This window comes from Trichoplusia ni, chromosome 22 (genome assembly GCF_003590095.1).
Source record: "Trichoplusia ni isolate ovarian cell line Hi5 chromosome 22, tn1, whole genome shotgun sequence".
Taxonomy (NCBI): Eukaryota; Metazoa; Arthropoda; class Insecta; order Lepidoptera; family Noctuidae; genus Trichoplusia; species Trichoplusia ni.
The window spans coordinates 4,512,599-4,584,687 of record NC_039499.1 but is presented as its reverse complement, the minus strand read 5'-3'; the positions used below and the strand labels follow the sequence as shown (position 1 = coordinate 4,584,687).

Here is a 72,089-nt window from a genome sequence, read left to right as displayed (position 1 = left end):
AATGTTTATGTAACACATAATGTCTTGGCTACATTACAGAACAATACTCCCTGGAGACATCAATGGGACGTTATGTAAATATGCTCGGAGCTACAGAGCAGTGTTTGGTCAGAGACGGTACGAGGCCATTTTGCTATAAGACTGTGTTTATATTGGAGAAGGTTTAAAGATGGAAGCAATTTGACTATTAAAAAAAACACTCGGTCTGTAGGCCGTTTCGTAATTCGGACAAAATGTGGGTATCCTATTTTCTAAGTAGTTGTAAGAGAATTTAAGTGTCAGCCATGTTTACATGTCACGTGACCTGTTAACCTGTGTTAACCTGTGTAAGCCCCTGTTAAAATCAAAAAACTCAAATCATAATCGTTTATTGGAGACAAAAACCAGTGACAAACATTAATTATGCGTTAACAGCGTTAATGCCATAATTATGCCTATTCGGACTAATTCATTTTATAAAAATAGAATTTTTTTTTCTTAAAATCACACTGCCTATTACAACTAAATCAGTTCGGTCTGACATCAAATCAGATATAATAGTGAGCGCCAAGTAGGTATTGATTAATCAATTTTGAAGGTCAAACTAACATGTTATGACTTGTAATACAAACTAATATTACCAGCATGCTTAGACCGAATAAAAAACACAGGTTTTATAAAAACGACTATACCATACTAAGATCGAATAAGAACAGAGTTTTTTCTACATTGAAACTGATCTATGTACATTAATTGAACCTCATTTCATAAGGTGGATCAGTTCATACACAAACTCGACTCACGCGCGTCGTCAATTGACTGACAATTGTGCGCGTGCGCAGATAACAGTTGAATTCAAATACGGAACACTAGTGTTCGATTCCGGTGAGGTTTTAAAAAAAGAAAATCATTTGAAGAACGAAGACTTTGTTTTTAATTGTCGATTTGAAATTTATGTTTTAAGATGCTTCTTGTGTTAAATTGTGTTTGTTAATTGAGTGCATTGTGTTGTGTGTGATGTACTACAATAACTACAGTTCAACTTACAATAATAACTCCAATAATGATTACTACTTTAAGGTAAGATTTGGATTATGTAATATTGCATATTAAGTACTTGAGAAAATAATCAAAGTGTGAAATTATTAAATCTTTTAGATCACATCATTTTAGTACGGTTACGCTAATGTGAAATTAATAATTTTCTTAAGACTTAAACGCTTTCATGTTCTCTCAACTATCAAGGTTGTTTAAGTGTTTAAAATGTTTCGTAGTACTTTAATACTTAATTAATTCCACAAAGAGTTCTCATTCCAATAAAAATACCGAAAGCACAAAAGCAAGGTCCATACATATTCATTTGTTTCCATCCTTTGCTACAACAGCGTAAGATCGCTTCGTATCTCGACCGCGAGATGGCGCCGCATTAGTTTGTGACGTCAGCACACCTGTGAGCGTAACCTGAAGATAAATGGTGACGTCACGGTGTACCGGTGTTTTTGCTCGTCTGTGCTATTTGTTGAGTTAACCGAAGGATTGTTTTGGTTGGAGTTCGTAATGTTGAATAGGGTAAAGATGTTATATATGCAGGTGTTGGACTTGTATGTGGTACATGGATGGATGAAAGAGAATAATTATCATTATTTTTTTATATAGACTTAGTTCCTTTTTCTAAGTTTTGCCAAAATGCGTCTAAATAACTTGTAGATACAAATTTTGCGACCTTTTAAAGTAATATCATTGCTATAATGGAAGAGAGTCGTCGGTCTACGCAGTATACACAACTGCTTCCAGAAGTAATAAAAAGCGACATTTTATGCCAATTCCGAAATTAAAAGTTCCAAACCACCGGAACCCCACAATCAAGACAAACGCAGGATTCATAAACACAACTATTAAATGCGAAAATTGCTGCTTCCCTTGTCTTACTACTTCCCGAACCTTGGTAAACATAGCTATAGTAACAAACAGGAGCCATAGTAACACTATCTATCAGCTATATTAATAAGAGGCCGGACAATAAGCGAGTGACATCAATTTAGGTTAAGTGCTTGTAATCATACTCCATCAACAGCGATGCGAATTACAAAACAACACACTTCCTTCCAATATTTTTTCTTTTAAAATACAACTCCTGCTCCAAGGAGTTCGTGAAAATCCTAGTTTCGCGTAGGGGTTCAAGAACATGCAAGACACATGTACAAATACAGCTAGACTGATCAGACTCAGGACAAGCATTCCTGGATAACACGCATGTCTTACGGAGAGAACGAACTCGCGATACGTCGCGCAGTGCTTGGCGTAGTGACCTTAACCGTGTATTCTGGACTTTTGACTACAATTCTTTAATTTTTTCTTGCCTAAAGTCCTTCCAACACTATAGATGTTATAAATTTTTAATTTAAATATATATCTACTTTAGTTTGATTCAAAAATGTTGTTTTTGTTTGACTTAAATACAGCGTAAAGCGGCTTGTTTGAAAGATTTATCATACATTTTCATGTTTGTTTGGTCGAATTGTTTCGGTTAAATCTTTTAATTATTGTGGAAATTTTAAATTGTTTTTTTTTTTTTGTAAATAAACATCTATCTACTCATAGAAATAAAAAGTCACATATTTTAACAAAACAATTCCATTAAAACAAGATACAAGGTCTTAAATTGCCTTGTAAGGGCCCAAGATGGCATCTCCATCAATCAGAGACGACAATCTGAATGGACGAGAGGACAAAGGGCTGTTTAGAATTAAATAAATTGAAAAATGTGAAACCTTTTCTAAGTAGTCGTGGATTTATTGTAGCGAACATTTTATTGCGCTGTTAATTGCTTCGTGATGTTGAAAATAGCCTTTGAATAGCGAGCCTAAGAATGAGTAAAAATATTTTTTTTGTCGACCACTTTCTGTTTATTTTGAAAAAGTTTATAAAACATAGGAGCTAGTAAGATATCAAACTTTAGTCAAAAAGGCTTCTTAAGTTTAAAGCGATATTTGTAAAGGAACGTAATTGTCTTAAATTTTTACAAAAATCTTATTAGTGAAATCTAAATCCTTTTTCTCCCTCATTTAATCTGGTTAACTTCTGCCTGCATCAAAACTTAAAAAATACCATCGCACATAAAGAAGATTTTAATAAGAGAAAAAACAAAAAAATATAAAAATATTCATTCAAAACAGACCAGACAGACAAAAAACAAAAAACGAAACAGCAACCAGCTACAATTATTATCCAATTAAAATCTAGTAATTACTTTCAATTTTAATTTAGCACTGGCCGAAGAGAAATGGAAATCCTAAGAGGCAGCGAAGCGATTACACCGTTTTGCAAGGAATTTAAAAAGAAGCAAAAAAGAAATAAAGTGTTTTAAAAAAGAACCACTATAAACTACAGCCGTACTGTTAATCGGTCTTGGCGGGAAACTGGTCAAGCGTAAACGGTTTTTCATAATCTCACCTTTTTAAATTGTCTGCATTTTATTTTGTTTGTGTGTTGTTCTTCCTTTTAAGTATTTAGATGAAGACTGGTTTAAACTGCGTTTACGTGAGAATCGTTAAGATGAAACTGTAATTTGGTTTAAATTGAGGGCAAAATTTTATGAGAAAAGAAATAGGCAGAGCTGCTTCTCTACCATGCTGTCACGTTCAAAAATGTTTATCGCACTTCTTTAAGGCAATACACATGTATAATGTATATAGTTTCTTGAAAGTAAAACCCCTAATTGCACAATACGGTAATACTCCGAAGTAAGTTTTTCTCTCACGTTCACGTTTCGTCTATAAAAGAAAAACTGCCTGTTACTATCACGGGAGGGTAACAAGCAAACTTGTACCATCACACGTTAATTATCATCTCGATCTCCGACACGTGATGAAGTGCCCCCGCGCGTTAGATTAGCCATTGTCCGCTAATGATCGATGAAAGAGGGTAGTGAGAGTAGGTGTGGTACAAGAGAGAGAGACATTTTGCCATTGCTTTTCGAAATGAGATTTTATTGTGATTTGGGTCTAAGTAACACCTTACCATATATTTATTTTTGTTTGTCGATAGAAATTGCTTACATTAAATTTATCGTTGGTGCGCTGAAATATGTATGTAATTGTTTTGCCGTCTTGTTTCAGCAATCATACTAACTTTAATGCTGTCATCAAGCAGTGTGATGCTTTTGTAATTATATAATGTTTTGTAACATATTTTGCCTTACTTCGATATGAAATGATCTCCCTCTTTCTAAATACACCAATGTCGGTTTATTGTTTATTAACTGGTTATTGCAACTTGGTTGAAATGTCAAACTCAATGATGCAATTTGCGCGTTAATTTCTCGATATATGAAGTTAGGTTTACAAAAGTAGTTCGCATCTATAGTAGTATATACCAATACAGTAGTATCTACACGTATTAACATAAAAAATATTTCTAAGGAAGATCTAATTCAAAAATATACACATCTTTTACTTAAACTACGAGCAAATAATAATCTAGTGTCTCTTATTTTTGTACCTTGTACCACCCCCCATTCTCGCTAAGGTTTCATAGGACCTCTATGTAATTCGTCCGGGTTAATCTCGGGTATTGTCTAAAGGTAGGCTCAGAAGGGTTTGGAGTGCGGTCACGGTACTGGTCGAGTGTGGAAGCACCCTTATATCATAAGCGATCAATTGTTATGTTTTAATTGAGCTAACATGTTTGGGTTCGCGTAGAGAGCGAATTTGATGACATGGATTGTTATTGGATACTTAATCGTTTATTATTCTTAAAAAATTATTTATCACATTTTGAATAAACTTTTGCATACAATTTTAGAGTTTAGAATAACTTTAAAAACAGTTTTCGATTTTATAGACATGTCTAAAACGTAGGTTTATCTTCCGTTTTTATCTCATAGATGAATCTCATTCTAAAAAAAGAGCGTATTCCTATTTAAAAGGTAAATGTGACTCCAGTGTCCATCAGGCAATTCGTAGACACGTTTGCCCCTCAGAAAAAAAAAACGATAAACCAGGTCTAAAGAAAAGTAACCACATCCTTGTAAAAAGTTAACAGATTTGACCATATGTATTTATTTATGGGCATTCAAGATAGGCGGTACACGGTCAAGACTTAAAATTCCGTACAAGAATATTTGTTCTGTATACTCCTTCAACTATAGACCACAACATCCTAAACAGATGTAAGAAATAAAAACATGCTAAAGGTATATTAAATTACTTATTCAAGTGTACATTTTTTAAATAGTCTGTTTCAGATACAACTGCCGGGCAAAGGCTTTATTTCTTTTTCAGAATCTTTAGATAAATGCGCCCCATATATTTTACTAGATCAACACACCATCCTAAAATTTAGTCCTAGAATTAAAAAATTACGTTAAGTCCAACTTTACATACAAATTCTCATTACATTCTCATTCTAGATGCTTAATATAAGACCATGTATAATATGGTGTACATACCTATACTCTATATATACTAATATATAAAGCTGAAGAGTTTGTTTGTTTGTTTGAACGCGCTAATCTCAGGAAGTACTGGTCCAAATTGAAAAAATATTTTTGTGTTGAATAGACCATTCATCGAGGAAGGCTTTAGGCTAAACCATCACGCTGCGACTAATAGGAGCTAAGATACAATGGAAAATCTGAAAAAAAAAACCGGGCAGGTATACCTAAATCATAACTTATATCTTCTACCCACGGGGACGAAGTCGCGGGCAACAGCTAGTAGTATAATACAATGCAAAGTAAAATAATTACGTAGCGACAATAAAGCATCGGTTAGACAAATGGTTACAGACAATGTGTAGAGAGGTCGCCACAATTGCACAATGGGACACTCCTCTGATTGTGGGGGTATAGAGGCGACAACACAATCTGTGTGCGTACACTTAGTATTAATGATAACTTGTAGTTTTTAAGTATAAAAATGTTAATTTATTCTTATATTTCATTTGTTTCGGTGCTTAAAAAAGTAAACGAATTTAGCGTGTGCCTATTCTTATCAAAAAAAGAACATTATAGATTATCAATTACCAATCATATTTACCGTAGGACTTATTAGGCGTTTATTTACTTTATATTTTATCGTGTAAAAATACACAAAGGTTGTTTACGTTTTCTTTGTAAGTCATTGTTATAGAAAAAAAAAAATATTCTTTCTTTAAATGTTTTGGTTGAACAAGTCTAAATATAAAGCTAATTTGTCGCCACAAATTAACAGTCTTAATTAATTTTCAGCTATTAAAATTTCTTCGATAATGATAATAGAAATAAACACCAAAATAATTTTATTTAAAACTGTACTTATGATCTCAATAACCAAAAAAAAAACGAAGTGCACAAAACAGGTACGATCACAGCGTCGATTCTTCTAAGGTTGACATCTCGACAAGGGCGGGAAACGAATTTATTGAGGTAGTGAAAAATGATACAGCATGGCGACAACCCCCGACCCCCCGAGTGTGGTGACAGCGCTATAGAGATGTTCATGTTGCCTACGTAATTGATTCTGTGCTATAAGTAATAAAGATACTGTAATAAACAATGTTCTTTAAGTAGGTATGTTTATTAAAATGAAAATTAAAAGAAAACGGGAATTTTATCTACGTTGATTACATGTTGGAAGTTAGTGTTCTAGATTATAATTTTTAAGTATGTTTCGGAACGTTTAAGATTTATTCTTTTGATATTGATCGGTTACGATCGTAGCACCAGAAATGTAACTCTCTACAATGAAAACTTTCAACCCCACAACTCATAAATCGCTCGACTGATTTTTATCAAACATGTCTAAGGACAATCGTACATAATTCACCATTAATAAAAAAAAAAACTAAACTTAATTAAAATCATTGAATCCGTTCCAGACACGTCCAATTAATACACCCCTTTTTTTTGCATGAATCTTAATGGTAAAGACTACGAACAAATCACTCAAAACTTGAAATTCAAACTCTCGAAGCAAGTCTCTTGCCATCGTAAAAGCAAGACTTCTAGAACAGTTCTTCTTTGAGAGCACATGGTACAAGGGAATCTGGATCAACTAGCCCACATCACTCTCCCCTTCGATGTTCAGATGTTATCTTGGTGAATGATTAGCTGGTTGTAACTTATCCAGACACGTCTAGCTAATGACCGTTACCGTTCAGACCGTTTCGCGAGGCAATTGTACCAATGTTCGTTTTTTCGTAGTTGGTAACAAATTTTAAAATGGAAAATTTTTAAAATCTCCGACCATAACCCATATGACTAATCATTCTATTATGGTACGCTTTCATTTGTGTCCCCACTTGAGTTTATTTGTAGACATTCGGATACTCTCCTCTACAACTTTTTATTGGCATAACCGATTTTTATCAAACCTCACAAAGAACACTCCGACATCTTCAAATCATACTATATTGGAGTCGCTCAATTCGGTCAGGAGATATGATGCCACAGAAAAACAGACAGAGAGACGCGTCAAACCTTTAACAACACCTCTTTTTGCGTCGGGGTTTAATAGACAAGTTTTTCGGATGTCCCTTGCCATAAGGTTAATAATAAAAAAGAATTTCCATGTACTTGCAAAAAGGGTGAACTTTGCAACGTTTATATTTTTTATAGCAAACTGTTCTGGTACGTAAACATGATAAAAGTTGGAGAAACAAGTGACAAAAGCCTGTATATTTATGCCATCACTGTCTAATATTATGGGATGATATTAATGGCGATCATTCCGAAAGATTTCACCCCCTCGGAACATAACTAGTATTTATTAGCGCATGCGTCCTGCTTGGCGCCAGCCTACAGATAATGAAGACCTTAAAATAAATAGACTTGGCATTTTGACTCATAAAATCTTTTCGTTAAATATCATTCCATGAAAATCGAATTAGCATTAAAAAAATATAATTACCGTTTAAATGAGAGTCTCCTCTCGACACAGGCTTTCGAAACAATAGGCTAAAGAAAAAGGATGAAATATATTCGGAGACAAAAAAAAGTAGGATAGATAAAAATTGTTTTTAAGTAACCCAACAAATTTATGAACTCAGCAGAACTGATGCTTAACCTAGATCTTTAGTTTTAGTAAGTATTTGTCGTTAAATACAGAAATACATCATTTGGGTACATTTCGACTATCTAGCTATCGCTGTTCATGTGACGGTATCACATGGCGACCCGTTGTACACAGTGGTTTAACTCTCGGCTATTCGGCTAACTAACACTCTACTATCTCGGCTATTCTATTCGTACAGCCAAATTTAATTTACCTTTACCTTCACCGAAAAATAAACTCATTATTTTATTTGTAATGAGAATATTTCACCCTCTACAATTTCCTAACTCTGCTTAAAATATTTGTCGCGTTTTCCATTGTTCTTATTCATTGAAAAGTCGCTCAAAAACCTTCCTTATCCAACCATCCCTAAAACTTTGTACATAGAGTTCAAATTCCTTTGGCAAATAAACACTAACACTGTTTTTAGTACAAAGCATTGTTCGTGAGATCTCGTTCGGAAACTGGTGCCTTTCTTAATGAGCCGTCTGTAGGAAGTGGGTTCAAACTCGTCATATTTATGTGACAACAAAATTAAATGAGAGATAATGGTCATATCTTCATGATTATCGACAAGTTTTGTTTTATTGTCAGTGGGTGACTTTAAAAGTTTGTTTGAAAAGGCGAAAAATAGTTTGATTATTTCGATTTGACGTTACTGCTAATCTATTACTTTAAACGATTTCTGTTTTTAAAGTTTTTGAGCCAAAGGGTAAGGGTAGATAGGGGTGGATAAATCTCTTCTGTGCATCGTTTTCATAGCTAGACAGCTGAAATTTTGTATCATAACTCGTATAACAAAAAAAAAGTATTGCGATGTAAAAGTAAAAGGATTGATGTAGAGAGTATTTGCATTAATTTTGCCTATTTTTGCCATATGTCACGGGTTTGGACTTGCTTCAATTACAGATGTTTTACAGTACTTGAAAAAAAATTACATGTGAGGTGTAAAAGAGACACTTATGTATGTTAGCGGTAATTGCCTATTGAACTACTTGTATGTCACATAAAGGTTAAGTGGAGCCTTATAGTATTATGCCTCTCATCTTTCACAATTAACGACAAAACTTTATCCATTATCGATTACAAAAGCAACATTCCTAATTAAAACAATGTTGTCATTCAGGAATTTCAATTCATAAAATAACATTCCGTCTCGAAACTCGGTTGTATGCGGCATATTTCAGGAGGGACCCTATGGGGGGGGGGGGGGCTCAGGGCGTGCTTCCGGCTAATGACAGTGGATAAACGATGTCACATCCGGTTTGTGTTCGATCGCTCCATTTCCCGCGATGCAGACTTTAGAGTAGGTACTTTAGCCAAGTTTAATGGGAGTGTTACAGTCGATGATATTTTTATTTATTTTTTAAGTTAGTTCCAATTGTGTTGGTGTTCAGGTGATAGAAAGCAGATAGGAGAGTGATTTATTTACTTTTGTTCATATTTACGTGCTACATGTAATCGTGTACTTAAACCTTTATTAACCTTTAATTTAAGTACACAAAGACATCCTCTCCTAGAAAGGCCCTGAAAATAATGTGTCACTATAATTTATTTCGGAAATTAGTGTTTTGATTGGTAGTTGTTATACCTTACCTACCTTAGGCTTATATTAAACAGAAGTTTCAAATCGACTCCATCAAACAGTTACCATCAGTTATCATTTAACAAAAGTATCTTCACATCACATCAAAACTGGATACTGAGTACCATAAATTACCAATAAAATTGAGTAAAACCATTAAAACAGCTGGGATTGCCATCAAGTGCCCTAATTACAGTCGCCTCGTTAATTACAAAATCAAGAAAATACCCATAACTTATGGGGTCTAGGGAAAAATAATTAAAAAATACAAAATGGCGCGTTTTAATGACCTTTGTGAGGAAAATGGGTGTAGTGAGAGCTTTTTATGTTACTTCTGATTTATTTTGTAAACGTTTTGATAGCGAAGCGTGGTCCAAAGAATTTGATTCTTTTGACCACGCTATCACTCTACCGATTTACTCCTATAACTAAGATATAATAAGTTTAAAACTGTGCGAAAGACACTACTTGACAAGTAGACCTGTCAGATAGATTTTGTAGTTTTCTACAAAGGCCAGTCCAGGACATGGTCTACATTAGTTTATACGCTTCCACTGCAACAATTGTTTGGACTTTTGAGTTTGTGTCTACGTTCCTGGGTAGACGGATAGTAAGTGACGAGTCCAGTGAGGTCAAAAAAGACATGTTAATGATGATATATCATACTTTCAGAATAAATAATTTCATTTAATTACTTTAAATACACGCAGAGCTTATGTATCTCAGGGTTTATTGGGAGCTGGCTTACGGCACCAATAGGGATGATGACAATTTTTTTTTGCAGTGTCCGTCTTGTAGTTTTTTGTATAATAATGGATACGTATTTTTTAATTTGTACCGCAAACATAAATTGGCCAAATTACAGTGAATGAAACTTACGCGTGACGTCACGATTGAGTATAAATTTTACCATAACGTTGCGTCACAAGCCCTCTCTCCTAAACTTTAAAGTAGTTAATCTTTGTCAATTCTACTTTTTCTGAAAAAGGCAAAAATACGTGTCTCATACTTTTCAATTATCTAACTGAGGGACTAATTCGATTTTTTCTTTTTATACCCAGTCATCATCCCTATTATGGGTGTCTTCTGTCTAGTGTCTATAAAAAGTTTATTATTGATTTAATTTGCTTTTAAAAGTGATCTTATCATACCCAATTTAGGGCTGTCCTAGTTTATAGGTTTACTTTTCATAGCTTTTTGTACGCCTTATGCTAAAATCAAGCCGTTTTGTTACAGGAACTTCTTGAGAAGCGTATCAAGCAGCTGGAGGCCCAGCTGGAAGAAGAGAAGAGAAGGACGCAGAGGGAGAGGATGGCTGTCACCAAATTACAGAACAAACTCATTAAGGTCAGTCCTTTGATAAAATCAATTTTAATTTACGCTGATCAAAGTGCATATGGCTATTTTTAACGTAAAGTAGTAGATGAGTTGCTAGCAATAAGCTTTTCAAGAAAAAAAATTTACGAGGACGTTATTTTCATCATATTTCAAAGATAATAGTAGATTATAAGACTAATGACAAATTATTCTTATCCTTTTAAGATTAAACAAATCTCATTTCAAGTAGTGCGATCATATTCCAAAACAAATCAACACTTCATTACGAATCAATTTTCCATTCGTGCTTCCTTTACAAGCTACTTGCCAGGTGTGCTAACCACTAACACTCTCCCAAACATTCCTAATTGAAATACAATAAAATGCAAGTAATGTAAACAAGTATCCACCATCGATCAAGACAATAGCTATGAAACCTTTTAAAGGATTTAGTATGAGTGAGAGGAATTGATTGAGTTTTTCGTTTGCTCCAACGTCTCTGGGGGAAGGTAATCCGCCACTGTTAAATATAGCTATGTTGAAACAATTATGTTGTGAATTGACTACCGTTGCTATGGTTACCTGGTTTGTTAAGGAGAAGGTTTTGGGTGTATTGAGTTGTTGTTTGTAAATAGTACTGTTTAATTTTTTGTTAAGTTTTTTAGTCTATTTTTTGTTCTCAAATGAAAGATCAAAACGAGTTATTTAATTTTTCTATGTTTATTCATGATGGGATTTCAGTTTAATTGTCATATAATTACGAACTGACCTTGAATGGACTACTGAATTTCAGTGAATATAACTAAAACGTCTAAAACCATACAAAAGCATATTATTCTAGCTGTATCATTATTTAAACTCATATTTTTATTATTATTAAAATTCAGTGGATTTTCATACAAACAATTGTCACTAAAAAAATAATATCGAAATCTATTAGTTAAGCTCATCTGTCTGTTCGTCTGTTTTAACCGTGATAGTAGGACAATTATTATTTTCAAAATGATTATTTTCTTCAAATCATAATATTAAATTTGAGCCAGCATGACCACTTTTGTTTGTCCTCCTCTTGAGCAGTCTCTACATTAATTTTCAAAATTTTCGAATTGGTATGTTCTCATTGAAATAGCTTCTCCTTAACAGTCCGACACTTGTCAATATTTGGCTTCTATTAATTAAAGCCCTCCCCTATAGACGGCCGATTCGAGGAATCTCGTAGCCCACCTCATGAACCGATAAATTACACTATACTGATATGTCAGTAGGTATGAACACTTGGTACACTGTTGGTGCTAATATTATTATACTTACTAGCTGTTGCTTGCGCCAGCTTCCAATCGAAAATGATCCCATGGGAGCATAAAATCGGGATAAAAATTATTGTATGTGTTAATCCAGGTATAGACTGTCTGTGTATCATTTTCCATCTAAACTCATTCAATACATTCAATCTTAAATAACAAAAGAGTTAGTCTTATTATTCATTGATAATCGCCAAAATTCTATCCTATTTATCAGAAAAAACATAATGTTTTCATTTTTTCTCTTATTTCGGAGTGCTTAAGGCTCATATTTATTTAAAATTGCATGAATACATTTCGTCTTAAGGTCGTCAGATTCGCCGCCGTGAGCTTTTACTAAAATAAATATCTTCTGCGGACGATCCAGACATTTCATATTCAACCCTATCCACCCTATTCGTTATACATTGTCTGCCTAGACCCACGTCCAGTGCCCGTACCATGACATCTTTAAAAGAAAGACCGCGAGAGCAGAGCGAGATAGCGCTCTACAATGCGCGTAGTTGCATCTCGCTTCCACAGCGACATAAGTCCTGTTTTCAAGTTTCGTGGTACAGGTGAAGGCTTTAATCTCTGAACTTTGTACACATTGTATTTGAAACCTAAACTTCAAGGCGTATATCGTCTGGAAACGTTTTGAGGGAATTTGCATGTTCAGAGTTGTAATAACTATGAGATATATTGTTGGAGCGTGGTGCGAATTAGTAAGTTGTGAGAGGAAAATGATTGGGGCACTTTAATATGGCTGGATTTTGCTCGCTGTATGAGAGAAGTCTGACCATGTAGACAAGTGTTTTTTTTATAAGCGATCACCCATTTCGTTGTAACTAACTAACTTGACAGTAACGTAAGTAATTTTACAGCCTAGTTTATCTATTGAAAAATATATCAATGTTGCAACTAAATTTAAAATAATGAAAAACAGTAAAGTGAGACCTTTGCTTTACCTCGATATCACTTTCCATTATTTTCCGTAATTGCGGTAAAATAAATACCTACATATATTACAACTGTCTAGCTATCAAGGTTCCTGAGTTACAGCCTGGTGACAAACAGGCACACAAAACAGACGGAACATTATAACTTATACATTGGAGTCTTAAGTAATAATGTTCATTTCCAACCTTTTTCTATGAAACCGCAAAAATACTTGAAACATGCGAAAACTAGATTGCATTGCAACAAAAAAAATTGTACCCAATAAATTCCTTACACAAACAATTTTATCCTTTCCTCATAATATGTTCTATATAAAAGCTATTGGACCTTTGTAAGCAGTCTCAGTACAAAACTAAACATAGACAGACGACAAACTGAGATGTTTGCCGAGTCCTGGACTAGCCATCTTTAGTACCGACTAATGGATGCATTTGATACAAGTATTCACTATGCTAATGTACTAAGTGGTGAGGGTTTCTAGAGCTTGTATTTAATTGGTCTTTATTGGAAAAGGTAGACATAATAATGATGGATTGGAAAGACAAAGAAGCTGACAATTTTTTTGTTATCAGAATTTTTTTTCGCCATTGGCTGATGTCGCAGTGTGATGTAAAAATATTACAGGAGCGGTTGTTTCTTGGTGAACATTAATATGAAAATGCCTGCTTTTACTTCTTCATTAATACTGACCCTCAAAACTATGAATCACCACCAAATCATCATCATCCCCATATTCGCCCACTGCTGGACATAGGCCTCCCCAACGCGCCATCGAGATCTATCACGTAAATCAAAGTTCCCTTAACATTTATTATTTTTGACGCTTATCTATACCTACTCTGTACTAGTAGTAGCTGAAGCGTTTGTTTGTTTGTTTGAATGCGCTAATCTCAGGATCTACTGATCCAAATCGAAAAAATATTTTTGTGTTGAATAGACCATTCATCGAGGAACGTTATATACCATCACGCTGCGACAAATAGGAGCGAAGATACAAGGAAAATGTGGAAAAACAGGGCAGGTATACCTAAATCAAAACTTATATCTTCTAACCATGCGGACGAAGTCGCGGTCATCAGCTAGTTTCAATATAAGCTGCAATGGAAGTTTGTAGTACTGTATATCAGCTTCAAATGTTCCTCGCATCCAACTTATTACAAATAAAACATTTTACCTTTACGCAGAAAAAACCCCGTTGAGAGGAACCTAGAGGGAATTCCACCGCTGATTGGCTGCGTCAAATTGATCGTCAGTTGTTTCAATCGTTTTGTTGCCGGATCGATTAACGGGCAGCCGCCGAGTCACTGATTTACCAATACAACTGGGACTGCAAATATTGTTTAATTATAGGCAAGTGGAGAGATCAAATAGTATGTAAACCTGAATAGACGAGGTGAAATTAGGGTCTGAAAAGTAATGTGTGTTACAGTGAATGGTGATATGGAAGAACTGTGTAAGATATTACGAGCAAAAAGGTTTAATGACATGTTTGTATATTGTGTGTATGTTTGAGATGTCTAGTAGATAGACGACAGGCATACATACAAGTAATAGATACGAGCGCTGGAACAGGGGAGCAGGGAGGGCGGGGTGTCAACTATGTATCCCAAAGGTCTTGCACTTACATCCTTAACTTAGGTTAAGAATAGGAAACATTATCTATGAGACCATCATGACATTTATGAAACAAGTCATTATACAAGCAACTTGGGACCTATTTTATTATTTTATTTTGTTTCACGAATAGGCCAGTAGTTGAGGTCACCACGCCAAAGCACTGTGTCGCGGGTTCCATCCCCGCGCCGGACAAGCACTTATGTGATCCACGAGTGATTGTCCTGAGCTGATGTTTGGTAAACCTCCGCGACAAAAGAATGAAACATTTACTGTACAAAAAAAATGTAGGATTTCATTTGTTTTTGTAGTAGATTGGTTAATTGAAGAATAACAGTGACTAATAAAGCATATATTTTAATGATAACTGTTATTACTAAATACTGTCATTCTATACCCAAAACGTCAAAACCAAGTATATAACAAAAAACCTAAATATGCAAGGAATGTAAGTCAATAGCGACATTGTAACATACTAATTAAAGTTCCAGTCTCCGTCTGCGCTTGTACTGAGTAACATTGTTTACGATTCGATAAACAGACGGCTTGTCTGTCGTTTTATTACTAGAGATCGGAATGTTTGCTGTCTAGGGTTGGCTCTTAGGGATTGGTGGAGCTGATTTTAATTGTATTTAGGTTTTTAGTGAGATTTATCTCCTTACTAGATCAAATGAAGTAATGAGAACGATTCTATATTTTATTGTGAATTTTTTAATTTCATTAAATTAAATCATTTTGATCGTTTGTATTTCAACGGGTATTGTTTTTTTGACAGCTCTGTTTCAATTTGTTTTTGTTTAGTTAGAATATTTTTTGTGTGACATCTTAAAGTCTAGGTACTTATTTAAATGTGAGGTGCTTTTTAACCATCTTCAAAATAAAAGAGGAGTTTCTCAATTCCGATGTTTGTATTTTTATGTAATATTTTATATTTCTAAAATACATCTGAAAATTCAATAGTGAAAAACAAATCTACAACAACAAAAAGTATCAAAAACTTCATCAAGAATTCACCAGAACATTCTTCCACCGCCCTGAGCGAAACAAATCGTCAAGGAAACATACAAATGAATCAATCCCGGTACTAATTAGGCAAGGAGCCGGCGCGCCTCAAACGCATGCGCACGCGCACGATCTGGAATGCGCGTGACCAATGCAATTAGCGGCCCTTGTGTCGGACATTACAGAACATATTTAAGACAGAAATTCAATTAATTTTCAACTATGTTCATGTTGAATTAAGGTCTCAATTTCATTAATGAAGAATTTTCTTAAATTAAATATAATTATGAATGTATGTTTTTGATTATTCGCGTTGGAACCCTATTTGTATGTACTTACGGTCTAATGTTGATTGGTAATTAGTACGTTTGATTAAAGTCTGAATAGCGTATTTCGAGAAGAGGAGATTACTTTTCATGCCTTATAACTTAAAGTTGATTTTTCAGTGTAGTTAATTCGAGTAACATTTGGCGTATATCCAGGATGCAATTCCTGAGATTTGCAGTATTATATTTGGTTACAAAGTTGTGACAGTTTCAGCCATTTATCAGCTTTTGATATGGTAACTACTTCGCTAGTTTGTGGTGATGTAATTGATGTTAATTCGAATTTGGTTAATTAATAATGTTAGTCAGTATTTAAACATGACGTTTTCATTTAAGGAGGTCCGTCAATATTTATAAAATAACTGTGGCAGTTGTGAAAGCGTGATGCCGCTCTACTTCGTGTAGTGCCCTATCACGCTTTCACACCTTCGACAGTCTGGCTTTAAGAGTTAACAGTTTCAGAGTTCTTAAAACAGTAAAAATACTAGAAGTTAAAGATCAATACCTTTATTCAGATGAAAAAAAAAACCGTAGTCTTGAGAGCAGAACAACAAATAAAACTGAACCAAGTGAAACTTTTCATAACCGAGAACATATTTTTATATCTACCTCTCGATGTCCTTGCAGTAGGATCCCAAATTCTTCTACGATTCTCTACCCACCTAGGTTACCACTACCTACCCTGAATAAAATTACAAATATCCCACATTAAAATGAACAAAATTCTTGCATCTTCATCAAATTAAATGGCCACTAAATTAATTAGCGCACGTATCTCGATCGAGTATAGCAATAATCGTAACATGGGCCTGCTAATCAAACTTAGGGGATTCAATTACATGGAACGCCGTCAGATGACCCGACACCCTCGCTACTGACAACATCTTTATGCGTTTCCGTCCCTTGCCTATGAACACGCACTAGTTAGGGTGAACGCGGCGGTAAGACGTCCGGTTTTGTTTGTCTCACACTACATACCAGTATCAGTACACGAGTTACTTTTCTCAAAGCGCCGATGCTGACCAATAGCATCAACTTTTGTTGAGCTGATAAATGAGTCTTGTCAATTGTCGGAATGTAATTTTCACGTCATTTTCTAGCCCCTCAGGCTTATAATCACATATACTAAAATAGAATCAAGACGTCGAAATCCGTTGGCAAATATCAAATTATTTTTCTTTAGCAAAAGAAATTAGTTTACTCATCTTATACTTCCTTAATCTAAAAGGTACCATCAACTACAGAAAAAAAAAATCTAAATATCGCTGCAATATCCCGTCGCGATAAAACCACCTAGTGCGTAACCTATCTTGTCTGTACCGATCTTAAGCACGTCCTCTTGTCTTGTAATTGTTTCTTATACTTGTGATATCAAACGATACAATTTGTTACAAACAATTATATTAATGAGCAAACTGCGTTATAGATCTATTGGGATTAATTGAATATTAATTGATTGCTGCAATAAATTGGATACACACATGAGTGGAAGTGGATCTTGTAGTTAATTTATTGCAATATGTGTGTATATCGTGAGAATTATAAGTTGACTACGGAATGAAAATTAAATGTATAATCAAAGGTTATAATTGTCTTTTCCCATGTCTGAAACCTATTTGTAAAATAGAAGCATACGTGTTATGTATAAAAATAGTTATTATTTAATTTTTAAGTGCCGTTCTCAAATGCAAATAGGCTAAAGCAATCCATAAATTTATTTATCAGTTATAAATACATAGTGGTAATTCTTAGGTATACGCGAATGTTGGAAATTGAAATAAAACTACGTTGGGAACTAAAATCTAAAATTAAACCGCGAAAAAATCCGTAAAAGTAGTTTTATTTCAGTTATAAATACGTTTTTTAGTATCAAATCAAATAAAATAGTTATTGAGTTTAAGTAAAAAAGAAAAATCGCTGTTCCTAGAATCCATATTCGGAGAATCACTACCCTTTCCAAATACCTGTACTAAAAACTTTTTAAACAAGACTTTTGCCATTGTTAGAGCGAGATACCGTACTAAACTACACGTAGCTGCATCTTGCTTCTATAGAAACACTACTGCTTTACGATCTCGTGGTAAATGCTAAAAAATTCAGTTTGTCCATTCCAGTAGGTCGCAATATATTAAATTCGAAGCACGCGTGCATTTTAAATTTTTTTCTCGATTTTCAATGGAAATTGAATCTGTATGCTTTTTTTTTTAATTTAATGAAATTTTAAATTTTGCTGAATTTTCATAGGATTTTCTGTTTTTATATATTTAGTGCTTTGATGAATAAGTTTCCAAGAATGAGTCTTTATTATAAATGTATTTTTTTAAGCTGCTCATTTACCAGCACTGTAATGCTCAATAATAATTGATCTCAAGTAAATGCACCTGGTTACAAACAATCATATTACATATTCTCTTCCACTAGCTGTTATTCGCTGGCCCGCTATAAATCGCAAATGATCCCACGGGAAACCAAACCGGGATAAAAATCCTGGTTAAAACAATTCATACGAACTTTATATTAAGTTAATTATTGTTTTTAAAGTTTATAATATTAGTAAGGTTGGCGAATAAAGCAGGACGGCCATTGTGAAAGTGAAACGGTGCAATACACTGCATCTATCTGCGTCCTACTCTACATATTCCATTATTGCTTCAAGGGCCTAAAAGACATTTCTTACCACCATAAAGTCTGTTTGTACATCTGTCTAATTATTTCCGGACCACATCAAAGTGGTAGTCTGAAGTAAAATCAATAAATACTAGTTTTATACCGCGGCGTTGTCTGCACCTGTTCACACTTCTTAGAAGTTTTAATAGATATTTGTAAAGTTTGGGCACTTTTTTAGCCTGTGTGTGTCCTTGACTTTTCTTATGTGTAGATTGGAAATACTTGCCATATAATATAATATATGTACAATATTTAATTCTTTGACTCTTCTGAATGAATACATAGCCGAACTGGCAAACTTACCATAACACTTAAAAAAATATTATAATTTTATTTAAAGCCAAATAAAAAAAAGATTAATTAAAAATCTGATTGCCTTTTTTTTTGGATCTAATATTTATAAATTTAGTAACAGTAGTTATAATTCTCAGTGCGCCTAATTGAGTTGCATAGACACCACCAAACCTACACACACCTATAGCCCACACAACAGCAAACACCATGACAAATGGCCGGTCTATGGTCACCATGAAAACTAACGTGCAATCTAGATCCGGCAATATTCTGACCCCCACACATTTGCGGGGTCGGCCCCATAACTGATGGGGACAATACATCATGCTGATTATTGCACTCCCCCCCCCCCCGTGCAAATGTTAAGCGGGGAAAGATGAAAGAATGGTAGATTATGGACTTTATTTGTCATAAATATGAAGATATTTCGGAATGGTTTCTAGATGCAATGATGAGTGTTGTTTCCAGCTTGGATGAAGTAGTTAATAGAAAAGTATAGAAGAGATTGAAGCCAAAGTATAACTTTTCACTGCAAATGTAGCAAACGAAATGCTAATAGAATTACATTTTAATCATTCCGTTGTTTTCACCTGTTTGCGTTGGCCTTAATCGTCCAAGATTAATCCCTTATGGGCAAATTTTCCGTTTGCCAAATTTTATATTAATTTTTCTCACATTTAAGTCGCAACTTAATAATTGACCAAGTAGCAAGGCTCACATCAAAAATCCTCATCGTAAATCATACTTTTTAATAAAGAGTTTATTTATCCCCTGCCACAAAAATGAAACGACACAGGTATAAAAAGAAGGTTTTATGTAAGAGAAACCTGGTCAGCTTTATTACCGGAATAACACCAAGGAATTCTCAGATTTTCATGTAAATTCCAGCTACTTAGCACTAGAGGTCTTAAATTTATTCAATCCTCGGTTCCATATTCAGAGGCTAGATGCAAATCCCCTGTGTTTATGATCCTCTAGGCGAGAGCATCTGGCTTGCTTTATATTCTTAATGCTGAGATTACACCCGTCTTTTGAGGTTGGTCTTGGTTTACTTTAGTTTTGGTATACCTTTATGTTACTTGTGGCCGTTTGGGTAATTTAAAAAACCGTCCCAAATTTTTTATTGAAACGACTTCTGCACTAAGGAATTTTACCCAATTTTCGCGGTTTCACAAACATTTAAGTCATGTGCACAAAATCACACATGAATCTCACAAATGTTTGTTCTACGCGGGGATTGAACTCGTAAGATGTCACTCAGACTGTGTATGGCATGGTGTCATATACCACTTGGCTATCTGAGCAGTCATTTGTTGAAAGTCCTAAGTTGTTTCAATTCATCAAGCGTTTCTATGACAAATTCCATCTAGATACTAACTTGTTATGGCCTGAATGAGTAATGCCGGTATCAATCTGCCGTATGCCACTTTCTATTATACGTGTGATGTGTTCCATGATGTGACTGTGACTTTGGATAATATTTTGACAGATCTGTCAAAATGTTATCATAACGATTATTGTAGTTATTTTTTTATGTCGACCTCTCATAATGACTCATCGGCTTCAGCTGTTGACTATTTCAAACTAATTCTCTGGGTATTTCTTCTATGTTAAAGTACTAGCTGTACCTAACTCGCGGCTTCGCCCGCCTGGTTAACAGGTATACAAAACTATACCATTCAATCCTCCATACCAAATTTCATTGAAATCGTTCGAGCCGTTTAGCAAATTTGTACATACACAAACATACAAGCACAATCAGATACTTCCGCATACTAGTGTGATCTTCTGGACTTCCTCATTATTTGCTGAATTACATCTAAGTTTTAGTATCCGAAAAAGATCTTCAACATAACTACAACATTTCAAGAATATACGATACATTTTATTTGACTTGTATCGTCGCTCCGGAAATGTGCCAGAGGCATTGGAGCTGCTCTACAGACTGGGAGTCCACAAAAGGTCGATAACGCCCCAACGACTCCTTTGCTGACTGTTTAAGGAGCGTGACTCTCAAATAGACAGGTGATAAAATCTTCGTGAGAGTATCAAAAATAAAAATAAAACCGTTATGTATCGAATTTTCTTCAAAAATATATAATATGAGTGATCCGTCTCTGAATGCTAAACAGATGATCTTCCGTTTGCAACAATAACTCATAATATTATTTCTTGATTTTTTGAATTAAATCTGACGAATTTTATTTATTCCAACTTTAATAACCGATTCTAATTTCTGTTACGTTATTTGGAGAATTCTTAATATTTACGGAATTTTAGATATTTATGTGAAAATGTAATATCAAAATACTTGAGAAACAAAATATTTTTCAATGACAATACGCTCAGTGACCTTTTCAAATTGGTCTCCAAATAATTATAACATTTCCTTGCTTCCAAACATTTCAAAGGAACTTTTCCATTCGATATAACTTCGAAATACCTCGAAATTCTCAAAATAACAGCTTAGCAATCAAACCTTATTATTATTGCAATAAGGTTGAAAATGCTTTGAATTTTGAAGGTATGTTTATTAAGAAGGGGCAGTAAGAAATTATAAGACGTGTCCCGTCGTTAGAAATCAAAACATTAGAAACTTTGGTAAGAAGGGTACATGATGGTTTGTTGTGTGATAGAACTGGGTACGTAACATGAAAAATACCGACATAATTAAAATTCCGTTTAATACACTCTAGCTAGTCCTAAGTTGGATAGAAAATACAGACAAAGAAAATGAGTAAAATCTGTTGTCTATTACTTTTATTTTAGTTTTCAATTTTAAACTATAATTACAATAAAAGAATTTTACTAGTTAAAAAATTGATCACGGCACAATCAAGTGAGGATGAGCTATAATTATTTTATTTACAAAAGTTATTAAGTTAAGAAATATTTATTTACTAGCTGTTGCCCGCGACTTCATCCGCGTGGTTAGAAGATATAAGTTAGGAATTTTTGAGTGGAATCCCTCGAAGATGAATAATTTTCCCTGCTTTTTCCACATTTTCCATTGTATCTTCGCTCCTATTAGTCGCAGCGTGATGGTATATAGAATAAAACCTTTCTCAATGAATATTCTATTCAACACAGAAAGATTTTTTTAATTTGAACCAGTAGTTCCTGAGTTTAGCGCGTTCAAACAAACTCTTCACCATTTATATAATAACTAGCTGTTGCTCGCGACTTCGTCCCCGTGGGTAGAAGATATAATTTATGACTCATACCTGCCCTTTTTTCACATTTTAAATTGTATCTTCGCTCCTATTAGACGCAGCGTGATGAAATATAGCCTCAAACCTTCCTCGATGAATGTACTATTCAACACAGAATTTTTCAATTTGAACCAGTCGTTCCTGAGATTTGCGCGTTCAAACAAACAAACAAACATACAAACGAACTCTTCACCATTTATATAATAATAAGTATAGATGAAACAATAAATTCTTCTTTATTCTTTGTCTGTTCTACTAAATACTGTTTTAAAATAATTCCCGATTTCGTTTACCAGATACTGGGTCCCACAAATCTGTGAGCGTCTTCTAAACATGGAAGATATTCGCCGTGTATAATTGCTCGGTAAATGAGCGTGACGGGCAAGGGCCAGGTTCAACCCTTCACATTCATTGTTTTAAATAAACTTGTAAACAGATACAACTTATAATTGCAAGGGTTCATTCTGAATTTTATGATAACAGCACCGTCTGCCGAAGCATGGAAGCACCGAATTATTTCGCGGTGAATAAACAGAATGGGACGGAAATTAAATGTTTGATTCGTAATTAATTTTTGTGAATGATTTTAAAGTTTTTAATGTTAATTTAAATATGAATAAAGTCGTTTCTCGTCTGTTTATCGCAGTTAAGCTGTATGTGCATAGTTCTGACTGGTTGTGTATCGCGAGATTATAAGAAATCTGTTTTGATTTTTTTTCCGTAACATCAATATATTTCTTGTTAGGTCTCGAGTGTCTGAGTAGTTTTAGAGGACTATATTAACCAAAGCCTTAACAAAAAAAATCACAATGACTACTACTGCCACAAAAAAAGGTTACGGTGGCCTTGCGGTCCTATGCGTTAGTTTCATGCACGAAGTGCAGGTGAGCTAGCGTGGTGAAATATAAAATCTTTTAGGCTAGTATTATTATTACATATTATATTTACTTAAATGGACTATTTAAACGTACATTTAGCCGAAAAAGCGAATTCAAAATTCCCCAAAAGATGCAAATTACTTACCACGGGTCACCCATTTCCATACAAACTCCACAACATTGACATCCGTGTTCGCCATAAAGACAGAATGGCTTGAAGCAGATGAGCTATAAACAAGGCCGGCCGACCAGATTTCAACAATTAATTTTGCAAATTAATGAAGGGAGGGTCAGTTAATATGTTCATTTTACTTGGTAATATCTGCACACATGTCGAAAGGTTAAATAAGGTCTAAATTCGACATGTCTTCGTTTTTGGTTTGTTTGGTTTAAAAATGGTTGTTTTTGCTGATATGAATAGACAAACAATTTGGGTTTGTTAAATAAAAAAAAAACTGTTCTGAAGCCTATTTTGATTAAAGCCCAAATACAAAATATTGTTATATAACCCTAGTTTCAGAAAATTAGTAAAACTCTTACATCTATTTTGATTTTTCTTTTCGCTAAAGCATACTCAGGTTAGCTCCCATATCTCACCGATATAGCACCCCAATTTTTTTATCTGAGAGACCACCAGTATTTCTATAAACAAGCGAATCCTATGTGATCTTTCAGCCTATACTTTTGCAGCATTCTGAAAATCCTGCAAATTTATCAGAACTCTGCTGAAAAAAACAACTCATCCATTTAAACAACTATCTCTGCATCATCATCATCCACAGCCTTTATGCTCCCACTGCTGGGCATAGGCCTTTCTCGTACCAATTTCTACAGTCCTGTGCCAACTCTGCGACTTTCAATTTTCTGATTTACCTCTACCAACCAATGCCAACAAAACACAAACAATTTTTATCAACAAACATGTCGAGAACGGGGTTAAGCTGATGTTACACGTGCCATATCTTTTATTCAAGTGAGAGCTCCCGAAGCGCGCCTTAATTAAGGGAGCAACACCTGTGCTCACAACATCATTATACATGCATTCGTTGGTGTTAATTAGACACTTTGGTTTGATCATTGACTGACAAATTTGATGCGATGTGACCTACTCCTATAGCTAGTTAGCCTAGCTTAGCTTTGATGATGGGTTGAATAATGAAGACTCAGTTTTTCTTTAAAGGAATGATATTTTGAATCCGTGCGCATAGAGCCATTGTGAAGTCTTAAATGTGCCTGGAAACCAGCATATAAAAAGAAAAGGTTGATTTTTGGTTCTTATAAGTTCGAATTTGCTAAATGTATATAACCTTTTTATGATAGCATGGTGAAAAAACTCTTCTGAATGGTTTCATTCAAGCTCCACCTAAAAATAGTGAAATAATTATTAGTCACTGTCTATCTGTCTTACTTTTGTAAAATGTTTTGGCTGATAAACTCGTCCTGTCGTGGCAGTTGCCATATAAGTTGAAGTAAAGAAAAAACATAATTTTGTGATTGACTGACGTTTTACGGTTAATGTAAAGGAAATCAAAATAACATCCACATACGAGCAGTTTTATTAAAATTAAGACATAACTTATACAAGTTATTAATACTTATTACCAAAAACGACGTCTAAAATGTCGCCTTTAGCAGTATAAAGGTATAAAATTCTCGCCCACATGCTCTCAATATGAAATTATTTTTTCATAACTGTCAAATTTTAGGTACGTCAGTATGTTTACAGTAAGTTTTTACGGGATTCGTAAAATGCGCATCAGCTGAGTCCGGTCACTGACCGTTCCGCGTTCGAGTGAGGAGGGTGATGTGAGCCGCTAAAATGGCGCCTTTTAACGAATAACAGTTTATGTGACAAGGAAATTTGACAAAAAAGGTATGTTAGTCTGTCAGACAGATTTTCGATAGATTTTAAATTTTTTTTTTTGATCTCGCAAGAAAATGAATTGGATAAAGTGTTTTAAAATCTCGGGTGACGTCACTTACCAGTATTATTTGTATTATACTAGCAAGTGACGTTTTTATCCCCACTTCTGTACTATAATTAAGTGCTTTTGGGATTTTTTTCTGTATTTGGGAATCTGTATGACAGAATAAACATGAATTATATTACTTTACCAAGTGTTAGTAGGCTCTCAGGGTTCTGTCTTAAGCATTGTTTGAACACGTACCTCGCGGCACGTTTACATTTTATTGAGAATTAAATGTTTATTTTACGAGAGAGTTGTTTAGATACCTTTATTGTTGTTTGCATTTATAGACGATTCGATTGGTTTCGGAGGAATTTATGAAGATTGTTTGTTGATTTATTTAAAAATGCTCTGCTGTAAAAGGAGTTCTTTGTTTGCATTAAAAAAGGAAAATTGACTTAACGAAACAAAGTAATTAAAACAGCATCTCGTTGTTTATCAAAAAGCAGCATTTTATAACACAGACAATATAATCCAAATATTAATTTGTATCGCTACCTCCGTGGTCAACCGGCGCAGGTGCGAATAATACCTTTACAAATGTACCCCAAAGCAATGACAAGTGACGCCGGGGCGCATGTTTGTATAGATTCCGTAAACTGTTCAAACGAGATGTATTTCCATGATTAATCGCCGTCCACTCCGGGTCCAGACTTAATCCTTTCTAGCAAACTGTTGTATTTGTCTGTCTGGTACAGTCAGCAACAGCTATAGACACAGATTAATCAAATTCAAAGAGTTGCTGTAGTCGTAATAGGTAACTAGCTGTTGCCCGCGACTTCGTCCGCGTGGTTAGAAGATATAACTTAGTGTATAACTAACTGTTTTTTCCACATTTTCCATTGTATCTTCGCTCATATTAGTCGCAGCGTGATGGTATATTATAGCCTTTAGAATTTTTCAATTTGAACCAGTAGTTCCTGAGATTGGCGCGTTCAATCAAACTAACAAACTCTTCAGCTTTATATATTAAGTAAGATTAGTATAGATGAATTGTTCCGTTTACCAATCAAAATATTGATGCTATTAATTGAGATTGTGTTAAAAGACCTTCGTTACTAAAAAACTTACCTGGCGGCAGGCGCTTAGCGCGGGTGAAAGTGCCAAAAGTTTTTGTTGTTTTTCGAAAGATAACAAGATTCCTACGAGTTAAAATTTATTCATTCTATTTTAAATGTTATAAATCAGATTGAGCTAAAGGAGTGCTGTCGCTGACTGTACTAAATACGTGTGGACGGAAGTGCCAAAAGTTTTTGTGATTTCTTCCGAAAGACGACAAGATTATCCTACATAAAATGTGAAAGAAAAACATGGCTTTTGATATTTGTTTATGCTATTTTTTTACTTTCTCTCCGTTTTCTAATTACTTAAGTATGTTTCTTCTATTCATCCCTTCTACTTTTCACTCTCGACATTCACTCCTTTTCTTTCTCATGTTTCTGGTATCTTCACAAAGTCCATATTTTCTTTATTTGAGTGCTAAAACGAATAATTGGTTTTTAATCAAAAGACAGTACTTTGTTCTTTATAATTCGAGTGTTTTGTAATACCTAACATAATCATAATTTATACGCCGTGATAAATTATGTATGAAACCCAGTTAAATTAAAATCAGAGAAAATCATAATTTTTAAAGTAAGCGTTGTTTCTATTAAAGTCTGATTGCGACTACGACTATGAAGTCAAAAAATATTACCGCCGTTTTTTCTATTAATTAAAGGGTTGACAGAAATAACTTGATTTAAGTACATAATTAGAAACATACCAGTACTTATAAAGGACACTTATTTAAGTGAGATTATCGTATCGTGCGTTTAAATGTTAGCGCTGTAACCGTTTCATATTTCAGATCCTAATTACAACATTATTAGAGTAAGAACATTTGTGTTACCAGAAAATGTGCTCGTTTAGGCCTTGGTGCCTATGTGAGCGATTAGCGAATATGACAATTTTTTTTAAAAGTGATTATTTTGTCAAGGTGTATGTATAGATTATGCTGTGTAAGATGTGCTTGATAAATGACAGTGAATTAAGAGCGCTTATAGGTGTTGCTATTGTAGAAGTAGAGACAAAATACAATATGGTTACCAGTTACAGCCCTGCTTACTTATTTAAATTCATAAAAACGTGTAGGTTTGAATAAAATTTTCGAACTCGTAATTCTTAATTCATAAGCTCATATACAGGGTCTTAAAGACTATACTGTTATAAATGTTTCATAAGTTATTATAAAACGAACAAAAATTCAAAATACGCTTCAGTTCCCAAATTGTACATTCCATTTTACGCAAAATTAAATCTGCGCGGTTGCTCATGGTAGCCATTAAAATTACATACAGACATTCAAATTTGGAATACATTCGTGTTGCGGTACGGCCGGAAGTACCCGCTTGCATTATTTTCATATTTCGTGCTGAATGTTTCAGCCATTTTGAAGGTTTTGTATAAATGTTATGTAGGAGTTCGTAATAAATTCAATGAGCGTTGGAGTGAAATGTATTTTTGCTATCAAGCTGTAGAAATGAAGAAATAAAAAAAAAAGTTTGTGTTTGGTCCCTGTTGGGCGCCAGAAGTATATGGAACTATAGTGACTATATTTAACTTATTTTATATATTATAGTAGTAGTATATATTTAAGTCACCTGACAGTTTAGACTCGGTTTTGCTCGCGTAATTCTAGTTTTCAAACTCTTATAGGGATTATCTTTGCGCCAGTCTAGGTATTGAAGAATTTTAAATAAATGAGTGTTTTAATTCCGTCGCTGGTTGATGTACAACCTGGTGTCAAAGTCTCTTGGAAAATACTCAGATGTGCACTTTTCCTTATATTCTATATTCTTCTATCATGTGCTTTAATACGCACGTGCATTCTAAATGTTATAGTGCATTAACCTTAAAAGTTCAACTTTCAACCTTGAACGTGACGGTCCAACGGATCGCTTGTCACTGCTCAAGATTTAGACCTTACAGATAAAATAGATTTTCTTGATACCCAGACATAATTCCCATTCAGCTGCTTTCCTGTCGTTTCTTATCCAGTATTCGTGTAAACCAACACTTTCGCCTTCCACAAATAAATTAAAATGCAAGTGTGCAACCTATACTTAAAATACCTATATTCCCTAAACGAATATATTTTATAGCCTTATAAATTATACGTGCAAAAACTTTGAACTCTATCCCTTGGTAATAAGGGCGAAGATCGTTTGTGTAAAATTAAGTAAATTCGGGCAAGTTAGCGGCAGGGAGCAATAAAATGGCGCTTAGTTCGCTGTAATTGCTTTGGTACGTGAGTTTTATATTATTAACTGAATTAGAATGTGTTTTTGTCATATCTATGGAAATATTGGTGTGTGGTTTATTAAGGTATGTGGTGATTCGATATGTCTCCAAGATGAAAATATTCTGAAAACCAAAAATTACAGTATTTTCATATCATCAAAGCATTTCTTTTATATATTATTATTAGGTCCGTAGGTAATGATAACGAAAGGGCAGACACGTCATGATTTTCCCACATGGTTTTTATTCACTCACCTTTCATGTTTGTCGTTCCGTTTGAATTTTTGCAACTCAGTTTTGAGGCACTTCCCGATAAGCTATCTGAAACTTTCAGGTTAGTTTCAAACCCGATGACAATTCGATTTACAACTATAAAAACTGCTGAACCGATTTTGGTAAAATTTTAATGGATTGACATTTAAAGACGTGGGTTAGACTTTTCAAATCTATTATTTTTATGGCTTAAAGTCGTAAAAGCGTCAGTTTTTCAAACAAAAGAACATCATTATTAGTTTAACATTCATTAGCTCATAGCAGGAAAAAAGAGCAATCCCGTCGCTGTTATATTTACAAAAAAGCAATTAATACTTAAAACAGATCTGTCAACTCAAAAAATCTAGACCTAGTACAGTAGGATAACTCGAATCGCATCAAGTTCTGTTTTCGTTTAGTTTCGAACTATCGGAGTATTCCCCCGATCATTACGTACAGGCAACTCCGGGAGACGTAACTAGTTAAACCGGATAGTTTAATACGATGAGTTGCACTGCGGTTTGTAAATAACTTTAGTTTGGTTAGTATCGATGGGTTAATGGCATAGCGTATTAACTTACTGCTTTTATAACATTTTTGTAATATCAGTCTCATTGGAGTCGTTTAATGAATAAATAAGTACAAAGTATAAGTGTTTGTTTTACAAATAACCTGCTATAAGACGTGGCATATTGGCATAATTATAGGTAAAGTTTCTCTTAGGGAGCTGTTTAAAGAGATAGGCATTTTAACTGTAGCATCCCAATTTATTTTAGATAATATACTATGGATACGACAAAATCTTCACTTATACCATAAAAAGAGTGATATACATAGTATAAATACACGGAACAAACATAAGCTAATTGGTACATCGCACCGTTTACATAGGGTACACAACTCATTTGTAGGGCTTAGTGTTCGCCTCTACAATAAACTACCTCCTAGTTTATTGGAATTGCCATTCAACTCGTTTAAATCAACGGTTAAAGATAAACTATGCAAGAAGGCTTACTATACAATAAATGATTACTTGAATGATAAAAATAGTTGGTCGCCGTGATTAACACAGGACGGTTTTAGTGTGGATTAATGTATGACGTGTTATTACGATTATTATGTTATTTGATAGGCATACTTTATGTATGTAACATTGTGTTACCTATTTTGTTTTATTTTTAGTATGATTATACGCATAAACGTATATGTTCTTTATTAGAAATTTTGACATGTATAATTTTATTAATTATAAGATTGAATGACGTAGCAATTTATGCCGCCTCCGTGTTCGGGGCTGTGCCAGGTAAATCAACGTTTGGGGTATTTCTTTCTTTGAGTTTTATTTTATTAGCCGGCAGCAGATACGTCATGCTCCCTTAGTCGTCACTGCCTGCGGTGGCGTCTTGGGTCGGGTCACCTCCTTCCCTCAAATATGGCGAGGGAGGTGATGGCTGACCCTTGCGTCATACTCGTGAACGGGTGCTGCTTGCGGTGGCTGGTCGGTCTGCTGACCTTGGCCGAGTAGTTGACAGTTTAAGTTCATAGTGGCTTAGGTACCATGACCTCAAATTTTTGTTTATTTGGCACGGCACCTACACACTTATTTTGATATATTTTTTAATAATTATATTGTAAATGGAAAGACAGCGTGCTGCTGGGGAGTTTGTTGCGCCGTTTCTTCTCTCACAGCAAAAGCACTTAGGAAGCGGTGACGGGTGGGCAAAACTGGGTGCTGTCAATGTAATTTGACCTTCAAAAAGTGCTACTTAGTAGCCTAATTTGAATAAATGACTTTTGATTTTTGATTTTTGAAAGGATGTATAGGTAAAAAGTGGATGTTAAAACCATAGCAAAAATATTTAAACTCGGTGGCTTTTCTTACTTGTATAGAAGATATTTTCAGCATTTATAAGTATTTCTTTATTCATTAAAATGACTCCTGTACTAAAGAATTAAATCTTTGTTCGCGGGCAGCTTTCATGCGCAAGATTCTTTGACTCAGAACAAGTAACGACAAGTTGTTATTATTAGCTACGCGAGGATCACTGTGCATCGCGCACTGTGCATTTTGGCGTGGTGACCTTTACCCCTCGATATTTTTCTTCGTTGTGGACAAAAACCTTTACATTCAACACCATAAAATAACGAATGTCTGAACATCGTTTGCTCCTTGGCTATTCTATTATTTCTGGTCAAATCGTTCTACACATATGATTGACCGAATAAACAATAATGTTCACAGAAATTAGATTCTTTAACATCACCTGATTCTCATACAAACACAATACTCCTTAAGCAAGCTATAACACAAGATAATTACAGTAAATCAAATAAATTGCCTGTTTGGGCACTAAATTATTATCAATTATCGTTAATCATAATGTAACATCGTTTATCATTGAATACTACATGCTATTTTGTTGATGTTAGGGAATATAATTGAATGTATCTTATGGAATGACAATTATACAAAACGTGTATTTTTTTTTTATGACGAATTTTCTTAATTGACAAAATATAGATTGACTGAAATGAATATATTTACAATGTTATCCTTATTTCTATTTAAAAGATTATAATCAAAAGTTTAAACGAACATTGAGATCAATTATTTAAATAGATATATAGTTGACTGAGGTTTTTTCAAAAGCGGTGAAATGTGGGTGATATGAATGAATTATTATTCGAAAAATAATAATTGCTGACAAATAAAGGAGTAATAATGTTACTTCTTCACGGTTTTTATAATAACTATCGTGAGACTGATTCGTTATTAAATGATGTAACGGTTTACTCACGCGTATTTATCGGGGTAGCCCGACTAGTTTCGGACCCAACCGGAGACCTTAATCATGAGCAGACGCGGCGGGATCGCGAGTCGACTCGCGATCCCGCCGCGTAGTCGCGTAGTAGCAAAACTAGTCGGGCTACCCCGATAAATACGCGTGAGTAAACCGTTACATCATTTAATAATTCTTCATGGTTATTCTCCATAAGAATGACATTTTGGAAACGCGCACCTAGATTCATTTTAACGTTTTAAAAGATATTGAAAAACGGCTGACTTAAAATAAAATATTTTAATGTGAATTTGACTAGATTTTTAAAGAAGTGCGTTGAAAAAACGATGGAAAAAGTTGTTAAATCTTCAACAGTTATCCTTAAAACTTTGATAAAACATTTAAGTAGGTGCAGTAGTACTGTACATAAGGTAATATCATATAGAATACAATGTTCTGCATAAACATTAGAACATCGCATCCGTGCCGTGTCAGTCCCGCGTCCCTGGGGATCTCGGATGTCGTCTGCCATCATACGAATGTCTGGACGAGCTCTCTATAATATTGTAAACTAAAATGTTCCGAATCGAGTATGGATGATGTATTATTGGCTGTGTTTGTTATGTTGTATGAAAGCTTGTCGATTTGAGGAAACTGTAAGAAATGCACTATATTTTAGCTGTTTATGCCATTTTATATGTGAACCTGTTTAATATAAGTTTACATTGTAATTTGACATTCAAAAAGTGCTACTTATGATTAAACGGATTATGATTTTTAAATCGTTTGTTTAATAAGCACAAATTTTTTTTTAGATTAACTTTGAAATTCTCATCTGTAACTCATTGATTCGATCAATTTATACTATTCATTTGTTTGTGCATGGTTCCTGACATGTCAACGGACTGTGTAAAAAAACTTGTGGTGAACTCGGTGGCCAACATTTACAGCTTATTCTAAAATATTTTCTCTCGTAAGGTGTAAAAACATGTTGATCTTTTTTTTTCTCTTTGTGTTTAAACACTCATAATGACTTTTAAAACCCGCTGACTTTTCATAAGCCGCGATTCATGAACTCGCTGTAAATTAAAATTTTGAATTCATAATTTTTAGGAAACCCATGCTGTTATTGTGTGTTTAGAAGTAAACTGAAGCGTGTAAGATTAAAAAATATAATTAAAGTAGGTAAACAAATTGATTGAAAAGCCGTGTTTTTGCCTCGTAATTTTTTAAAGTTGATATTTTTTGTGTTCAGTAAAAGGGTAAAAGCGAAATCCAATTCTAAGGCTCCACAGTCTGATTGTCCGTCACCAGGCTGTATCTCATGAACGGTCAGAGCTAAACGATTGAAATTTTCATAGATGTCTTTCTGCTGCTATAACAACGAATAACAAAATAATGTCGCGAGTGCAATCACTCATTATAGTTTTTCATTTTTGTTAACATTTCTCGTAACAAAAGATCTTAAAATACTGTCACGGTTGTTCTGCATCATAGATCAAACCATCCCATCCAGTCAGCGTCATGACCTAACTAACACCTTTTCGACCAATCAGGAATACAGTACTAAACTCAGCCAACTCTCCAAGGCTTTTCATACCGACCCTCAAATTAATCGTGACGTAGCAATGAAACTTCTAACACGTATGGCGTGAATAATTAACGTCAAAATAAACGAATACTTGTCCACCGCGCCTTGGTAACGAGTTTTCAAATTCATTGTTTATTAACTACAAAATGCGATTAAAGCGAAAGGTGTGAGTACAGGGTGTGGACTATTAGCTGTTGTCTGTCAGCGGTTTAATTGAGATGGTTTTTTATACGGCTGTGGAATCAGGGTTTTGTAAGTTTTGTAGTTTGGAATTGATTGAAGTAGATAATTTAATGGAATCCATTGGTGCCATGCTTTTTATAAAAAAAAACTTGTAGTTTAAACTCCATAGCATTACCAACGAGAAAGAAGCTGTTGTTGTTTATATAATAATTAAGTCATGTAGGAGTTACACTGCTAAAATAGTCCTTAATTCGGGTATGTCTTTTGCGAAACCTAAGTTTTCAAGACCCAAACCAATTCCATTCAAATAAAATGAATTCAAGCAATCAATTGTTTCAAAGTTAATTGCGAATTGTACAAGAATTATAACACCCTGTATACCAATGCACCGGAAGGGCGGGCGGCATACATTCTTAATGTGACGTTGACAGCGAAATTGAGCTTTGATGTAACCGAACGAGTTTCAGTTAACGCGCGTTACCTGACTGCGGTTAAATATAACCGGCGCTCATCTAGTTATCGCCTGTCACTTTGCATTATAACTGCAGGATTATTTAATTAAATCAATTAAACAAATAAGTGCAGTAAACATGATGAATGTTACTTGAACTGCTATCCTATTTAATGTTTATAAAAATAAGATTTATTTTATAGGTTCATCTACAAATTGATAATGCTTAGGAACAAAATAGCCTTTTAGTCATATAGATATTTTAAAATATAACGCGCTTTTTGCCGTTATCTAAATACTCGAAATTAACGAAGATAAACTGCTTTTAAGATTTTGGTGTAAGTACCCAAAATGTATACAAAGGTGTGACGTCACGCATCAGTCAAATTCATTGTAATTTGAACGGTGAGCTGATCATTCTTAAACTGTTGTGCTTGCAGACAAAAGAAAAAATACGTATCCCTTATGATTAATGGAACTACATAACGGGCTTTGAAAATAAATTTACATCTGCCATTTTTACGTTATCTTTCTATTCTCAGCCTACTTTAATATCCGCTTAACACTATCCAACATTTTGTCACCGCTCAGTTAATTTTTCACCTACCTTAAATAAAATTGGCCACAGTCCTGCCAGCAGCAAGCTGAATCTTTTCATTTAACCTATAAAACAGGTCGATAATAAAAACATAACACATTCTCTTTGACTACACACATAATAAATTGATACGTTCGAGCTCCTTGACTAATGACGCAGAAGAGATATGACGATGTTGACGAATGGTCAGGAGGCGAACTTGTGAGGGTCTCGTCCTGTACTATGTGATGTTAAAGCAGGATGAGCGACAGTGTGGGAAAGAGATGCCGCTCTACACCGTTTAGTGGCAGTGGTTTCCACAGCGGTCTCGCTTTAAGAAATCGTAGTGTAGGTCTTAGGAACAAGGATGCACGGTACATTGTTTATTATTCATTATGTCCGATGTCCGATGAACAATATGAAGGGAAGTGTTAATGGTGCGTTATCACACCTCTGTTTTCCTTATCGTTTTCGCTCGATGGGAACTACAATAATGCGTATCGTAATATTTTGTGGGAAACAAAAGAACCACCTACATTTTCGTCACCAGTGATACAAATTGAAATTCGTAGTAAAATAATTTGTATTGTAAAAGAAGCAAACAAAGCAGCGTGGTTCTGGGACGTTTGCTGCGACGTGTCTTCTATCTCAGCTAAAGCACTTAGGAGGTAGTGAAGAGTCAGCGAATCTGGGTGTTGTCCAATGTAAATTGACGATCAAAAAGTACTCAAAGCCTTAGAATAAATTATGATACCTAATTTGATTTTACTCAACACAAAAAAGACAAACTTGTTTTACTAAAATTTAAAACCCAATAAAAATATAAACATTTATATATTTTGTATAATATGTTTCTAAAATATACTATATCACCACATTTTTTGTTACAGGTAAACAAATACTACAATACAAACGGCTCTCGTTAAGGTAAAGTTTAAGCCTCATTAAACGGTCTGCCCAAAAGGTCTAATTTATTATTTCGCATTCATCTAGGTCCGTTAATAAAATGACAACGAAGCATGTTAGGACAAATTGCTAGCACGCCCACGCATGAATATTTTGTCGCATATGCAAATGTATTTCGGAAGCGTGCACGACGCCCGCCCAAAGCCTCGTGTCTGTTTCCGGTGCAGTTGGGCGGGAACAGTAGGGCAATTCAATTGGATTTTGGTTTTGTTAGTATAAAATGAATTAAATTTTACTCAAATGGGATGCCAATTTGCGATCGTGGAAGCATATGTATGTGTTGTATAATAATAGACTATTATATTTCTTAGCTGTGACTTAAATTAGATCTTCAATTTTAAACTGAAGCAATCTAGAAATGTTTGAATTATCTTCGTGGAATTTGGACCTCATCTCAAACAAATATTATCAAAACGAAATTCATTTAAAAAACTCAACGGCTACTTTATAATCAAATACCAATATCTTGCCATCTCCACTTTAAAACACAAAATATCGACAAACAAAATTCAACAGCGACTTAACTTTAAGTTGACTTCGCGTATTAGGGGATTATACTTAAGGGAGGCTTATTGCATTACGGTAGACAGCACACTATACATCCGGTCACAGGACATCCGGTTTGCGCATGCGAATTAAGTCTCCGCTTTTGTCGATCTGAATGGTTTATGGGCGCATCTTGAAAGGGTACAGTCCTACATGAAAAGGGGAGTCAGACATGAAAAGGGGGATTTAAGTAGGAGTGAGGAGTGGATTTTAGGATATGGCGCAATAAGTAATGATGGGTGATAGAGTGATGCAGATGAATCGAACTGTTTCGATGTCTTGATTCGATGAGGTTAATTTTCATGGGTTTAGAGAATCAAGATGTACAAAAGGCTGAAGAAACGATAATGTCTTTTTTGTCGCCGAAACGGCTCGAACAATATTGAAAATCTTTGCCATGAGGGTAACTTGAATCTCAAGTCTGGAAGAAGGTAACATCTTGCCGTGGTAGTCGATGGCCACGCAGGAAGAGACCCAGAACAAGTTTCAAACAAAACTTTTTAATTTTTGCCTTTTTTGGGATTACATGTTAGAAGTACTTTTAAGTAGATTTTTTTGATATGTTTATCTGAAGATCTGTCATTTAACCATCACCTAATAAATGATTCTGGTTCTGATTCTAATTAGCAAAATAAATAATCATGAAATAAGACACTTAAAATTATTAAATGTCTGTGTGGCTATGTGTGTGTGTATTATATTCAGACAAATAGCCAACACTTTTTCAGCATGCTCTTATAATCCCTACCCTTAAACAGTACGATTTATAGCGTGTTTACGATATTGCTAGGGATGTTCTAAATGTATTGACAGTCGATAACTTTCGGCTAGAGATTGGTCGCTCCGCTGGCGCCGGCTTGCCGACAAAACGGAATTATTTTAAGATGATAGTCTCAAGTGGGTTTTGATTCGAAGATGTATTTTTTTGGAAAGGATACGTTCATAATAGCCTATTCGATTTTCTTTATTTTTAAAATTTATTCGTTTCGATAACTGTTTTGGTAGTCATCAGCATCCAATGGCGATGAGATGGTAATATGATATTAGGTATGTTACTTTAAGCTGATTCTATTGTGGTGTGAACTGTGGCAATGTGACTTATTCTGATTGTGCCTGAGCAAGTTTGCTCGAATTAAATTCTAGTTAATGTTTAGCTGGACAAAATGGAAGTCAGAGTATCTAAAACAGACTATATATCAGGGATAAGGAAAAGGAGGAAAAATATTGTTCCATGCTACATATTTCAAGGAAAATCCCAACACATAATCATATTAACACACTCTCAGAGCCTATTTTAAAAACGTCAAAATAGTGTACCAATTTTCTATGCGATATAACTTGCTTCCTTTCATAAAATACCAATTCCAACCCTCTGACATTATTCGGGATCAAACGTCTATGTGTGCATTCATGGGGTGCATAAAAAATGGCTCTCTATGACGACGGAATGGCGCCGAAGATGATTTACCTTCGCACTTTAATTTGAGGGAACATTTCACTGATGCTCAAGTGTTTGGTAGTTATTTAGATCATATTCTTGCGTGGTGCGGTTGATTAGCTGCATTTTTTTTAGGAAATATAGAGAAAAATGATTCTATGAGGTTCCATGTTTCTTTAAATGTGGCGTCTCGTCGGAAAAATAGGTCAAAAAAATTAAAAGTTCTAAAATTGTAAAAACCAAAAAATAAAAATAAAACTTTTTAAGTCTTTTACTATTACCTTAACAGATTAGAAATCAGCGTAAAACTCTATGTAAGTAGTCCCGTAAGTCTGTCTGTATACGTAGTCAACACTATTAAATTGAACGCAAAAGAGACCTAACTAAAACCGTTCAAGTTTCAAATTACGACATGGACTTTGTAGCAAAAAGGCTGGTTAACGAAACACTCAAAACAGTGCATTCACAAGCTCAATGTCAATGGCGAACGTGCTGGTAAATTCGTTTGTTTTATTCCACCGAGCCGCACAGATATCGGTATTTCAACACAGCAGTCAGAAAAATGTAAAAACAATATCAGGTTATACGGGCACAAACTTCCATAAAATGCAAGGTAAACCCATTATCTGTTCTGGTCCACGTGCATCCGGAAATGGGCTCGGCGCCATTTTTCATACTCGGATGTACTATGGAAGTCCCTGTCTAGATATTTTCGTTTTTGACACTGAATTGCTTTGCATTGTTAATTATGTTTATGCTGGTATTGCTTCAGAAGTTAACTGTTCTTTGATACAAGCCAACCACTTTTATAAAAGTAAATATACCATGAAGCATATAGTGACTAACTGTTGTTACTAACAAGTATCTAATTTTCAGAATTAAGAATTAGCATTTCGTATTAATAATTATCTCCACATTTTAATACTAAGCTTATTTACGAGGAATTACACAAGTACAGCAGATGTAAACCTGAAAATAATAATTTTAAGCCTTATTATAGGTTGTATTTTATTATGCAGAGTCACAATGTTACCGGAACTTAATGTTTTCCTTCGCCTAGAATTCTGACTCCAGAAGATTTAAGCAATAAAAACAGGAGTCAGCGCAATAATGAGGTGAACTTTAAATAAAAAAAAATTTCTGCGTTGGTTGCTTTCTTAAAATATCATCTAAATACTGAGCGCGTTAACTATGTGCTTTTTAAGCAGAACTATTTTTTTTGCAAGGCAAGTTTGCCTTCTTGCTAATGCAGTGAACGCAGTCCATTCAGGCACACATTTCCTAAATGATGATTGACTGCAAAGTGGTGATAAGTTGCGATGTGAAAATGAAAATAAGGATAGAGAAAAATACATAAAATATATAAACAATAAATAATCATAATATAAAGACAACAACTTCGCTGTCTAAATTGAGATTTCACGAAAGTATTTATCAACTATAAATGTTTTCGTGAAATAACATTCTATTGCTTAGTATCCGTTTCACTCCTTGAACGCCATCCTAATACGCAGCCGACATACAATGGAAACTTAAAACAAGTTTTTAAACCTCAAACCAAGGGAAAATATCGAAATCGGAAATCTCAACTCGAAGTTCCTACACCATGAAGCATGACATAAGAGACATGAGACATACGAGAATTTTCAGCAACAAATAAATGTGGCTCCAATAAGTTTGCTGTCGAGAGTGAAAGCAAATGGCGTCGCGGAGTCTGCATTGCGCAATCAATAGCATCAAGGTCGAGCTATATCTGGATGGTCTAGATTAGACCATTATGCAGGTTGAAAATGGAAATGACCTTTGATCCAATAATAGAACGAATCAATGAATCAAACTTTGTCCTCAAATTTGTAAACCAGATATAAGTTAAGTAATTGACTAACATGCTGAGGATGGTTTCCAGAATCCCAATGAAGTCAAAATTTGGAATAATGAGGTTTGATCTATCTATCGGACTAAAGAATTTAAGGATTAGAGGAAATTACTACTAATAGGATTCTAAATCAAAGAATCGAAAAAATATACGCAATGTTTCATATTTACCAACCAAACATGACAATAACCCCATAATGCTGTTTTGGCGGAAATCCAGATTCCGAACGGTGGATAACCCTCCAAGGACGGGATAATTGACCGTCCTTCAACCGCTGTAGTTGTTTTGATCCAAAGGATAGACGACCTTTATCAAGGACTATCTTATTTACGAAGATGCCACGTGTAACGAAGTAAGTCTTTTCAGCTTTATCTTTTAGTAACTCTGACACTTTTCCTGAGGCAGCTCTTTGATGCTAAGAAAATTGTTTTCTTTAACTAACTTATCAAAAACTAAAGGATCTAGAATGAAAGCGCTAAACTCTTTTTGTATCCTTAAATTCAGCCAGAAAAAAACTTAAAGAAACTTTACTAAACATTGGTCCTCAAAGCAAGTTGATTAAATCTTCCCTGGTTATTTTCAATCATAACTTAAATGAAATAATATTTCTCAGTTAGTATCAATGACAAGAATATTTTGGTTCGTCGCACCCTACTGATAATATTGTGAAATGTCACAGAACCTTTCAATTTTGAACTTGGTTCGGTAGGCGCCAGAGGGACGGTGACTCTTTGCTGAATAGCATGGAGGTGATATTTATCACTAAATAATGCCTTAGGTTCAGTATATCTTAGCTTATTATTGATTCAGAGTGGAAGGTTTTCGGGACCTAAATGTTTGTTGATTTTGCTTATTATCTTAGTCATTATTACTGCCAGCATCAATAATACTTCCATTTTTAGTACAATCAACAAAAATACTTGCTAAGTTAGTAAATATTGCTTATTTATCAATGCCTCTGATGTTTGCTTCTAACACCCACATTTTCTCCGCATTCATATTTCCTATTTCATAAAATGAATCAAATACAAACTCATCCCAACGTTTTTTAACTTTACTGTAAATAGTAAACCATTCCACATTTCCCAGCGCTCTCATTCCCGATCATTACAGGAAGCGTTGATTGACGCGTCACTGATAAACAAGCTCGCCGCCCGGCGCCGCCCTCCTTTGTTCACAATGTTCACATTTGACACTCCACTGACATAGGTACGGCCAGGGGACTATTCAAAGTTGTGTTGGTATGTAGCTGAAGTGTTTTGTTTCGATTTAAATCGATAATTGAATGGGCTGGTTTTGGACTGGTGTATTTTGGGATGTTATTTTTGTCTGTATGAGCGTTATATTGCAGTAGTACAGAACAGGTTGGTGGAAGGACTTATGGTGAATTTTTAAAATGATGGGCTGTATTCTTCGGGATCACCCGAGTTTTTTCGGACCGTACCTGAGTCCTTACTAATGAATTGACTAATGTGGTGAAAACAAAAAAATAAACAAGTAGGAGTTATTCTCTTCCTAAATTTTGTATGAATGTTTTCTAAGGCATGATTAGAGTTTGGTATGTGCAAAGCACCTTAAGATACATTGAAATATGTCATGCAAATTTACTTTTTTTTTCTTTGAAAGAGACAGCTCTACATAGGTATATTCATAATAGATCTCTAGTCCAAACATATCGAACAAGATTTACGAGTCACAAACCTGCACTTATTTTCACTCAAGTTGAACAGCTGAACATAAAATGTAACTCGCTGTCAATGGAGTTTTAAAGTCCGAAGATTTAGTGCCAAAGGACGCACTTACCATTTTGTTCCCATAAATCATTTTACATACAAAACACGTTCTATCTTCGCTTAATATTCATATAATTTAAATAATTTATACACGAGTGCAGTCGTTTGAACGTCTAGACGCTGATTTTTGGCAAAGTCAAGGCTATGCTGGTCTGTACAGTTGTTGCCATAAGTTTAAAGTCTATTGGTCCATTGGTAGTGTTCAATTTACCAAAATTTTCTTTATTTTTAATGTCTTGAAATAATACACCTAAATAACTTAATCTTTCGAGATTCAGCTAGAATTTTGGTTAAGAACATATTTATTTCTCATGTTATTTGATCCGTGTCATTGTTTAGACTACGCAAATGCAGGAGCTTGTTATAGCATGCAGCTTGGGGTTTATCAAATCTTAGGGCCTTCTAATTACTAATTAATTAGGTGTGTCTTAATTATTAAACTTTTACCCTTAAAATTATTTGAATATACTAGAAACAACGTAATGTTTAAATTATTCACAAAATCCCTGATTAAATTGAATTGTAGTTTGTCACACCGACTGTACTCTGCCAATGAATAAAAGTGATCTTGCATCGTCTACTTTCGTTGGTTCTCTTCCAAAATAACAAAATTTAAAACGACTGACTTTTGAAAAATATGTTTGTAATGTTATCATTTTATCACTTTTCATTCACGGGCTAACTTCATGCGAAGAGACCCGGTCCTTTTTAAAGGCGTGAACGGGGACACAGGTCCAACGTGCAGAGGCCTTCTTGAGAACTTTAATATACAATGTGATGGGGCATCTACTAGGGATAATTCACCTCCGCTTTATGAGAGGACAGACATGAAGAATCCAAAGTAGATGCAAAACTATTGCAATATGTGTGTAAAAATAATTAGGCTATTATGTATGTGAGGCATATTAAGTGACCCAGTTCCTTAAAATTATTCGCAGAACTATTATCATTTTATTATTATTGAAAGATATATTTACCACTTTACCTTCCAATATCAAAAACTTCAACATTTTTACTCATATAAATTTGCACTGATTGTACTCATGATCAACACGAGATCGACCAAGATTCAAAACATTATATAATACGATAACTCACATATGTTATCTCAAATATAATCTTAGTTTGACTAGCGACTCACAATATCTCTACTTTATATTTATCTCGGGTTTTCACCGGTTAGATCTTGTAATACCATCATTTATTCTAAGATATGATAAGGCTTTGAGTCAGATAACGTCTACCTTTTATTTATTTTTGTTAATCATTATGCAGCATTGTTCTAATTTTTGTGTTTATTTTAAGTTTACGTACAATTAGGTTATATATTCTATAGCTTTTCGCCCGCGTTGATGTCGGTTGTATCGCGTTTCCAAGAGAACTCTTCAAAAGTCCAGGATAAAAACTATCCTATGTTCTTTCTCAAGGTCAACACTATCTCTATACCAAATTTCATTAAAATCGGTTCAGTGGTTTAGACGTGAAAGCGTAACAGACAGACAGACAGACAGAGTTACTTTCGCATTTATAATATTAGTAGGGATAAATATATTAATTAAATATATATAATTTTTGGAAATAAAGTTATCATTTATAGGTAGCTATAACTTTACGTGTACATTTACTTGAGGATTAATAGTATTAAGTTGGATCCAGGAAGACAACCAAAATAAACAGAATTAATCAAAGAAAACTTCAGGTAAAGATAACACAAGCATTTACTTTTATTACAAGATTAAAATTATCTAAATATATTTACAATTATTAGTAAAATTACACACCCTAAGATGCATCATTCCAGTATAAATATCTTATGTAACATTTCAAATAACTAATTATAGAAAGATACATTGACAAAATCTGTCAAGTAGTTTTCATGTCAAGGATTAACAAATAATTCATCATATCATGTTAATTAACTGTAATATTTTACATGAGGCCGATTCTTAATTATTGATAACGTCGCCTTTTTGTGCTTGTATGTATATTGGGATTGCAAGACTAGATTTGAACCGAGCGAAAATTATCAGTACAAACCGGTCAAGTGCAAGATTTGGGACACAGCATTCGTTAGACATAAGCTTAGGAAAATTAAAACTGTTAGAGATCACAAATATTGAGGCAGGTTACCAAAAAGTTTAGACCAGATCAATTAATGGCCAGAAGAATGACTGCTTCACAAAGATAGTTTTTTTTATATTCAATGTGATAGCGGCATCAGAAAATCAACTGCTGTTTCTCATAAGGTACAACCTTGTGACAAATGTCCGAATAGACAGCGGTGCTTAGTAATATGAATCCGATTTATCAACTCATGACATATGAGTTGCACATTCCAAACTTGGCATTCTTATCAATCCTATCACATATTACAACCACTTAAGATGATATCAAATTGCCAAATAGCCATCAGGGTCGTATTACGGAGAGTAATCTTATCACCAGTCTGTTCACTGCCAGCTAACTATGACAGCTTTATCTAAAACTAAGAGTTTATCCTTGCCCGGGGTAACTGTCAGAGACATAAATTAGAACTGGTCAAGTGCGAGTCGGAATGAGGATTCTGAAGGTCCCGTACAAAAAAATAAAAAAACGAATTGGCCGCCGTTCCAACCTCAATTTTGAAATATTTGTGAAAATTAAAAATGTTTTGCTATCACGTTTCATGAAATTCACCCGATGATAGGCAACGAATTCTTAATAAAAATGGTAAAGTGGAAGTGGTTAGTCACGTGTATATATTTCAAGCGCGTTCCCATAAACTGTTTTTACCAAAGGCTAAATAGAGATTGGAAGATGAAACCCATTTCGTAAACCATGAATGAAATATTTTTAGGTCTAGGTACTCATAAGACATCACTGACCCAACACACAAATGACTAAAGTTGAAAAGATATCATTAAAAAACATGTTAATAGTGTTGCTACCCCATTGCACTAAGCATACGAAATTCATACAAAAAAGTATGTCTATTTTAAGAAACAATTTCGATATCTCGAACACGATAGTGATAACTATTGTATTGAGACTAAGAAAGTACTTCAGATTATCCTTATCTGAATTGTGACATGTTTATCCATCATGAGAATTATTATTTAATACTCTAGTAACCTCTGCAGTCCCTCGATAAGAAAGTCAGACATTAACATCTTTCAAATCAGTTTCATTTGCTAGTCGTATCGTAACTTCTTTAAAACTAATTTCTTACACGTCTTTTGGAAAAACATCAGTTATTTCGTTATAATTAGCGGCATACACAAACTTGCTTGCATATCGAGAATCAATGTCTAAACACAGTTTTTTAAAGTCAACTCTAAAATTTAATAGCACGATTTGGTGAGTTGTCTCCAAATCTTTTACAATAGACATCAAGTTATATGCTGCTGTAAAATCTAGCTTCTTTAAATTTCCGCCATCGAGTATTACTGGGGCTGGACTAGATGAAGCTTTTATAACACGTTGTCGCACATGTTCCACGGCACAATACGACACATTCTCACCTAAAGGAACAACACTCACATCACCTTGGTCGCACTTGATCTTATTAATTTCTATTTTTGGTCTCGCTACGTTATATAACAACAACAAAGCTTCTATCAGTATTCCTATTATAATTCCATACTCCAGACCCAGAAATAAGCAGCCAATCAAGGTAGCCATTAATATACAAAACTCTATAAGACTATTTTTCCACAGTTTAGAAAATATTCCATAGTCAATCATACTAAACATTGCAGTTATTATGAGGCCGGCTAACGAGGCTTTAGGAATGTAATAGAATGTTGAAGTTAAGTAGGTCAGAGAAACTACTAGCAGTAATACCTTGGTCACTCCACCTGCTGGAGTTTTAACGCCAGAAACATGGTTCAACGCTGTTCTCGTAAAGGATCCAGTAATAGGCATACTTTGTCCGAACGATCCAATTATGTTACAAAGGCCAACTGCGATCAATTCTTGTGTAGCGTCAATTCTTCCACCAACAGCAAAGGCTTTCGCAATGGCGACAGTTTCTAAAATTGCTACGAATGGCACCATAACGGACTGGATTCCCAATATCGACATCATGTCCCTGAAACTGTATACTTCGTCGCCGACTAAAGTGCTGAATGGTGGCCAGCTGAACTTCGGCAACCCGCTACCGATGTCACCGATTATTGCCAAGGGTTCAGAACCAGTTGTAACTTTAAGTATATAAGCAATAATCATACCAATGACTACGACGACAGCATTTCTTGACAAAGATATAAACCACCTCGTTTGTTTAACAAATCCATCAGTTCGTTTGCAACCTTGCCCCAATTTTTGTAGCAACATCAGCATGATTATGGTTCCGGAGCTAAGCACCGTTTCCCAAATTTGTACTGTAGTTATGTTCGCAAAGAAATTTTGTACTGACTCAGAAAAAAAGTTTCCTGAGGATCCTTTCAATCCGAAGAATGATTTTAATTGAGCCGCTGCAATTTGAAGAGCCGCTGCAGTTGTAAAACCGCTTATTACCGGCATGGATATGAATTCAACCAGAAATCCCAGGTTGAAGATACCCATGAGGAACATGAATACTCCTGATAGGAAAGCGGTGAGGATAGCGAAGTCAGCAGAGTAGGTGGACACGTATTTTGCCACCATAGCCGCTAGAATGGCCGTCGGTCCAACAGTCACATTGTAGCAGCTTCCAAAGATCACATAAATGACTCCTGACGTAAGCGATGCGTACAGCCCATATTCAGGAGTTAAACCAGCGATGACGGCGTAGGCGATGCCTTGTGGTATGGCGGTCAGCCCCACAGTGATGCCAGCTATGATATCTTGAATGAAGTACTCAGACTTATACTTCGGCAGCCAACTTATGATGGGTAATCTTCTCCTCACTAAATTCATGCTGAACGTGTTTTTGACGTACTTTTTAGTTTTACGTCGAAAAGCTTTACTTTTTGATTCACTTTGAATTTCTACAGTCATTTTTGCGGACGTTCTGCTGTCACCACTCACTTTAGTATACTGGAAGTAGTTTAAGCCATATCTCTTATCGCAAGTGCTCTTATCGGTCAGATTGACTATCATTTCAGAATATAGATCAACCAAAGGTCCTTATTTTCTTGTGCATCTTTAATGATGTTACTAGCAGTGCCTGGTAGCAAAGACGTTTTATTACGCAAGTTTTTAAAACATCAAGATTTGTTTCCAAAAGATACGGATATATCGGTCAGACTGAGGTGTGTTAGGCTTATTGATATGACATGCCTCGTTATGATGCAATTTGGTAGTGCACTCTTAAGTGGGGCTCTCATATTTTTCCTTAAAGGCCAACATGATAATAGTAATCAACTGTCAGACCTCATTGCTACGATTGAAACGGAACTGGCAAGCAACGGAAATATTGTCGGAATAACAACCCGTAAACATTCGTTAGCACGCTCATCTGTCAGAAATAACGTGATAACTTGTTCGAGGTCAAATAACTCTAGTAGCAAGTTTAAGTTTAAAATTCATATCGGATTCTGCAGAAGATATGAGTTTTTAAGGGTGAAATTCCAAGATTAGATTTAGTAAACTTGAGCTAGATAAAATTACTTATTCAGGACTTTAATGGAATTAATTCTATGATTTGAATGTACTCCGAAATTTTTCGAGATTGCGTGAGAGAATGGTGATAAGATTTGGGGAGTGCCTTTGCCAAGCGATGGGTCACTAAGGGCTGTAAGAAAATAACCGCTACCGTTTCACATAATCCTTTTAATTTAAAAATCTATTGTGATTATTATGAAATGACTTAAACCAGTTCAGGGATAAGGAGACGCGAGAAAATTTTACAAAGGCTACCTATAAAGGTTTTACAAAAATTGGTAATAATTATTTTTAAGTGAAACGCTGCCTTCCTTAGCAAGTTTCACAAAAACATAAGTAAACTAGGGCTATCCTATAATAATTCTAATAATGCGTCATACATCTTTTGGAAAAACATCAGTTACTTCGTTATAGTTAGCGGCGCACACAAACTTGTTTACGAATCTTGAATCAATATCTAAACAAAGGTTTTTAAAGTCATCTCTAAAATTTAAAAGCACGATTTGATGAGTTGTTTCCAAATCTTTTACAATCGACACCAAGTTACACGCTGCTGTAAAGTCAAGCTTTTTTAAACTACTGCCATCTATTACTACTGATACTTCATTGGATGAAGCCATAATAACTTTTTGACGAACGTGTTCAACTGTACAATACGACACATTCTCACATAAAAATACAACAGTCAGACTACCTTTGTCACATTTGATCTTCTTAATTTCTATGTTCGGTCTCGCTACACTATATAATAAGAAAAATGTTTCTTTAAGTATGCCTATTATAATCCCATACTCCAAACCTAGAATTAAACAACCAATCATCGTTGACATTAGTATATAAAACTCCCTAAGACTATTCCTCCACAATTTAGCATATAATCCATAGTCAATCATGCTAAACATTGCAGTTATTATGAGGCCGGCTAACGATGCTTTTGGAATGTAATAGAATGTTGAAGTTAAGTAGGTCAGAGAAAATATTAACAGCAATACCTTGGTCACTCCACCAGCTGGAGTTTTAACACCAGAAACATGGTTAATTGCCGTTCTCATAAAAGAACCAGTGATGGGCATACTTTGTCCGAACGATCCAATTATGTTACAGAGACCGACAGCAATCAACTCTTGTGTAGCGTCAATTCTTCCACCAACAGCAAAAGCCTTTGCAATGGCCATAGTTTCCAAAATGGCTACAAATGGTACCATAACGGACTGTATTCCCAATATCGACAACATTTCACTAAAACTGTATACTTTATCACCTACTAAAGTGCTAAATGGTGGCCAGCTGAATTTCGGTAATCCGCCACCAATGTCACCAATTATTGCCAAGGGTTCAGAACTAGTTGTAATTTTAAGAATGTAAGCAATAATCATACCGATGACTACGACGACAGCATTTCTTGACAATGATATAAACCACCTCGTTTGTTTAACAAATCCGTCTGTTCGTTTGCAACCTTGTCCCAATTTTTGTAGCAACAACAGCATTATTATGGTTGCAAAGCTGAGTACTGTTTCCCATAGTTGCATTGTACTTATGTTTACAAAGAAATTTTGTATCGATTCAACGAAACTGTCACCGTATGAACTTTTAATTCCAAAGAATGATTTTAATTGAGCTGCCGCAATTTGAAGAGCCGCAGCTGTTGTAAAACCACTTATTACCGGCATGGATATAAATTCCACTAGAAATCCTAGATTAAAGATACCCAAGATGAACATGAATACTCCTGATAGGAAAGCGGTGAGGATAGCGAAGTCAGCAGAGTAGGTGGACACGTATTTTGCCACCATTGCCGCTAGAATGGCCGTCGGTCCAACTGTCACATTGTAGCAGCTTCCAAAGATCACATAAACGACTCCTGACGTAAGCGATGCGTACAGCCCATATTCCGGAGTTAAACCAGCGATGATGGCGTAGGCGATGCCTTGTGGTATGGCGGTCAGCCCCACAGTGATTCCAGCTATGATATCTTGAATGATGTATTCGGATTTATATTTTGGCAGCCAATTTATTATTGGCAATTTCCTCTTCACTAAATTCATGCTGAACATGGTTTTGACGTACTTTTTAGTTTTACGCCGAAAAGCTTTGCTTTTTGATTCACTGCCAGTTTCTGTAGACATTTTTGCGAACGTTCTACTGTCACTGCTCACTTTAATGGACTGGATGTGGAAGCATCCATATCTCTTATCACAAAAAGTCTTATCGGCCAGAATGACAATCATTTATTATAAGATTTTAGAACTAAAATCAAATATTTATTTACATCTCTATCATTTAAGATGTCACTAGCAGTGCCTGGTAGTTATTGACGTTGTAGTATACGTAAAACTTTATCAGTGGATTATAATTGTAAACATTTTGTACAATTTCTTTTGGGATGAGGCCTGCCATACTGACGTATAATGATAGTCTTGTAATATAATAATTGAGTGGTCACTTGGTGGTCGTTAGTTTGATTCCCACTCAAGACAAGTGTTTGCGTGATGAGCATGGTTATATATTCTGTGCCTTCGATATAAGATATAAGAAAAACACAACATATGTTATACAATACCTTTATTTAAGTGTTTTAAAATAAATTACCTATCTATACAATATAAAAATACAGCTAGAATATTTACAAAGTTATTAAATTATACATACATTTAAAATAAGGTACTTCATAATAGTAAACAATTCCCAATTAATGTTACAATACCTGCGACAATATACTTAAGAAAAAAGTAAAATAACTAATTGACGTAATCGTCACGTCAAATGCGTCACATTCAGGTATCGATGACAGGAGAGAGCAGGAACAGAGGAGGTTAAAACCAACAATTGGTGATCGCATGGTTTGGCTTGCAGCTTTGGCACGAAAAGAATAAATAAACAACACCAGCCACGCTACTAAGTCTGAGCAATCACCTACTCCTCTTAAAGCACTAAGGTAAAAGCACCTATTACGGAGGTATTTCGCAACATTTGAAAGTAAGAAACAAAAATAAGCATTTGTAGGTATTTCTAAAGGTGGAAAAAAATTATATCGTTAAAAGTGGAATTTATATTTTGTATTGCGGTTGAGACTATGATTCTGTTGACGATATTTCTTATTTTAAAAAAATATTTAAATAGTCTGGTCCATTTTCCCTAATACGGAGGTAAAATTTTGCTCTGATCCTATTACTGCGGTAGACGGCTCCTAATACGGAGGGTCAGAACTTATATTCATTAAAGTTCCGTACAAATAATATTTATTTAATAATATTAACGTGTGAGTAAAAGTTTTTCCTTTATTGAAAATTGATTTTATTAAATTGCGTAATCAAATTAATGGTGAATGTTTTTTTTTCATTTTGAGTAACTCTGACAATGACATCTAATATGTATGGGACCCAAATACGGTTAGGCCTAACGGCTTATTGTCATGGCGTAACATAAAGCTACAGGAAACTGTATTCCCTTAAATTCAAATGGAAAATTGTTGAGAATCAATAGTATTCGAGGGATTAAATCACTTTCCCCGGCACCCGCAGTTCTACAGAACAACGTCTATGGATAAAACTGAAAAATAAGGTATTATACCAAGGTTCATCGAAATCGAACAGTTATTTTTCTCGTGATGCCTGAACATACAGACAGACAAAATAAATTTTAATCACATATTTGGGTTTGGTCACTCGCTACTGTTTATTTTTTCAATATTTTCAGTGTACTGAATTGACCTTTAAAATGAATGATAAATGAATAGAACCGTAATAGGAGATCTTAGAACCCTACACGGAGTTACCTGGAAATAATTACCGCCGTAATAGGAAAACTACTCATGTTTTCGATAATCCTAATTCTGACCCATAAATATTTCGATAAACAAAAGAGTAAAAATGCCTAATCAAACAATAACAGTTTTTTGGCTCAGATTTGTAAAAATCAAGTCAAAATTTATACAAAATAAATGTTTTGTGATAAATCAAAATACACCTTCCCATTTTTGCCTCTTCTAAGAAACTAACATTTTTTGCTCGACAGTTTTCATATTTAACTAGATTTCCAATTAAGAACACATACCACAGAATATGGTTTCTAAGTTATGTGATTAATAATTATTTCAACTAAACTTGAAACTAATTGAATAAGCTAATCAATTGAAAGTTATAAACAATTAAACATGACCAGTACTTTTCCTATTTCGGAGTCATACCACCGTATTAGGATTAATTTTCAAAATATGTATCGTATTACGGCGGTATTTTATTTTTAAATTTTTTGGTAAAATATGACTTACAAATATAAAATAAGCTATTTAAATAATGAGTGTAATAATAAGAAAATGCTATAAATAACAAAAGAACAAACTCGAACGGCATCTTAATACGAAAAACTTAGTTTCTAAATATTTGTGTACTTACTTTTGTTGTTCCGCGTTTGTATGGAAACACCTCTCACGTCGATTACGTTACAGAGACTGATTGATTTTGTTGTGTTGTCTATGTGCTATAATTGCAAATGTCAGTTAAGTCATAAAGTAAAAGATTTAGAATAAATAGTTCCGGTTTTGGTCTACCTACACTGGATAAAACGGGAATAAAACGCGAAAATAGAAATACCACCGTAATAGGAAGCGATTTTGACTACCGCCGTATTAGGAGCGTTTACCTTAGTAATAAGTAATAATATCATGGATAAAACAAAAGTGCAAGAATTAACAAATAAAACACAGGCTCTTGCCAAAGTTGTTCTTTAGAAAAACACTGTTTCCATAATTTTTTGACGAGTTTCACAATAATCAGCATGTGGTGGGGCTACTCCAAAATCCCAGAATAGTAGACCGCCTAGCAATAGTAACTGTCACGCAACATAAGCTCCTTTTTTTAAGTCTTAATGTAGATTGTTGTTCTATTCACGCTCTGAAATTTCTCAAACGTCTTTTGGTAAAGCATCAATTATTTCGTTATAGCTCTCGGCGGACACAAACTTGTTTGCGTATCGTGACTCAATATCTAAACATATTTTTTTTAATTCATCGGTGAAATTGAATAGCACGATTTGGTGAGTTGTATCCAAGTCTCTTACAATAGCCATCAAGTTAAACGCTGCTGTAAAATCGAACTTAGTTATATTGCTACCATCGACTACTACAGGAATTTCATTGGATGAAGCTGTTATAACTTTTTGTCGAACATGTTCAACAGCGCAGTACAATAATTTGTCACTCAAGGAGACCACAGTCACGTCACCTTTATCGCACTCGATTTTATTTACTTCTATTTTGGGTCTCGCGGCATACACTAATATCAGCAAAGCTTCTTGGACCATGCCCATTAAAAGTCCGTACTGCAAACCGGTGGTCAAACAACCCACCACAGTGCCTACTAATATAAAGAACTCCCTTCGACTATTTCTCCACAGTTTAGCAAATAATCCATAGTCAATCATGATAAACATTTCAGTAATAATTACACCGGCTAATGAAGCTTTTGGAATATAATATAATGACGAAGTTAAGCAAGTCAGAGAAACAGCTATTAATAATACCTTGGTTGCTCCACCGATCGGACTTTTAACACCAGAAGCATCGTTCAACGCGGTACCCGTAAATGAGCTAGTGATGGGCATACTTTGTCCAAATGATCCAATTACGTTGCAAATGCTGACAGCAATCAACTCTTGTGTGGTGTCAATCTTCACATTAGCAGTAAAGGCTTTCGCAACAGCAACAGTTTCGAAAATAGTCATGAATAGTAATACAATAGACTGCATTCCTATTATCGAAAACATATCTCTAAAACCATATACTTCATCGCCGACTAAAGTGCTGAATGGTGGCCAGCTGAATTTCGGCAAGCCGCTACCTATGTCACCGATAACTGCCAAGTGTTCAGAGTCCGTTGAGACTTTGACAATGTAAGCAATAACCATGCCAATGGCTACGACAGCAGCATTGCTTAACGTGAATATAAACCACCTCTTTTGTTTAACAAATCCATCGTTTCTTGTGCAACATTGTCCTATTTTTTGCAGCAAAATCAGCATAAGTATGGTTCCGGAGCTGAGTACTGTTTCCCAAAGTTGCACTGTAGTTATGTTTGTATATAAATTTTGTATTGATTGGACTAAAGAGTCTCCTGATGAACCTTCTAATCCAAAGAAATATTTTAACTGACCCGCTGCAATCTGGAGAGCGGCTGCCATTTTGAAGCCATTTATTACTGGCATGGATATGAAATCGACTTGGAAATTTAGCCTAAAAAGTGCCATGATGAATACGCATATTCCTGATAGGAAAGCGATGAGGATGGCGAAATCAGCAGAGTAGTTGGTAACTTGTCTTGCCACCATAACCGCTAGGATCGCCGTCGGTCCGACTGTAACATTGTAGCAGGTTCCAAACACCATATAAATGACTCCTGATGTTAGCGACGCGTATAATCCATATTCAGCAGGTAAACCAGCGATGACGGCGTAGGCAATTCCTTGAGGTATGGCCGCCAGCCCCACAGTAATGCCGGCGAAGATATCATGCAGGAAGTACTCTGGTTTATACTTCGGCAGCCAACTTATTATTGGTAATATTCTCCTTACAAAATCCATGCTGAATGTGTTTGCAATGCACTCCTTTGTTTTCCGCCGAAAAGCTCTGCTTTTAGGTTCACTTTGACTTTCTACAGACATTTTTGTCCACTAAAATGATGAACGGTTTATTTATGCGTTTTTATCGGGATCGCCCGACTGTTCTTTTAATTTCAAAATTATTTTCACGTTCGCCTCTCAAACACTACTGGCCTTAATAGTCTGGATGTGGGAGGTTATATCTGTTATCACAGATGCTGTTATCGGCTCTAATCACAGTCGTTTGAGAAAATATCAGTCATATAGCATTTATACGTGGGATCATACATCTCGTAAGGCTACAATCTGATGACTCAAGCCGCTTAGTCACATCACTGTGAATGTTATCTAACAAAATGTCATCTCTGTTGCTTCTGGGGTTTTGAGGAAAACTTTTATTTATATGACTCATTGTGATGTTTCTCAAATACACTTTTATTAGGTAATTAGAATTTACTTAATTTAATTTGCTTAGAATTTACTGCAAATCACGAAAACAACATTATGGTGTTTGAATAGAGGCTTTGCGATGTTAAACAATTATCAAAGATGTGCTGTCATGTATTATGTCGGATTAAAATCTTACAAAATGTTTACCAAGATGGAAACATTTGCGTTATACGTTATCATTCTGCCTTTTGATCGTCCACCGCAGATAAAATGATTACTTGGTCAGTAGTAGAGTTCATCTGAGTCATTCAGATCTGCTACTAATATTTTGAGTTCACCATTGTTAAGGACGGACCTAAGTCTTAAGGTATTTGAGGGTGTCGGCTTTTCTTGTAAACAAATAATTTGATGTCTTTATATATTGTGTCTTTCTTCATATGTTGCCTAATTAATTAAGTATAGTTTTGATTAACTATTGCTAAACACCATTTCGATAAGGATTTCATTTAAAAACTCATTATTTCGAGACGAACAAAAAACGAGTCAATTAATCCTCGGGGAAGAAGCCAACACTCCTCGTTCACTCTTATTTAAAAGTTATTATCAACGCCAATACATACGCGGATTCAGCTAAGTATTCCATAGCGGTTTTACAAATTAAAATATGAGCAAGATCCTAGTGGTGCCTATTAGAACGTCATCACTGGCACTAGTATCTTCAATCAGTTATTCCATGATTACCCGAAAAGTAATGTTTTCATGGGTACTGGAATTTTCAGTTTCATTGAATGTGCCATGTACCACGCTTTGCAATAATCGAACTGAATGGTGCACTTGTTTCGGAGGCCGTGAGCACATCCAAAATTTCTTTTATGGCACGATCTGATTCAATTTAACGTCACCAAAATCCTTTAAATACAGATTTCCAGATTACCAGAGCGTGCGTCTAGAGAATCAAAACTATTTGTTTTTGCAAACTTGCAGTTAATTGTGTGCGCGAGGTTTTCACGTGCATTCAGATCACATGCACAAGACTCCCAAAGTCAGAAAAAATATGTGTGGATAGAGTGAGTTGGTTTGGAGATGCGTAGATTTGATTTAAATAGATGCGTATAGACTATAGCTTAGTTATAGAAAATATGCACTGAAGCAATACCTTGGCCGCTCCACCTGCCAGAGTTTTTACACCAGAAACATGGTTAATCGTTGTTCCCGTAAAGGAGCCAGTAATAGGCATACTTTGTCCAAACGATCCAATTATGTTACAGAGGCCGACAGCAATCAGCTCTTATGTAGCGTCAATTCTTCCACCGACAGCGAAAGCCTTAGCAATAGCAACAGTTTCGAAAATTGCCACAAATGGTACTATTATCGACTGCATTCCCAATATTGAAATCATTTCACTGAAACTGTATAGAGTATATCGGCGACTGAAGTGCTGAATCGTGGCCATCTGAATTTCAGCAAGCCGCTAGCGATGTCACCTATTACTACCAGTGGTTCAGTGTCCGTTGCAATTCTGAGACTGTAAGCAATTATCCATCGGTTCGTTTGCAACCCTGCCCTGATTTTTGTAGTAACATCAGCATTATAATGGTTCCGGAGCTGAGTACTGATTCTCATAGTTGAACTGTGGTTATGTTTGCTTATAAATTTTGTAGTGATTCGACGAAGTTGTTTCCTGCTAAACCTTTTAATTCGAAAAAGTACTTTAGCTGAGCCGCTGCAATCTGGAGAGCGGCTGCCGTTTTGAAACCATTTATTACTGGCATAGATATGAAGTCTAATTGAAAGCCTAGCTTGAAAGTCCCCATGAGAAATATAAATATTCCGGATAGGAAAGCGATAAGGATAGCAAAGTCAGCAGAGTAGTTTGACACGTATTTTGCCATCATAGCAGCAGCACATTGTAGCGGCTTCCAAAGATCACATAAACGACTCCTGATGTGAGCGACGCGTAGAGCCCATATTAAGGCGGTAAACCAGCGATGACGGCGTAGGCGATGCCTTGTGGTATGGCTGCCAGTCCCACAGTGATGCCGGCTAAGACATCTTGAATGAAGTACTCAGATTTATACTTCGGCAGCCAACGCTATGATGGGCAATCTTCTCCTCACAAAATCCATGCTAAACGTGTTTGACATGCACTTTTTAATTTTGGATTTCTGTACACTTTAACTATCTACGGACATTTTTGCGAATTTAAGTTTTAACGATCGTGTGATTATCGGGATAAGCTTAGGTTTGTATCATTTATATGCGAATCTTCCTCACGAAAGTTTCTTTTAAGTTCGTCGAACGTTTCTTAAAGATTACTGGCTTGAGTACATTGGGTATGGGTGTGTTATATACCATATTATTATCCAGAGTATTACTCAACCGTATCTCTTATCACAATAGTGTTATCGATTGTAATCATAGCTACTAAAGAAAATAGCTCAGTCATATGGTATTTATTCATGGGATTTCACATCTCGTAATTCTGATAAGTAACGTCTGTATACATTATGTTATCATATAAAACGTAATTTTGGTTGCTTCTGGGTTTTTAAGAAAACTTTCATTTCGATGACTAATATCTTTTCTTATTTCATAAAGCAATAAGGATTAACAACAAATTACGAAAATCAACATTGCGGGTCATCAACATCATTTAGATCATCTACCAATACTTTGTTTACGCCATTGTTATGATCATACTTAAATTCAGAAGTATTTGCTATTTTTAAGTTCATTTAAAGTAAGTTTTTTAATTACGCGATTCGTTGATATTGATGCTTGTGCTATATTTTGACACAGAACAAATGTAAAATAGACTATAATGCCACTCACGAGCTGACCGATGGTATGCAATTTATAAATTTGTATGAAATTATGCTTAAATATTGAAAAAGTCCTTCGTAAGCCATGTTTGGTATAGAAAGGTGTTAAAAAAGACAGCTAAATTACTCGTCTTCACCCATCCAGGATACGAGGGGTGCACCGATGTAATACAGCATTAGAATATCTGCTTTGTATTTTTCTTTCTCTCATTGAATGATTTCAGTGCACCACTCGTCTCTTAGATAGGTGATGTCGAATATCTTATAGTTCTCCTTTCAAACACGTTGGTAAACGAAAACATGGAGTGCGTAGGGCTTTTTTTAATATATAAGCGTCTCCTCATACAACAAAGTTTATAAACTGCAGCGGATCGGTAAGATCGTGAGCGGCATAATAGTCTATTTTACATCATGGTGTTGGAGGAGGAGCCAGAATGAACGAATGTTAGAGGATTTTGATTTTGTTGGGATAGGATTAAGATCTTTGGATGTTAAGGGTAATGGGAGCGGTTCAGCTACGTATGTTTATTTTTTTAGTAAGCTTCTTTAGACGTGTAAAGAGACGACAGAACTTGAAATGTTTCACGAAGAACAGAACGTCACAATGCAACCCTGAGGACTAGTAGTCGACGACTACATTCCTTGGTGTGTTCCACCACATTGAAAGCTAACTCTTAAACATTAACAGCTCCTTTGATCCAAAGACGTAATGTTGATTTTCATAATTCATTGTATCGTCTGAAGCCAGCAACATGAGGTAAGATTCTAACAATTTAACGAGAAGTATTACTGTAAACATAAAACGTATGTATTCATCTAATTCTCAAGTCTATTATTTCTTAACAAAAGTGATATTGGGATCAGAAAACGTATGATCTGCGTTTGTATCACAGTTTTCTAGTGGTTTATAGATTTGGTCTTAAAACATTTGTGAAAGACCTTTTAATTTATGCTTAACTTGAGGAACATCTGATTTCAACTTTTTGGGTGTGAAAAACTTTGTTCGTATCGGAAAATACAGCTTCATATTGAAATTGACCGAACGCATCTTGCGAAGATGCTATTGTGTATGGCTGGGGCTCAAAAATATACTATAGACTGATAAAGATTAAAAGTTCATCCATTTTTTTTATGATTCTATGGTAATGGAGAATATATATTTATTTATAATAATTAATTAAACTCTTGATTGAAATTTCATATGTCAAAATTATGAATATGAAATGAATGTTGAAATGAAATGAAGTTATAAGTAAAATATAATCATCACTTTCTCATGTCTAGTTTTGAGAACGCTGGAATCGAAATGGATTTAACACAGAGAGGCAAGTTTTCACCCGTTAGGAACTTAGGTCTGTTGAAGTTTGTTATGAATCGTTACGTTTGTAAACATGTGTCATGTGTTTGGTACTCAGACTTATCATCTATGTAGTATTGATTAGTCATTGACTTTGAGAAACATCGAACGTCAGTTTTAAAGACAAGCTGTGGGTTATTCCTGAATACAAACATTTTTTGAGGTTTGATAACGTCAGCAAAGGTAAATGTACCAGCGAATTGGTCATTCTTGTTATTTGCAATACTTGTTAGTACAAACGTGTCAATATAATTATGAAGTGAATGAAGTGTCTTGGATGTTTGTGAAACCCCCGCGGCACGAGAATAAAATTCCTTAATGCGGGAGTCGTTTTTGAAGGGGAAAATAGTTAGAAGAGTATTTCAGAAAATTTGACCTTTGTCTATTCTGTCTTGATCATATTTTTGACATAAATCATTCTCGCGGATTTTTTATTGCACACCGTTCAATAGTATATTTGCGATCCCCAGCCACAGACGAGAGCACTTGCAAAATGAGTATGCAAGGCCTACCTACATGACTGTAAATTTTGGATAATATGTCTAAGAGAGTCTAGGCAGGGGGACCTAATTTTCGCCAATTTGTGAGATATAAAAAAAAAATATCTCTAATCTGCATTTTTTAGAATACTCAAATTTGGAACAAAAACCTCATATACAATTATATCCATTTCTCTAATGGCATCCCAAAGATAGTCCCAACTCTATTGAATAAACGAAACTTAAACATAGAATTATCTGATATCAGTACAAATATCGATATGAAGACATCATTTTTACATACTTACATGTTATGAGTCAAACTTGAATGATAGGTATTCTCGCTACTATCATACTATCATTGTCGACGTCACCAAGCCTTATGAATTTATTGTACTCATCCACAAGTTATCTTCAAAGCTGGTTCGGAAGAAGCTGATTGTGATGTGTTCAATTTTCATCGAAGTAAATAATCCTCGAACGTTAAAAAGGTAAAATATAATTTTAATATAAGGTAAATCAACAAAAATAGATTGCGTATCAATCAATACATCGTAAACGCTTTGAGTTATATTTGGATACTTGGAAAAAATGAGCAATAAAGTGACGTATATTTAACCGCTTCCTTATCTACATAAAAATAAATACACTTCTGTCTTGGCAAAAGGGTTCTAATACTTAAAAACAATCTCCTATTTGGCAGTCAAGTAAAAACCGTAAAAATGGTTTAGTGACGAAGCAAGAACACAATACGCAGCACTTTTCAGAAGCTTATACATTGTTAAAATGTTTTGGCTAGATTTTGGTAGCTCTTTAATCCACTCACTTAGAAGACCATAAAAAGTGGCTTCTAACCCGTAGATGAAGTATAGACCGGATGTACGATTCAAGTACGGATGGCGACGTGACTGAAACGCCTGATGAACTAAACATAGCAAGCGACGCACTATCAGTTATGGAGTTATCAGAACAAGAAACAATATCTCAAGATTTCAACTTCGTAGGCGTTAACAATGTCCGCGAAATTAAAGTCTCATCTGTTTCGGAATATTGACTTGAACAAATAGATCTGAAGGGAAACAGTAAACTCTTATTACAATAGCATTTTTTGTGCAATATGAAGGATGTTACTATAAAAGCAGATATATAAAGATCGGGATGGAACATCCCATGTTGAATGGAAGCGAGTAAAAAATCCTGCCTCCAACCAAGGTGGGACATAGCCTAGTATTTACAAAAATAATCTTCTAAACACAGACCAAAACATCAAAAAAAGGAAATATAAAAACAATATAACAATTGAAGAAAATGCAATACTTACCAATTAAGTATGGTCAAATAAAAAGAATATTTCTTCTTTTGTGACTGATGACCATTCTGTCATGACTCGATGTTTTATTGCCTTCTCCACCATCGACCCAGCGTTTATATACGGCAAAGTTTCAAAATAAGCGTAACGTATTGTCATAAAATTTAATTTTAATATTTTTCATTATTAGTCTTACTTTTGCCCGTGACTTCTCCTTTGTGTTTTCCACAAAATAGGCTAGCTCGGATTAAGTTCTAAGGAGGAAGGACATTTGAATTCCCAACAATTCACTCTTTGTTTATTTTTGACAGATTTTATGAGATCTGTGGTTTGATCTAATGTCTTGATCGATTTTGATATTTGGCCTATTTAATTGTTAAAGGAGCTTTGTTGGACGTTTTCCCATTTTTAGATATTTTATAAACATTTAATATGTCACTTAAATTTATAAGTTTTTTTTAATTATTAAATTCATAATGCTGGTGTACTGTTAAAAGGCTGTAAGTGCTAGGGAATATAAAAATTTATCTCTTCCCTTCATTGCTTTGCACCAAACAAACTACTGCACTAGGGTTCCTTTGGCGGCAGTATAAAACGCAGCTGTTATACACTGGGCGAGTGTGATTGCTCTGTATAATTGAATTACACACTGAAAGATATACGATTTCATTACGTTAGGTGGCACTTTATAGCTAACTACGGAACCCGTCTCGATTTATTTTGAATATATTGAATTGGAGATTTTTTACTACGTTTTTATGTACAATGGTGTGGGTTCGATTAATGCTGGTATCGTAAAAGTCCTGTTCACTTGTTTCGTATGAATGGACGTCCCTCGAATATACTTATTCTGCCGTGTTCAGTAGGTTTGACAGAATTTGCAAATCAAGGTTTATTTTGCAAACTTTTATCGTATGTCAACTTTAAAAATAGCACTTATGAAACTAAAATTTACATTTAAAAACAATTATAGCTGAACTTACAAATTAATACAAAATTAAATAATATATCGCAGGTCTGCTGGAAGAGATTTCTTAAAGAAATAAGCAGTACCTTTGTACACGTCTTTCTGTATTTGTGCTTCTTTTATTTGTTTGTTTACATAAATGGTAAATAAATAAATAAATGTTATTTGAAAAGCAAAAGCGAAAACAACATTTTCAGGAAAATTAAAAATAAACTTAATTTCACATCCCAACATATTTGACGACAAGCACCGCATAGACATACACCTAACCTTAATTATTAGACACTACTCGAATATGAATGTATTAATGGTTACCATGGCAACGAAATACACCTGATCTCTTAATACATGTACATAATATCAACAGTCTAATCAGTTCACAAATACACCTAATTTAGTTAGAATTCTAATCAAACGTACACACACACTAACAAACATAACCACAGTCAATATTGCTGTGTTTTGGTAAGACAATGAAGCTTCTGAATACAAGAGACCAGTTTATTTAGAGCTATGTCTAGGTATATTATGTATTGAAAAGTGGTGTTTATACATATGGACGGTGAAGATCGGATTGCTTTTATTTTTATCAGTTTTCTACTAAAGTTATCAATGAATAAAAGGGACATAGAAAACGAAATACTAATTCACTGGATTTAGAAATGAAATAATGTATTTTCTCTACTGTATATTTTTTTCTGTCATTTCAATTAATGTATTTTAACTAATTTACGTGTGTTTTTAATTATACAAAAATAATAAAATTACGACCAGTCCATGATAAACAAAACAGAATATACCAAAATATCTTTCATGTCACAAGTACAAAAATGATACCAAAATAATTCAACAAATATATATTTCCATCTCAAATAAATTGAACAATGTATCAAAGAGATCTTTCTGTGCTGGTTTTGTTGAAATTTAAACAAATGTTAGCAGAAAGCATTAGGAGCATGTAAGCTCATTAAAATTAACCCTTCGTGTGTCGGGAGGAAATAAACGCCTTTGTTAGCAATCTGTTTTAATTTTTAATTCGGACCCGCCTTGGTTATTTCCTTTAGGAAGGTGAGCGCGTTAAGCCGTAGCTTGTTAATAATCTGGTGACTGATTAGAACTATTTTTGGTACGGACTTTTTAGTAAAAGTATATTTTGTTCATGAGTGAACTGATGTTTTTAGATTTTTTTTGACACTTAAACCGAAACATCCTTGACAAAAATTTGTTTTTGAGCTGCTGTTTTAAGAGCTCTTTGCTAAAACACTTTTTTCATCTTTATCAGCTTTGTATAGTATTTTTGAAATCGATTTTCCTTTGTCTATACTTCGGTACTCCGTTCTTCAAAAGAGTTTGTTATTAGATCCAAAAGAAAAAGAAATATATCTTCATAAATTCAAATCTGACTAAAGCAGACAGCGCTTGAAAACTTCTTCATATTTTTCAAAGAAAACTGCTCTAGAATGTTCACTCCTCTTCTTTCAGTCCACATTTTGTCTGCAATTTAAAACATTTCATTGTACTTGATTTAGAATGTAAACATTTTGAACATTTTACGTGTTGCTTCACGACTTCTGACGTCATATCCGGTGTTTGCAGGTAGCATTCGCAAATTGGTTGCAACAAGACGTACGGAACACTTGGTGAATTTTAAAACACCTCGCGTTTTCGAAAAGTTTTGTTCATATGTATGTGTGTATTGTTTTTGATGTTGTCACTATTAAGGTCCAATATTAAGTTCTAAAGTATATTTTTGCACATGGCTATAATCATTTCAATTCGTTTAATGGCAAAAAATATATCGTAACGTTTTCCAGTATAGAAGGCTAACTCCATATAAAACAAACCATTCTGTGGTTCAAGTCAACTTATCAATTTAAGCTCCATATCCCCAAAAAAGTGAGTTAAAAAATCTTTTCACATCAAACTGCAATATCAACATCAGTCGCCCATCAGAACAGCAACAAACAGTTTCCACTACTTCTGAAACCCCACACTCGAATGCCTACAGAGAGCGCCTAACAAGCGTACTCTGCAAATTGGCCCCGGCACTGCAACGCGTCGTCGTTAAGCGAATTTAGCGCTAATTGTGTTTGACAGACCATGCAGTGTGAGTGCATTGTCGTGTGCGACGTTTTGCCGGGACTGCGCAACTTTTGTGATGCCGTTACATCGTCGTGTAATAGAGTAAAATGTCGGATTCTCGTCATATTCTTTTGTTTTATAAAAATTGCTGGTAAAAGGACTAGCTTTGTTCTGTCGCTGATGGCGGCTTTATTGTATTCTGTCCATTTGGGACTAGTTTTAAAGTTGTTTTTGGGTCCATGTTTTTCAATTGGAAATATAAAGTTAGGATTTTTTATTCTATAGAAAAAAAAGTGATTGATATTGCTATTTACTTTGTGCTGCTCCAGAGGTTGATTTTTTTGGAAGACTAGACGACTTTTTTGCTCATCTAAAAATACACATCTGCGACAATATTTACTTCCAAGACAAAATATTTACAGAAATACGACACCTTAAAATATCGAAGAACAGGACAATCAAAAAACAATATCAGATCCTCCCGAAGTTTTCTGTTAACCGCTGACCTCCTACCACTACCTCCTTAAGTATCATTATTGCGGTGGTGGAAGCGTGACAGCGCTATACCCGGTTTAGAGCGGTATCTCTTTCCCGCGACCACTATCATATTTCTTTAAGCGGTGTTGGTACGTCCCCTGTACTCTGTAACCGTATCCTTGCCACTCAGTATTCGTTTCGCATCGTCCAAGTGCCGTGATTCAAGTAAATAACACTTGGAAACAACCGCTTTAAGGCATTGTGTGAACTAAGATGAACTGAGGTGGAAAATTGATTGTTTGACTCCAGATTACTGGGGATTTAACGTCTTTTATTTGGTTTTAAGTATTGGTGCGAGTGTAATGCTGATTTTAACGGGTGGTTTTCAGAATTGATTTTTGCTGCTCGTTTTGTGTTTTGTTTTTCTTGTTTATTGTTTGTCAGGAATATTATTTGAAATACGAAACACATTGCTTAGTGGAGTTTTAAATGAAGATTAATATTTGTTTCTAATGCCATTTGTAATATTGTATCTGTCTTGGCTTATTGCATATAATATATTTGCAATAATGCGATAAGACTATTTTTAATCATTGATCTGTACGTAGCAATATTAAAAAATATGTAGAAGATGAGTTTGTACATTTATGGGACAAATAGCTCCTCTTACTGTTTTTGTGTTTATTGGTGAATTATTATCAGTAGTCATTAAATGCTCCCATTTTGGGATTCCAGAGAATGTCTGATATCTCTTTATTGTATACCTAGAAGTAAATTCTCCGAAAACTGATATATGTTGACAAAGGTGTTTGTGGATCAGCATACCTTTGTCTACCCTTTTCCTAGACATGGGATATGAAAATTCATTTACAGTGTGTGGACGACGAAATTTTGGCTCTAAATTCGATAAGGGACGTGGTATATACACCTATGTAAAACGGGCTTTTAAAACAAGCATGACAATATAAGATCAGTGTACAATGTGTGCTAATAAAATAATATTACATTCAAGTTGACTATTATATTGCCATCACACGATGCCATCAAGTCTCAAACTAAGAAAATCCTGTATTTACTTGATAACTGATAAACAAACTTCAATATTTCTGAATACATACAAAATATAGATTAAAAATGATCGTGTTCATCACACAAACATTTTTCTTTCAAGTGAAAATGTGAAAGACTCGTGATAATACAACCTAAATAATATTCTCTCAATAAAATGAAATGAAATGAAAATATTTATTCTGCAAATAGGATATTTTATCACTTTTACATGTCTTTTTTTGAGAACGATGGAGCCGACATTTCCTAGCTGACTACCCTAAGAAGAAATGTCGAAACAAACTCAGTGGCCACAGTCTCTTTTAAAGTCCAGGCAATTTTCAAATTCAAGTGTATAAACTAATGCAGAGTATTTCAATAAATTGATAATATACCTGCATAAGGTTTATACTTACAAAAAAAATATAAATAATAATTAATATTAACAAAAATAAATTCATGCAAAAGCACAAAACATGTCAATAATTATGTACACAAATAATGATAGCTGTATAAGCGAGCAGTTCAATCCCAAGCATTTTTATCATAACAAACTCCTTGGTGACCGTATATTATTTTATTAACTACACATTTTAATTACTAAACTCGGTTACTTAGCATTTAGTGCTCATAAATTGAACATGTTGCTACAGGATTCTAATCAGCGTATTCCAGTATTGAGAGAAACGGGTAATTGTTTTATGTCGTAAAATAGTTCTATAATCCTTTACTGACAACATTAACCTATATTGAAAGCCGTGTAAGTGCACTTTCTTGTGAAGGGAAGCCTATGCAATCAAATTTATTTATGTAACAAATAAGAAATTTTATTAATTCATTGATAGATAAAGTATTCTCCATTATAATCGACATGAATGGATTATTTACCTATTGTAAATATTTGTATTGTATAACAATGAGTGATCTTTACAACCGCCTTTAAAAAAGAAGAGTTTTTAATTCGTCTCTAAAAGTACAGGCGTATTTGTTTTTTACCTCGTAAGTTCGTCCTAGACGAAGCGATTTTGCTGATACTTTTTTCATTTAAATTAAATAGTTTATCATTTATTAAAAATTTCATCAACTTCTCAATTAACTTTTACATAGACTCGCCTAACGCCTATTTACTATTGGATATCCAGCACCACGCCATCCGTACATGGCTTTATCTACATCCAATGTCCATCTACAGCACAACAAACAAAAAGTCACGAATTCTCTCCATCACATCGTTAAACACGCAATCATTTTGAGCAGACATCTTAACTCCACATCACCTTTCGCTCGAAGCTAAACACCTACCACGAAAATTCAAAAATTGAACTATTAACGTCCGATAAGCGAGACATCGCTCTACACTCTATAGAGCGCCGTCCTGCTTTCACATTAGCAACAGTCTTATTGTGAGATATGGTGGTAGAGGGTCAGATCTAAGTCTGTACTAAGCTGTCTAGCGTCTGACTTGAGGCGCCTCACGATCCCAGACCTAGGATTACCTTAGTTACCATTACTGGATCCCTCGAGGCTCTTATAGACGGCCTTATAGACGCATGTCTGGTAAATATTGACAACGATTCGAGCTTGTTATGGCTAAAGGCAGAATCTTGTGTTATTATGTGCTTGTTGTCTGGTGCTGATAAATTAGGGGCTTTAGACAGTTTAGAGAATATTAATTCAAATGCTAAAATAGTAATTGTTTACTTAGTAGAATAGGCCTTGTAATAGATTAAAGTATGGAGTAATTTTCCCCTAAAATAAAATACAATACCGCCAATTACCGTTAAACACATTCAAAATCTGCATAACCCCGCAAGGCCGGGGTCGTCAACCCAAAAGGGCACGAAAAAAAATTCAATTCTTAAGAACACAGCGACACAAACATTTTCGCAATTTTTGTACAAGACAAAGGTGAAATGTCACGTGACATTCGAGTCACGTCGCCACAAGAGATTACGCGGTGAGCTCGGTCGCAGCGATCACGCACGACCGGACGCCATTTTAATTTGCAACTGTCGAAAACTTGCGCCGGGCGATGTAGACCGTCATGCTACTCGTAAAGGGTTAACGAAAATTTACTTTCTGATATTTTGATGTTATTGTAATGTGTTCGTATTTTTCTTTTATGGTAAGGCTTTTTTCTTTTTATTCAAATATGAGTTATTTTTTGGAAGTTGTATTTTTCAACTATTTATTACACTATTTGAGGTTAAGTCCTATGAGGGTTTCTATAACTCATTATGTTTGTGATTAGTATAAAAATACCAGCCTGTAATTGTTCTATTAGTGCCGTTTTATACAAGAACATTTTTTCTGCTTCGGAGATCTTCCTAAAATTCCAAAAAATGGCCAAAAACATGAACATGTTTTCTCATCCGAGATCTTTCAAAAATTCACAAAAATCCATATTTTCTGCTTCAAAACAACTTTACCCCAATCGATACTACACCCCACCTACATCACATATCCTATCTAAACCTGTCTCATTATAATCAGTGTTATAATCGAAAATAACCAAAAACCTCGTGTTTCCCAAACATTAGTACCACCTAATTAAGATCGCAGATATAGCCAAGAGTTAATGGTTTCTGGAACCCCGTGAACCCATAACTGTCAAGCTCTGATATACTATGTTAATTATCTTGTTTACAACAACATGTAATTTGAATTTTTATCAAGCTCTGTTCTGGTAAGAAAGTTTGACTATCGGACGTCGGCGATTTGGGGGTAAATAAAAAGAAGTGCTTTATAGTATCAAATCAAGTGAATATGTATTTTATTTAAAATATTAGCATCTAACATACTTTAGGTTGCAAATGTTCCGGGAATCGTCGTGTAAAATATGAAAGGAAATCATCTGAACTCTAAAAGTCTACTTAAATTTAACGTAAAATGCATTATAATATCGCTCTTTGTCAATCAAGTGATAAAGACGGCATGAGATTAAGAAAAAAACCGATTAAGATCTAATTCATATTTCAATATTCGGTTGAAACACTTATAAATTGTTAACTTACATATGTAGTCACAAAACTACAATCCTAAAGTCCAATAGCCATAGTTCTTAATCAAAATGATTACAGTGTGCCCCACGATCGCGTGACGCCATCTATAACCCTGTCCAAATAATAGGCGCGTTGAAAATCTATGAGACAATTCATCATAGTTATTTTACATAGAGACCATTCATTATAACGTGGAAAGTTATTAAAACTAACAAGTTTTAATTGAGTTATTCGTTTTGGAGACATTTTTAGGTTGTAGTTTAATATGGATGGTTGAAAAAAGGATTTAATGTTTTTTTGTGCGTTTCAGGGTATCAGATTATTTATAAGCTTTTTTAGATCCCACTGCTGGGCAAAGGCCTCCCCCATTATTTTCCAGACCTCTCAATAAATTAAAAAAAAAATCTACTTTCTTTTTAAACATGTCTTATAAAATGTTAATATTTACTCAAATATTCGATGTCACTCACGTATAGAAAACCTTTTACTTCGATCCTTCATCAAATCACAAGTATTCGAAGATCAAATCAGCAACCTACGTCTGCAATTCAATCATATCCATATCGCGAATTTTATCTTTCTACTCAAGTTATATTCAAAGTTCGCAGAACCGCACATTAATAGCAACCTTACAACTAACAAAATAAAAGATAATTATTTATATAAAACACTAGTTGTTGCCCGCGACTTTCTCCGCGTGATAGGTAGGTAATATATAAATGATTTGTATAAAGTATAATTTGATATAAATAACTTAAACTCCAATCTTTCAAATTAAGCTGCGTAAGGCGTGCAAATTTCATTGAAATCGAGAAAGTAGTTTAGGAATCCATCACAGACAAATGACGTGACATGCTGTCTGTATAAATTAAGTTTAATCAATTTAATCCACTGTGCAGTCAGCATAAAAAGTCGTTAAACACGAAAACAAATCATTTTTTTAATAACTTGCCAATTGTCTTCTAAATTGCTAAAACAACACAGCCATCCAATTGCAGAATTTTATAAACCTTATTATAGTTTATCTGTTGCTGGTTGTACACAGCTACCATTCAATAAACTCTAAATTCATTTCGACTATAAAAGGTTAATGTAAGCACTGTTATCGGTGATGGTAATGACAGTTGTCTAGGTGTCGACGTCGCCTGATGCCCCCCCCCCACCCCCCATTACACCGTCTAGACAAGGGTTATTGAAAAATTGTTTACTTCGATGTAAATGAGTGGTAACGGGCACTCAATTTGTGATCATGAATGGTTAAGTTAATTATTTTGGTTGATTATTGTAATAGCTTGATAGTCTGTAGTTTTTGTTATATCGTCATGGTTTAGCTGCTCTATACGTAATAAGATGCACATTGAATAAGAGGGTTATATTTTTGCTCAAGTATTTTTTTATATTTAAGCATTTCGTGAGCCTTGGTTCATTTCAGCGACTCCCGCATTATGGACTTTAAGCCTCATAGCATCAAGGGTTCAACGTGGGTTTATCGTGTTGGCTTCTACCACTTGGTTTCTACTTAGTTTTGACACTCCGGCCCTAATATAAATATCATAAAATGCTTTTTTTATGACTGCTAAAGCTATTCTCATAACCTATAACAAAACAACGAAAATCCAGATCTCTAAATGTAAGGAAAACTAAACTTCTTTCAAAGAATTAACAAACGACCCTCGTCACTGGGACTTAGTCAATAAAATCGTGTTCATTTAATACTACCTAATGATGGCAATTATTTTTGTAGAGCAGACTCATTCATTTGTTACAGAAAAAGCCTTGAAGCAGCCTCCATTCCTTTACTTCCAAATAAATTGTTGTTAGGTTATCTATCATTTAAGGATCTTCTTTGAAAACAGTTTAAAAAGTAAATATTGATTCTTTAGTAAAAATAAATTCAAGAAGAACACTAACATTAATAACGTTCATACAATTTTATAACATCACCATTTGCAGCGAGGTATAAAAAATAAAAGCTATCGAATGTTTAATTAAATTCCCAACACCGTTCTAATTTATGCAAAAAACTCACACCCACCAATCATTTAGATTAAAACGACACATAAATTAGACAGAAAACAGAAATTACGCATGCAAATTGCTTGAACGTTAAACTAGTACTTTCCGTCACAAATAGTTTTCCTAGAACCCTGGAAACTAATAACTGGGAGCGCACAAAACTACACCTATCTCCCTCACACCCGTAATGTTGTTAAAGGATTATTTGTTCCGTCTCTTTCCCTCTTCATAATATTGTCCGACGATTTGGGTCAGTTTGCGTAATGGATGAAATTGACGAACTAATCCAGGCTTAGTTTAATGGTGAGGAATGATATTTATTCATAACAGTAAAGTTTCAAAATAACACTAAAGGTACCTCTTAAATATGAATAGTTATTGATTTTAATTGAATAATAATGATGTTGGATTATTTAAATTGATTAAGTGGGTTAATTAAGAACTTATGTTTGGTTGTGTATTTACCACTTTTTTGAGCTAAGCATTTTCGTAGACTATTTCATCAGATTTTAAAAACCACAGTATACCTTAATAAGATCGCAATTCAAAACAAAACAAGCATATTTTCGCGATTTTAAATCCAATCTTGTGCTGGGATTAAAAAAATATCTCTAAATAAACGAAGTAATAATAATATAATAATAATAATATCATGGGACAACTCACACACGGTTATCTGATCCCAAGCTAAGCAGAGCTTGTGTTATGGTAACCAAACAACTGATAAACTTACTTATATATTTTCTAAATACATACATATTATAGATAAATTACACCCTGTTACTTTTGTAATAAGTATTATAAAAGTCGAACCAAGAAACACCCTTTCAAAAAATCCTTGATTTCGTAAAAGTCAATAAAACCTCTTTCTTAAAATACGGCTTCAATATCCTATTCCATTCATCCATTACAAAAATGAAAACAAACATCAGAATCGGACCCTTCTCCGATTTATTACCAACTTAACAGATTAAATATTTTACGGTCATATTTAAGTGGCTTCATAGTTATTCGATACGCGTTAAGTCAATAGCTACTGTATGGTAATAAAATCGAAGAGAAAGAACAGTAAAATATGGTTGAGTTTTTTCTTTATTTATTAAAGGTTTGCTTAGAGCTTGTGTGTATTTAAATCTTATGTACAGGATTATTAGAGATGGCTTTAAAAAGTCACCGATATGGCGTCACCAGAATTTACATAAGCGAGTGAAACATGACTACAGGAACATCATATATGATGTGCCTTTTGCGTAAAATTTCTTGGGACAAGACTCAAAATTGAACTTTTAAAATTCCTCATTATTAACTTTATGCTAATTTTAGTGGGAGTCATTTTTTTACAATATAGTCTACGAACAAAACTCAAGCTGGTTCCGAATTGTTTAGATAACGGCAATTTCAATGCCGTCGGTTATATCGAAACTGTTTGATAAGCACATATGTGGTAAACTAGCTTTTCGCCCGCGGCTTCGCCCGCGTCGTGGTCGGTTATATAACGTTTCCAAGAGAACTCTTCAAAAGTCCGGGATAAAAACTATCCTATGTTCTTTCTCAAGGTCAACTCTATATCTGTACCAAATTTCATTAAAATCAGTTCAGTGGTTTAGACGTGAAAGCGTTACAGACAGACAGACAGCTATTAAAAGATCACTGTAGGTAAAATTTAAATCTCAAAAAAAAATATTGGCTCTATATCTATTTGTCTGATGCCATATTACATCAATTACCAAAACTAAATCAAAACAAAAAATCCATCAAAAAGCACATACATGTAAAATATATTGGTTCTCGTATACAATATGTATATATAAACATTTATGTTCATTAACAGAGTCAACCTTTTGTATTTTATTTTCAATGGTTTCAGATTTCACAGTGAAATATGTCTGCTATTGTGTGAAACGTTACGCTTATTTCATTGCGACTGCTAGCTCATAAATCATCTTTGAAGTTTTTAGACTCGTTTTGAGTGGTCGGATTGCAAATATCGGTTTGCTTGCTTTTGTTGGATCTGATCTGAAAGGCTGTTAAACTTGACGTGTTTTGGTAACACTAGTGATGTATGCGTTGGATGACAGAAAGTGTAGGGTTTTGTTTGAATATCAATATGTATTTCATTGACTTTTGTCCGATGAATTTTGACTAACCACTCAATTCTAGAAATGAATGCATCGCTAAGTGCTTTCGTATCAAAGATGGTCACATAGATGTTAGCTGAATAAGCAATATAAAATTAGACGTAAATACTAATTGAGTTTGCAAAATGAAACCTTTCCATAGTCGTTGACAATTAATTCTGTCAACCAAAAATTTAAACAAATAATCGTCCTACAAAGGTAGGTCTGCTTTGTGTAATTACTTTCACTGTAAATTAAATTCGAGCACTCATTAAGCTTATTCAACAAAGCACCTCACTGATCCGAAACACAGTCAATGTCGATTTCGAAAAAAGGGTCCCACGTCAATCACTCGTTACAAAATCAAGTGTCAAAGCGCACTAACGTAAACTGGATATAGGCAACCAAATCTGGTTAGACCGGACAGCGTGAGAACATTCGTTGATGGTACGCTCAAACTGAGTTTGCTGAATGCCTGACAATTCAGGTGTCGACGTCCCGCCCAATTAGTGACTTCTGTTCAATTAACATGCCAAAAGAATCACCTTTTACATGCCGTTGAATTTGATGAAGTTTCCAAAAGGAAAATGGCTCTCGAAATGAAATTTTGTGACAAATTCGTTTTGACTGGAGCCAGTTTTAGCTACTGTTATGGATGGGAGCTTAGGTTGAAAATTGATTGTTAAAGCTGTTTGAAAATAGGTTGGTGGGCTGTTTAATAATCTTTCATTACTGACGATTATTGTCAACTTAAAAAGTTACACTTGAACTTGACAATAAAAATTGACTATAGATACGAGTATAGAAAAGATTGAAAAATTCAACACCATCGTAATTTGCACCTCCTTCACCGCTCAGCAACAAGCAATCAAAACATCTCCAAGAAACAATTGAACGACCCATCAAAACCCATCCAGAAATCACATAAAACACGTATCAATTGTTTCCCAATCAAACGTAACCGCAACGGTTGGCCGACATCGATTATTTCGCCCATAAAATCAATAGCTGAT

The 72,089-nt window shown here is 34.6% G+C and overlaps 2 protein-coding genes across 2 annotated transcripts; both read right to left on the bottom strand.

Moving 5' to 3' along the window:
- Positions 1 to 43,774: 43,774 nt before the first annotated feature.
- LOC113504599 (sodium-independent sulfate anion transporter-like) lies at positions 43,775 to 48,631 on the bottom strand. Its single transcript, XM_026886985.1, has one exon. The coding sequence runs from the start codon at positions 45,908 to 45,910 to the stop codon at positions 44,054 to 44,056; it is 1,857 nt and encodes a 618-aa protein (XP_026742786.1). The 5' UTR covers positions 45,911 to 48,631; the 3' UTR covers positions 43,775 to 44,053.
- A 2,688-nt stretch (positions 48,632 to 51,319) lies between these two features.
- Positions 51,320 to 53,074, bottom strand: LOC113504670 (sodium-independent sulfate anion transporter-like). The gene has a single exon (XM_026887088.1). It carries the CDS (start codon positions 53,072 to 53,074, stop codon positions 51,320 to 51,322), a length of 1,755 nt encoding a protein of 584 aa, XP_026742889.1.
- Positions 53,075 to 72,089: the final 19,015 nt, after the last annotated feature.

Excerpts from the sequence above, each read along its gene's own strand:
- LOC113504599 (XM_026886985.1), bottom strand. The coding sequence starts at position 45,910 with ATGATAGTCAATCTGACCGATAAGAGCACTTGCGATAAGAGATATGGC.
- LOC113504670 (XM_026887088.1), bottom strand. The coding sequence starts at position 53,074 with ATGTCTGTAGAAAGTCAAAGTGAACCTAAAAGCAGAGCTTTTCGGCGG.